This window comes from Phyllostomus discolor, chromosome 15 (genome assembly GCF_004126475.2).
Source record: "Phyllostomus discolor isolate MPI-MPIP mPhyDis1 chromosome 15, mPhyDis1.pri.v3, whole genome shotgun sequence".
Lineage (NCBI taxonomy): Eukaryota > Metazoa > Chordata > Mammalia > Chiroptera > Phyllostomidae > Phyllostomus > Phyllostomus discolor.
The window spans coordinates 22,142,116-22,214,204 of record NC_040917.2 but is presented as its reverse complement, the minus strand read 5'-3'; positions in this window follow the sequence as shown (position 1 = coordinate 22,214,204).

Below are 72,089 nucleotides of genomic sequence, written 5' to 3'. Positions count from 1 at the left end.
CACACACACACACACACACACCACCATTCCTCTAAGTGCTGTTGGTGAAATTGAAGAAAAAGAAGTCTTGGTCTTCTTAAAGCGTCATGCGAGTGGGGTGGGATGAACAGAAAGTGGACACGGGGATATTAGTATCGGTCTTACAAGGGAAGAGTAAAGCCTGCTAGGACACGGGGTGACCGGGGTTCTGTTTTAAGTGTGATGATCCAAAAGGGCCACTTTGGGCGGACCTGGGTGCTATGATTCTGAGTGGAGGCAGACAGAGAAAGTCACATACCATGCGATCTCCCTTATATGCAGAATCTAAAAGCAAAATAAGCGAACAAACACAGCAGGAGTGAACTCACAGATACAGAGAGCAGACTGATGCTTGCCAGGTGGGCAGGGGCTGGGGGACAAGGGTGAAGCAGCTGAGAGGTGCAAACTGTGGTTACAGAACAGTCACAAACATACCGAGTGCAACACAGGAGATACAGTCAATGATACTGGGATGGCAGCACGGCGCCAGGTGGGACCTGGAGCTATCGGGGGGACACTTTGCAAAGTACACGATAACCTAACCACCGCACTGTATACCTGAAGCTAATGCAGAATAACGCTGTTATTTATTTGTTTCTTCTGTTTACATTTCTAGGCTCCTAGAGTACTCGTCACTCCAAGATGCCCCAGGCTTGCCTTACATGTTTCCCGCTCCGGTCCTTGCATCTGCTGCTTCTCCAAGGTACCCTGGTTTGTTTTCTTACAATATGCTTTAAAAGTGGTTACAACACCTATGCTTGCTGTTAGACTGCTGTTTCTTCCAGGCTCTGAAGTGACAGGCAGGGACATACATGAGTGTGAATGAACCCGTGTCTGCCCACATATCTGTACATGTTTCACATGCAGCCATCGATGTCTGCATCGAGCTAAAAACAGGTTCACACTGACCCTCCAACGCTGGCACACCACCCTCTGATTGTTCTAGCCTAACTGCCTCACATGGCGGTAACTTTCCGCCCCAAAGTGAGAAGCGTGGCTCCCAGCCGTAAATACAAGTGCGTATATATGTCACGATAATCTCTCCTTTTTTACATCTCCTGTTTCTCAGAACGACCAGGTCATTGCTTCGTCCTGTGGTGGTTCAGCTTAGATGCAAACTTGTTGGGGGGGTCTTGCCCCCCAGGACTGAGCAGCTCATTCTTCTCAGGGTTTTCTCAAGTTATCTAAAATCCCTCGCCATTGTTCTAGCACTAATGATACTATGTCACAACATCTTTGGTGTTGTGATTTCCGTCCACCGGACTACCTGTTCCTGAGGGACAGGGCCTTTTCGGTATCCGTCATCCCCTTCTCACGTCCTGGCCTGCGCGAGCTCAGGTGAAATGTGTTGGTCGTGTGGCTGATTGGAGAAGGGATGGAAACAGAACAGAATGCGTTCTGTTTTTTCCCGTGGGGCTTTTTCTTACAGAGGAGAATTCTTACGTGTACAACTTTAACATTCATGTTCCTGGCTAAAGAATCACGTGAGATCACAAAAACCCAAGTTTCCATTCAGGGGAATTATTGCCTGTCTTTAGAGAATCTGTACATTCTCTGTTTATGTATCAGATAAGCATGGAGAGAACCTGATAAGGAGTGCGGTTATAAATGCGAAAGTGTTCTTCCATTCGGAGAATTTATCTATTGGAAAACAGATCAAATTGTTTTTTCCCTGAATGCCAGCCTGTTGCTTGTTTTCATTAGGCGCATGGTCGTATGTTGTTCCATTGTTTCCTGTTAAAACATCCTGATTGCAATCGCACCGGTGCTTTTGGGGGTAAAAGCTTAGGGACAAAGTTGTTTGTGTGTGTTTGGACTACAGAGGCAGCCGCAGGATGAGGGTCAAGTTCAGGACTGTCTCACGCCTAGTCTGCATCTTGCTGGAAAGGAGAGTTTGGAAGGACATCTCTTCGTATCTCTCCTGTCCCATAAAGCATTGGCAGCCTTGAATACCTCTCCGGAGACTGGGAGGCCTCCCCCTGCAAGGGGGTGTGCTGGCGGGTAGCTCACTGCCTGTGTTGGAACAAAAAGATGCTGTAACGGGAGACAAGAGTGGGAGGACCCCTTCAGGCACTAGCAGGTATTTGTTACAAATGCCCAAGTCAGAGGTGCCCGAGGATTGAATGAGGTGACTTATGAAGGACCCAGCACGCTGCCTAAAATCTGGTGGTTGCTCATCTTACTCATTACTTAACAACTATGTATTCAATGAGCATAATCACACAAAGTGACTTAAAGTTGGGTTGGGTGTGTCAAAGATGCACACACTGTTTGGTCATTTTTTTTCACTCAAAGATCCCTTGAATCAGAATACCCTACAGTGTACTTGCACGGATTTCATACAACCCCTGGGGACCCAGCGATCTGCATATGGAGAAACTCCCTGAGTCCTTCTTGTGAACTTGAAAGGAACAATATTGAAGCTTTAGCTTTTAGTTTCACTTTGCCTATTCTGAGAGGAAACTATATTCACGGCTTACTGTGGAACGAACATTCAACTAATGACTAATATGTATCGGCTGCTCCTGTGCGCTAGACATGCTTCTAATTTCTTCCACATTTTTGCTCATTTAATCCTTGTGATTGCATTTAGCGCCACCATTACATTATGTTAAACTTTATATTGATTTTCCAATATAATGCATGGAGTTTAGATTCATTTCTTGTCGTGGAGGCACGAGAACCTGATTGAGTCTCATTCGTCCCTCACGCATATGACGGCTGTGATCAAACGGAGCAGTCACGCCTGTGAGAAGACTGTTTCTGGAAGACTTGACCTGGTGGGCTGGACCAGGGGAAGCAGACGGTCCTCCCCCGGGGGGTAGGCAGCACCCCGTCCGGAGAACAGAAGGGCGGAGGGGCACTCTTCTGCCCTCACACTGGGACTTGCACCACCCCCGGCCCTGGTTCTCAGGCTGCGGGGCTTCCATGAAGTGTAGCAGCACTTCCTAGAACGTGGGGGTCCCATGTACTCTCTCTCCTGGTGCATCACTTACGTGGCGTTAGCCCTCAAAGCCGAAATGGCTTATTTTGATAGGCAGTTGGAGTACTATGACACAAAATGTGAAGATGAGCAAATATCAGTACTTGATTTGATTTGTCTTTCTACCTTGGGTTAGAACTGAACCCATCTTTAAAAATCACAAGTGTTCTTAAAATTGTTTATAACTCTCCTGGCAACATTTAAAATCCACTACGTAACTGCATTCTATCTGAGTGTAATTGACACTCATACCTTTGGCTTACCTTCACCAGAAACTAAGTAGCTGTTCTATTTGTGTCGTGCTTTAGTAACCAGCCGTTAGATACAAAGGAATTCTTTCTTTTAGGAGGGAAGTTTGTCCAGAGTGCATCTTTCAAGAGTTTTCTTCCAGTTTTGTGTAAAAGAATTTCAATTGTAATAGCTTTGTGGATAACTAATATATATCCATGACCATTCTCTGACAGTCCAGTTAAATAATGTAGTATTATAAAAGGTGGAATAATTGGAATGTTTCCTAACCCTCCCTGAGTGATAATATATTTATACATGCTGTACTGCTTTTTAAACATAAATAAGCAGAACGTGTTCAACATTTATTGGGAGGGGCTACTTCTCATGTATATCTTTACTTAAATTAAGGTCTAAGCAAATGCTGAGGGAACATGGATTAGTTCATTCCCGATATGTGAAAATTATATATATCTATGAAAATATCGATCTTGAGGAAATATATGTTCAGATAGATAACCTTACTGAGTACCTACACGTGCATATCTGTTTTCCAGAAAGAGGGGGGACCCACCCTGCAGGAGAAACTAGAGGGGGGACCTACAGAAGATGTAAAACACTGACTAGTTCTGATAGCGGTGGAGGCTCGTCTTGTTTTTTCCTGCCAAAGCTACTTGACTTCCTAGTTGTTCTCCATAACTTGTTGGGTTGCTCTCTTTTTGGTTGGCTCCTCCAGGGAAAGAGTATTTCCATCCTAATTACACTGTACACGATTTGGTTTTAATGGTTTCGGTGTTTGGGAGATATGTATTTAAAAGGTTTTACTGTCAACGATTATTAGGGGGGAAATGTGCCTTGTTATCATTGCTAGCCACATAACTACCAGCCAGCTGAGTGGGTGTATTTTACTTAAAATTATTTGGTGATTCTTGGAGTTTGTGTTTCTTTCCTTTCATGCCTGCAGTAGAAGTTTTGAATTACCTGCTAGCTGAAAAATAAGGCACTAGCGTGTCTTATACTGGCAGCTGTGATTATATCTCTGCACTATTTTTTCTCCTGGAAGGCAATTTTTTCCTCATATGTTACAGTGTATGTTTCATTATTCTCCTTTTTTTAAGGGAGGAAAGCATTTCTTTCTCTTATCACATCCATACAAACGATCGCATTATCAATGCGGAATGGCAGAGGAGAGATTTAATTTCCTGATCCTCACCCGGCTGAGAAACAAAGGGCATTCATTCATTGACTTCCTGTGTTTGAGGAACTTTGAAATGTGAATTTACCATTACATTTTGGACTGACATGACACTTTTTTTTGAGGTATTGTTTCCTCAATATTTTGTGAACACCATATTCCCAGCCTCCCACACACGCAGTGGTTCTCTGCCTGTGCTGCATTTGTAGGTAAAGCATCCCACACAAATGGTGGTGACCTCAGCTCACCCGGGTGGAATTTTTGGAGGAGTTTAAGCCAATGAACGAACAGAGGCAGAGAGAAGTTTCCCACCATCATGTAACTAGGGAAAGAAGGAAGGGCTACAATGGTTAATAAATTTGTCCAAGGCCAGCAAACAAATCAAGACTAAGACTCGAACCTATTAAGATGCCTTCACAGAAATGAACGTGAAGCCGCAATTTGCATTCACACCTAAACAAGGAAGAAGTGTGATATCAGGACATAAACTGAGCAATTCTGAATTATTCCCCGTTGACTTGTAAGCTGTCATTTAATGTGATAAGTAAGCATTACTTATGGGGAGGGAAGGTTTTCCCAAAATATTAAAATTGCTGCACTAATAAGTATAAAATGCAACCATGGGATTCAGAACACCGCTGCTGGTAAATTTTCATCCGTAATTAAACATCATGCCTATTTCTGGGAATAGGAACACTATAATGAGAATGTTGACAAGGTGAATGGTATGCAGGGTAATGAGCAATATGCAAATTTAACTTTGAGTTGAGAAAGGCTGTATTCTTAAGTTTATGTGTTAGTTCCTCAGATGAAGGAGGAAATAAACTTATATTGTCTACAGCATAGAGTTGAGACTAAGGGTAGAAATTGTAAGAAGATAAATACTAATCTTTAGAAAATTGCTAAGCCATGTACTAAAAACTATGACAAGCTGTAGAAGACTAATATTATTAGAGGAGAGATCAGATCAAGTGTGTGTGTGGGGAAAACTGCATGCTGATGGATTTGGACAGACAATATTGAGTGAGAACAGTGATTGAGGAGTGAAGTGATGTCTGATCAATCATACAGAAGTTCCAGATGCGAATCATCAAAAATACATGTGAACAAACATATTTCAAGAAATATTTCATGGCTGAGCGCCACAGTGCACTTGGATAGAGCTTCACGTCTTTCCTGATTAGTAGTTTGCACCAATGTCGCGTCATGGTCATCAGGGCCTGGCGTCTAACACAGAAGGGACATGTCAGAGGCACACACTCTGACGTGACAGCCACTCTGCTATGGTGGCAGCAGCGAGTGAAAAGGCAAAACAATCAAATAGGTAAGCTTGTCTGCCATGTAAGGAGAGGGTGGACGGGAGACGGGGGCTGGGGTTCTGTGGACCAGCAAGCATGAGTGTTCACGCCCCCCTAGGGTGTGCATCTCTTTGACTGTACGTGACTGTTCTGTTTAGGCATAGGGATTTCTCAGGTGTTATACACCCTAACGGTGGGGCACAACATCTGGGGTTGGGTTTACAGACACAAGGCATGTTAATTTGCAGTGGTAATCCCCCTAAGCATTTAAGGGGGACCGAGATAGTCAGTTCTGTGCTATGAGATACTCTTTAAGTAATGATTGGTAAGTCACAAGCCAGGCGGGAGAAGGAATGTGCTTATGTCTTTTGAAACCTCTGTTTGAGCTGTGAAGCATCAGGTGTTGCTTTTTGTGAATCAGCTTAGGTACCTGGATAGTAGATCCATGTAATTGGAAGGCAAGCACCTTACTTTCTGGCTCTTCCAAATCCTCGGTCCTACCTTCCTAACATAATATTGTGATCTGTGTGTCTTCATCACGATTTTAATTTGGAACCTGCATTTGTTAACGTAAACTTAACTATTTGAAAAGGGTGTATTTCCCAATATTTTCTAAATATTTCACATTTTAAAATAAAGCTGTAATGATCTGCTTTCCAATGGATCAATAGAACATGCATACCATTCACTTTGGCACCTATAATTGTCAATTAAAAACAACAGTGTTTTATATATTATTAGAAAACTTGAAAATTTTTTCTTTAACTTATATTCCTATGTCTTTCCCAGACCCTAGTATTTTATCCTCATGTAATATATTTGCATTCTTGAAAATGTATAATACAGATTGTCCTATTATGGTTCTTAGAACAACCCCAACATATACCTACATTTATTATTTTTAAAGTTTTTCTTTGGGCCCTAAATGAGATTTTTTCCCTAGATTGAGACCTCATTACAGGTTTTTGTAGTACACAAATGACCAACTCAATTTACTGGAGATTTATTTCTTAATAACATGGATGAAGCTTATATTTCCAATTACTTCATAAATTCATAGATGAATATTACATCTGAAGAGAGTTTTCAGCATTTATTCCTCTTTTATATTGAAAAATCTTTTTCATATAAACAAGGAGGTTGGAATGGAATAAGTCTTTTTCTAGCAATGCCACTCGGTATTTCGATTTGTCTCATTATATGTCAAAATCACATGTTATGTAATTTCATGTTTTATAATTAAATGCAGTTATCCATCTGCTGTCAACTTACGCAATTCCTTTTAACTTTTTGGAGAACGGTGAGCTGGAAACCACCTGCTTACAAAGCCATCAAATGATTTAGTTAAGCCTGTAATACCTGCACTCACCTGGTTTAACCTAAAATTAAACGAAGTTAGAACAAAATCTCACCACGGAATCAGAAATAGTGCTGCCACCCACCCCCATTTCTGTGTGAAAAAAGGTGTGTACCTAGGCCTAGTGCTGTTTTCTAGATCCTTCTAAAGGCATAACTCGGACTCCTAGCTTCCTCCTAGGATGTTGAGAGCTGGAGGGAGCGTGGCTTCCACCCTTCTAAAAACAGGCGACCTGCCCAGTCGCAGCTTTTCTCGGCCCGTCAGTTTACGGTTACTTTTACTTTACACTCAGGGCTGAGTCCTTACGCACTGACGGTTTCCCAGGGAGACGGGATGCAAGCCGGGGGGGGGGGGGGGTTCCGCTGTCACAGAGTCGATCAAAAAGACTTCCTAAGGTTGTTGATTGATTGCTCAAGACCAACTGTGAGCGAGTGTGAGAGCACTGACCCTGGCATTCAGGCACAAGGGGAGGCCAAGGCCACATGTAGGGACCTGAAGGGGTCCTGAGGGGAAAGACCAGCCAGGGGCACGATGTCCTGAGCAAGTGTCCTCGTGGTACAGGGCCCTGCCCAGAGCTGTCCTGTCTCCCCTCGCCTCCCTGAAACAGCAGCCTGGAGGCACCCAGTGAATGGCAGCGACACCTGTGGCCTCGGGGCGGGCGCGGGTGAAGAGACGCTGCACTGGGGGCGGGCCGGAGGCCCAGAGAGCGCCTGCCTTCCACCGCAGGAGGGGGCCCAGACGCCCTCCTCCAACCACGGGAGCAGGCAGGACCACTTCACGGAGTCCTCGTTGGCCATGTGGCCAGGGGCCAGGAGTCTGACTGGGCGGGTCAATGCGAGCGGCGGAGGACACTGCAGTCTCCGTCCCCCACCTTGAACCAGAGACTGGCCGGTGTCATTTCCCTCCGCTGCCCGGCCCGCTCCCCTGGCAGCGTGAACTTGGACTCCTCTAGCATTACCTCGTTCTCACTCTGCCCAGACTTTGTTCCAGAGGGAAACGCTGCCGTATTCATTTGGTCAGAAAACTATTCTACTTTTTGTCCAGAAGGGAGACACTATTCCTCTCTTTCCAGACCCTTCGCTCCACAGACATCCTTGACACAGGAGTCAGAATGAAAGGTGTGCCTCTCACGCGTGCAGAGACATAAGAAACCAACCCACGGAAGATTATTTCCCAGAGCTCCTTTTTAGGTTATTGGTGCCGATAACATGTCTGCGAGGTTGATCCATGTGGATGAAAGAATCAGTAGTTATTTCCATCGTTGAGTTGTGTTTCATCATGACAGTGTGCCACTGTTTATTTATTCATTCGCCTGCCGATCTTCCTTTTTGTCGCTTTGTTTTTGGATATGATTTTTTAAAAAAAATAGCTATTCTCCAAACAGTCATGTAGGAATCCTTATATGAACATATGTTTTCATTATAGCTCAGTCAGCATGTAAGCATGGAATTGCTAGGTTCTGTGACAAGGGCATGCTTACCGTCATAAGGAACTTCCGCCACGTTTGCAAAGAGGTGCCACCATTCTGATGTGTGCTGTGTGTGAGACTCCAGACCTGCGCTAACTCCCAGTAATGCCAGGGGCTCGAATCCCAGCTATGGCTGTGCCTGGGACTCCTACCCCGCTGTGGTTTCAATGGACAAATCACATGCAGCAATTTTCCGTGTGCTTGTTTGCCATTCACATGTCATCTCTTATGATGTCTTCTGAAATCTCTTGCCTGTTTAATATTGGCAGGTTTGACGATTCCTCTGTAGGAGCTCTTTATACGATTATGGATGCAGTTCATTTGTATGTTGTCAGTCTTTTCTCACAGTCTGTAGTTTGCCTTATTTTTTTCTTGAGAGCTTCTTTTGATTCGTGGTATCAGTGTCGAAGAAACCTAGTTTATCATTATTTTTATTTCATACTTAGTGCCGAGTCCTCTCTACACGTTTTTTCCTTCTCTAAAGGTTTACTTCTAGAAGTTTTTACCTCGAACTTTTACACTTGCCTCTGCAGTGTATTTCAAAGTCATATCATTAGACAGGTGGTCATTGATTTATGATGGTCCACCGCAAAATGGTGTGAGTTATGATTTTCCGACTTTGCAGTGGTGTGAAAGGGCTAGGCATTCAGCGGAAACCATATTTCAGGTTTGGATTTTGATCTTTTCCTGCTGCTGGACAGCGGTGGCAGCCACAGGGCCCCGCCAGCCACCATCAGGAGGGTAAACTGCCAATACCCCACAGCGCACTGTATTGCCAGTGGGTTTTTTGTTTCTGTTTTCTTTTCTGGACAATGTGTTTTGTGTTTTCCCGTCCCATCGTGTCTGCAGCATACTCATGTGTCTCTTGCTCTGGTGGGAAGAGTCGGAAGGCGCTGACTCTTGAGATGAAACCAGGTAGTTGCCCGGCTGCAGGCGAATGCCAGCGCTCTGAGTTTGTCTAAGGCGGCTGAGGCTAAGCTCTGATTTTTGGCTGGTTAGGAGTATTAAATGCATTTTTGACTTGGGATATTTTCAGCTTAGAGTGGGTTTCTAGACGCAACCCCATCAGGAGTTGAGGAGTATCTGTAATGTGAGAATGGGATCAGCATTCTTTCTTTCCATTCAGATGTTTTGTTGTCTTGGAGTCAGTGAGAAGACTATCATTTCCATCTTGAATTACTTTGGTGCATCTTTTCAAAAGCAGTTGACTGTGTAGGCAAAATTTTGGACTCTGTATTCTGTTCTGTTGATAAGTCTAACTTTATGCCCAAGTCATATTATATTACTTACTGTGCTTTTATACAGAGTTATAAAATCAGGTAGCATATATTCTTGAACTTTGTTTTCATTTTTAAATATTTTGTTTTGACTGTGCTGGATCCTTCACATTTCTGTTAAATTGTAGATTTAGTTTCTCAATTTCTGCAAAACAATGCAAAATCACCTACTGGCATTTTTATTAGAATGCTTTTAAATCTATAGATCAGTTTAGGGACAATGGCATCTCAATCTTGATTTTTCCAATTAGTGATAGATCTCTTCTTTGGTGAAGATTTTCCTCACCAGGTTTTGGAGATATTAGAAGACAGGTTTGAAAATACTCACTTTCTTTCTGAGTTGTTTTTAATTTTTCTTTACTTTTTTATTTTGGATGAATATATGTGTGTGTGTGTGTGTGTGTATCATAGCATTTGTCATTTTGACTAAGTGTACCATTCAGTGGCACATGCATTGTTGTGCAACTGTCACCTCCATTGACTTCCAGGACATTTTCATCATCCCCAAGCTGAACCTGGGAACACATCCACCATGACTCTCTGTCCCCACCCCTCCTTAGCGCTGGGAGCACCACTCTGTTCCCATGACCACGTGCCTTCTAGGAGATGCACGCCCCCGGAGTCGCATAGCACTTCAGTGCTGGCCTGTCTGCGTCTAGACCGTTTCACTTAGCGTAAGGCAGTCAGGGCTCACCCACGATGCCGTAGGTGTCAGAGATCCCTTGTATCTGAGGCCGAGTGGTATTCCGTTGCACGTATATATCACCTTTTCTTTATCCCTTCGTCTGTCCATAGGCATTTAGGTTGCTTCCATCCTTTGGCTACAGAGAGTAGTGCTATGAACAATGGTGTAAAACTGCACAATCGAGTCCTTGCTTTCGATCCTTTTACTTCTGCACTGACTAACTCGAAGTGGAGTTGCTGTGTGTGTGATAATCTATTTGCTACTTTGCGGATCTGCCTTCCCGTTTTCCACAGCAGCTGCACCATTTCGCATTCCCACCAACAATGCACCGCAGTTCCAGTTTCTCCGCAGTTTGCCACCACTTTATTTATTTTGATAATGAACTTTCTAATGGGTGTGAAGTGGCATCTCATTGTGGCTTTTACTTGAATATTTCCCTGATTATTGGTGATTCTGTGCATCTTTTATTTGCTTATTGGCCATTTGTGTATTTTCTTTGGAGAGATGTCTGTTCATATTCTTCACTCACTGTTAAATTGGGTTATTTTTCTGCTGTGTTCTTCAGTGGTGTGAATGCTTTTTAAATATATCCTGGATAATAATCTCTTCTCGGATACGTAATTCGTAAATGTTACTTGCCATTCTGTGGATTGCCATTTTACTCTTATATTATGTTTGATGTTTTTAGATTTTTTATTTTAAATGGCAGTTTTAAACTTTTATCTTCGAAATGCCTATCATCACAGTCTTGTGCTCCATGGCCCCCAAACTGTCTCCCCATGAGTGGGAGGACTTGGCCTCTGTCCCTGCCACGGAGGTTCAGAAGTACGACACAGAGTTTAAATTAGGTTGTTTTCATTCCCTCCGTCCTGCTCTACAATATATCTGACTTCAGAGCATCGGTCCAAAATATCGACTTCTATCTGTACATGTTATTCTTAACAGGAACCAAAGGCGAGGGAAGAACCCTGGCCCTCCCATGGGTTAATAGTACCATAATCGGTTAGAGGAAGCTTCACTGCCATTCAGTTTTGTGGATTTTGCATTATTTATTATTAAGTGAATTTATTGGGGGTGATTAGTTAATAAAATCATATAAATTTCATGTGTATAATTCAATAATACATCATCTCTGTATGGTATTGTGTGTTTACCACCCCAAGTAAAGGAGGGGTCCCCTTCTATCACCATTTATATACACCCCTGTTTTTCCCTATTCCCCCTCCCCCCACTCCCCTTCCCTCTGGTAACCAGTATACTCTTGTTTGTGTCTCTGACTTTTTTGTTTGGCTTAACTCCTTCACCTTTTCCATCCAGCCCAATAACCGCCTCCCCTCTGACAGCTGCCAGTCTGTTCTCGGTCTCTGCGGGTCTGTTTCTACTTTGTTAGTTTGTTTCATTCATTAGATTCCACGTATAAGTTGTATCTTTATTTGGAGGAGGCCTGGAAGCAGCAGTGGATGGCCTGGAAGATGATGAACTTCAAGTTGAGAGCCCCTCCCGTGAACAGACTCCTTTGATCGCTCGGAGTCACTGGTAGTTGTAGATTGTGCTGGGAGAGGAAATGAAGACAGATTGCAAGCCAGAAGTCTCTCTGTGTAAGCAGTTCTGCTAAATTGCCTAAAGTAATTTCACAAGAAATGGACCTTGAACTCCAAGCTCCAATAATTATTTATGATCTCTTTTCTTATTCTAAGTAAATATTTACTTCCATACCTAATTTTGCATTTGCAAGTTGGTCATTTTTTTCTTTAAAAAATCTCCTTATCTTTTATACGCTGTAATCTCCTCCAAATCGTGATTTGCCCCTGTGCATTTTAATGCGGGCCGATGCCCAGTTGTGACGCCTGCTGTGATGAGAGACGGGCTTGTCTTCACCGAGTGTGAGGGCAGGAACGTTCAAGCAGGGAGCTGAGACAGGGCGCTTGACATGACGTCTCAGCAGGTGGCGTTCTCCCAGGTTTCCTCCGTGTCGTGTGTATGAAGTTTGAGAACACGAAAGAGAGGTCCTTTCGTACGGCCTTGCTTACTTCCCTTTGCAAAATCTTCAGGTATCTCCTCCATGTGTGCACCCCAGTTGGAGGCGCACCCTCTTGGGTTCAAACAAGGTATTAGTTCACCTTGTTCTCGGCCATTAACAATCCTTTTATTGTGATTATTTAAATGTTTTAATCATTTAATGTACTGTGATACACCTGTGTACAATTCACATGTTGCTTTTCCTTCTGCCATATAGACTCTAATTTGTTTACATCAGTTCTGAATAATTTTCACTAACATTTTGCTCTCCTTTTTTTCTAGCAGATACCATATAGGTATCTGCTAGAAAATCTTTACACCTATTTATCTTTACACCTATTTATCTTTACACCTATTTATCTCTCCTTTTTTCATCAACGGAAGGTACTCAGGAAGATGTAGAGGGCAAAGCACTCAGCACTGAGTGAAAACAGGCAAGGCCGGTTACTCACACGTCTCCGCTACTTAGAACGAGTACATGTCACGTGTGTCGAGTGTCTCTTCCTTCTCTAGACAGTTGTCACTGTTACTTGGGGATGGCCATGTTCACTCACTTGTACACACACTATTGTTCATTTACTGTATGCTGAAAACTCTAAGAAAGGGTCAACACAAGGAAAGAAGCTATCTTTCTTTTCTAATGCTTTTTACTTTTAAAATATTTTTCTCTATGTAGTACATGCATATGCTTTAAAAATACAAATAATGCCTTAATGTGTGTACAGTTGCCTCCCTCACCCCTTTGGGGCCCCGGTTCTTATTCTAAACACACAGTCCCGTTCCACTCTCCCATGTGCATGTGTGTGTGTGTGTGTGTGTGTGTGCAGCTACCTCTCCAGGGCTACACTTGATTTTCTCACCAGTTACTCTGGCTCGACTTAGCTGGCGTCCCGCCCCCGCCCCCACTGCGCACACACTGGTCCTGGCCCCTGTGCTAAGTCCGTGACCACAAGTCTGTGTGCCTCTTGCCTTCCAGCAGCTTTTACAGACACTCGTCCGGAGGTGTCCCCTCCGCCTTCGTCTTGATTCTGTCAGTTTGTGCCTTTTCCCGTAACGTTTACAGCCATTTTATTTTGGTTTCGGTAGAGTATCCAAATAATATTTATGTTTCACGCGTGGTTTTCAATCGGGGGTGAAATAATTACACAGGGCCCCTCAGTTCATTCTGTGGCGTGTGTGCGTAAAAGTGTTAAGTGAGAAGCTGACATTAAATGACATTTGACAAATGCAAGCCTCCTTCTTTCTTGCCTTCCCGGCCTTCCTAGAGATGCGAGCCCTCTATCAGGGACGATGAAGCATCTAGTAACGGGGGACCATGATTCCGTGTGGCTCCCCTTCTGACACGAGCGACTTAATGCGTTACCATCAAGCACACACCATTTTCTCCGGACTTACGTGCTTACAGGAAAACATGCCAGCTGATTGGTGCTTTGTTGGTTTTACATCATCTATTAATAAAGTCCTGGTGTCCGTTCACACAACTGCTTAAAATATAGTATCCCATTTTTGGACTGAAGTCTTACTGTCCTATAAGTTTACTAAGCAAATTGTTTCTGTGCATGACATAAATGCATACCATTTCTGCAGCAGGATAACCCGTCACTGAGAGCCGAACATATTGACATCTGGTATTCTCCAGAAAGCCTCATAAATATGATGGCTCCCAACACACTTGAAAGCTCACAGGGCATTCACAATTCCAAATTCCAGTATCGCACGTTTAATTTATCCTGAATGACAAGGAATGTGTTTTTTTTATAAATGTATGATGCATAAAAAGGGTTAAGATTCCATCCCTAAATTTCCACAGACATGACTTGCTACTCCATGTGTTTCTCCATTTGTTCGCAGAGCAGCCCAATTAAAATTATTCATCGCAGTGTTTCAGAAATAATGGAACCAATGTGACTCATCGAGCAGCAGGCTTTGAAGCATTACTTAAGTCCTGCATGATACTCATCGCTGAAGCTTGGAGCTTGAAATTTGCCTTGTCATCCCGTTAGTGTGAGTGGAATGCAGGGAGGTGGTCATCAACAGTCAGGGATGGCGCGAGGTCACTCGTTTCGAGGGGTCCCTGGCTGAAGCCTTCAAACAGACTTCGTGTTTTCTGGAGCAGCCTGCAGCAGGGAGTCGGAACTCGTTCCCTGCGCATGTCCTCTGCCCGCAGATCCCATACCTTTCCCATCAGCACGTGCGTGTGTTGTGTTTATCTGACTGCTCACTGTCCAGGTGGGGGCCTTTCACTTGTAAATAAAACATCTGGGGCGTGAGGGACTCAACATAAAGTGAATTCGTGATCAAAGAAGTCTTACCTTTTTACTTTGTGCAGGCATGCAGGCGTTTGCAGGGGAAGTCTCAAATCACAAATACCTTTCATTCTGTGTGTGAGCCACACACAGCGTTTTGTGCCATTTAAATCAGGGCCAAGAATGATGCCCAATAACAACAACACACAGACCAAACCAAGAAAAAAACCCAAAACATCATGGGGATACTTCTTGTCGTATTATCTGTTTTAGTGACAATTCCTGCCATCCTCACTGATGGAATGTTTATTGGGTGAATGGATTTCTTTTATTCACCGCTAACTGATTTATCCTTAAGGATGCCATGTATCGATCTATTGTCTGCTCTCCCATAGTCTGAACTCTAAGAGCTGGAAATAGATTGAGTCCATGATACGCCCTGTTAAGACTTTAGGAGACATATTTCTTTAAAAAATCAGAATTAGCAGCACTTCGACATCTCACAAAAGCACCTTGCTAAAAACTAATTTGAAAAAGTGTATGTATAAATATAAAATATATTCAATAGTCCTTAAGATTTTTGATAGCTTATTCACTCACACAATAATATTTTTATACTTTGAAAGTTATTTTTGTCCCCTTTTCTTTAATTTTAACAGCTTTCCTGATATAAACTCTGTAAACTGTAATCTACAGATCATTAAAGGGTACAGCTTTTAAAAAGTTTAGTTTTAAAATACAGTTTACATGCAGTATCATTCTGTGTTAGTCTCAGGTCTGTAGCAAAGTGGTAAGACAGTCACACACTTTATAGAGTGTCGCCCCCCCGCCCTGGTATTTCCAGCGCCCACCTGGCGGCGCCCTCCACAGTTATTACAATGTTATCGACTGTTCCCTGGGCTGTACTTTGCATCCCCACGACTGTTGTGTAACTACGGATCTGTACGTCTCAGTCCCTTCCCCTTTCTCACCCAGTCCCCTCACCCCCTCCTCCTCTGGCTGCCATCAAAGTGTTCTCTGTGTTTATGAGTCTATTTCAAATCTTTGTTCCTTTATTTGGTTCTTCAGATTCCACGTATACGTGAAATCGTATGGTGTCTGTCTTTCTCTGTCTGACTGGCTTCACTCAGCATAATACTCTGCAGGTCCATTCATGCTATGGTTAATGGTAAGGTTTCATTTTTTATGGCCGAGTAATACTCTCTTATATACGTGTACAACTTTTCTACCCACTCACCCATTCACCCATTCACGGGCACTTGGGCCGCTTCCTTATCCCAGCTGTTGTAAATAACACAGGGGTGCAGACTTTCACACCAGTGTTTCTTTGGTTAAATTCCCAACTATGGAATCACTAGGTCATAGGCAGTTCCATTTTTAATTTTTTGAGGACCCTTTGTACTCTTTCCCATGGTGGCTGCACCAACCTACATTCAAAGGGTGCATCTTGATAAGCTTATATTCACGCACACACACACTCTGAAAGTATCAGTACAAAGAGGATAGTATGTTCTTCTCCCCCAAAAGCTTCCTTTTGCCTTTTGGCAGTCCCGACCACCATGCCCCACCAAGAGATCTCGTGATCTCCTTCTCTCATTAGAGATGAGCCTGGATTTTCTCCAATTATATAGAAATGGAATCGTATAGTATCGCGGTTTTTGTCTGGCTTCTTTCATGCAGCATAATGGATTCGACATTCGTTCATTCATTGTGTGTTTCAGTAGTTCATTCATTCATATTAACTGATCATCTGAACTATTGCTGTTTGCTTCACCTGTTGAAAGTCGATCCTCTTTCAGGCTACTACAGATTAAGCCGTTATGGGTATCAGTTACAATCTCTCACTTGCTCACGTTTATTTCGGATTACACGTGGAATTGGTGACCAGATCATACGGCGTGTGTGTGTTTACACGCGCACGGAGCTGCTGAGCTGAGTTCCACCGGGACTCGGAGGCCCCGGCTCCCCCAGACCCGCGCCCGTGCACACGGCGTCAGACTTCCAGGCTTCCGCTGCTCTCACAGGCGCGTGCTTAGACACCGCCGAGTCCATCTCCTCCTGGTGAGGATGTTTGCGGTTTGTGTATTTATTTAGCGGCGTGTTTGTACAACCGTGTTTGTTGTTTTGTTTTCCGATGCTGAAATTCACGAGTTCTTTCCATGGGCCAGATAAAATGTTTGTCCCATACAGGATTTGTAAATATTTTCACCTTGTCTGTGCTTTGCCTTTTCTTTCTATGAAACAGACTTTGTTTTCTAGGGTAGTTTTAGCTTCATAGCGGAACTGAGCGGAGGGTACAGACACGTGCCATATATCCCTTGCCTTGACATACGCCTACCTTATCATCAACGTTCCCCAGCACGGTGGCACCCAGGCGGCAAGGATGGACCTCGCTGGTGCATCGGGATTACCCAGCGTCTGCGGTGCACATTAGGGTTCACTCTTGGTGTGGCATGTCCGCTGTATTCACTCTCGGCGCGTACCAATGTAGAATGACATGCACTCGTCATCACAGTATCCTACTGAGTCGTGTCACCACCCTAGTGACCCTCTGTGCTCTACCTGTGCTTCCCTCTTGCCCGCCCCGACTCTGATCTCTTTACGGTCTCTATATTTTTTGTCCTGGAATAGGTACATGCATGTATATGTGCACACACATGCATATACACACATATACACATATGTGCATACGCACACACATGTGCACATCTATGTACACATACACACGTATATACATAGATACAAATATATACACAAACATATACACGTGTGTGTATGTGGTGTAGTTGAAATCATGTAGCATGCAGCTTTTTCAGATTGGCTTCTTTCACTTAGAAATGTGGACTTAAGTTTCCTCTATATCTTTTCATGGCTTGATAGTTCCTGTCATGTAAATGCTGAACAACATTCCATTGTCTGGCTGTGCCATGTTGGTTTCCTTGTTTGTTCATCTACCGAAGGACATCCTGGCAGTCTCCGAGCTCTGGCACTTATGAGTAGAGCTGCCACAATATCTGTATGCGAGTTTTTGTATGGACATAAGTTTTTAAACTCCTTAGGTGTAAATGTTGAGGAGTGCGATTGCTGGACCCTACGGTAAGAGCAGGTTTCATTTTGTGAGAAGCTGCCACGCCATCTTTCAGAGTGGTGGGTCGTTTTGCATCCCCGCCCGCAAGCAGGGGGAGTTCCCGTTGCTCCACATCCTCGCCAGCATTTGGTGTTGGTTGGGGTTCTGGACTGTGTCCTCTCTCGTAGGAGCAGCGCTGTGGTATCTCAGTGTTGGAATTTGCATTTCCTTGATGATGTTTTATGATGTGGAGCATCTTGGTGAAGAAGAGTCGGTTAAGGTCTTTGGCCCATTATTTAATTGCATTTTCTAAAAAGACGTTTTTATATATTTTGATAATAGCCCTTTATCAGATTTGTCTTTTGCAAGTATATTCTCCCAGTCTGTTCCCTTTGTCGCTGCTACCTTTCCCATAGCAGACTTTTTTATTTTAATGAAGCTAGGCTTATCACTTTGTTTGTTTGTTTCTTTCATGGATCATTTCTTTGGTATTGTGCCTGAAATTACACGATCATCTTGAGTTTCTTTTATGCTATCTTCTAGGAATTTTATTGGTCTGAGTTACACATTTATGTCTGCAACCCATTTTTTGAGTTAATTTTTATGAAAGACGCAAGCTCTGTGTTAGTGTGTCTTTTGTTATCTTGGCAAGGTCTTTCGAAGAGCAAACATTCTTATTTCAATGAATTCAGTCTGTTGATATTTTTTTTTTCTTTCACAGATTGTGCTACTGTTGCGATATACAGGAAATGATTTTGGACGTACAAAATCAAAAATATTTTCTATTATGTTTTATCTTGTAAGTTCTGTAGTTTCGGGTGTTACATTTAGGGCAATAACCGATTTTGAGTGATCTTTTTTAGTCCACGAAGCTACGTATGGATCAAAGTTCTTTTCTTTTTTGCATATGGATCTCCAATCTTTACTATGCGTCGAAGAGACATACATTTTCAGATTTTAACTTTAAAATAAAATGCAACTTTGTATTTGAACGGCAAAGGCAGAGTTTAATTTAGTGATACAAGTTCAGGAAAGGTTTTGCAGAGATGACAGAAAGTAGCCAAAAGAACACACACTGTGCATACTGTCCTAGTGGCTTGCCCTGCCCCCGGAAGGAGGGGTGGAAGGGGGAAGGTTTCGTTACCCGCGTGACGGAGGCGGCTTCCCGCGGAGGGGCGCGCTCGGTCTGCCCTGCGCCATGCGTGGAAATGTGTCAGTGGCATCGAGTGTGAGAGGGTTGGCGTTTCTTGGACTGAGAAAGAAAACCCCTGACACACAGAATTTATGTAACCATTTCTAAAACTGCCAAAAACATTATTTCCCGGGCTACCAAGGAACAACCTCGGCAATGACCTTGAGAGTTTGTAGGGGTCCTGGCATGAGATGAGACGGAAGCCAAGGGGAGTTTGTTAGACATTAGGGAGCTTGGATTTTATTTAATGGCTGCGGGAGGCTCATAAAAATGACAATAAATTACGTCACTTAACAGGTTTTCTCTTTTGGAACAGTAAATATTCTATGTTCTTTTAAATTTTTAAATAATGCAAATTACCTTTAAAGTGCAATCCCTAATGCACACATCAAGAAATAAAACATTCTGTCCTCAAACCATGATCATTGCAGAGCAAACTGGTCCAGTCTGTGTTAATGGAGGTATTGTTCTCAGCAGTAAGAATTATCCTTAACATCCGTCAGCATGCTGAAAGTTGACAATTCTATCAAAATGAACATTATATGAAAATATTTACAACTTATTGTTAGAGATTCAGATGAATGTCGGAAAACTCATCCACTGTTTGACTAGAAGGTTACAGCCACTTTGCTCATTAAAAAATAAAAAGTTTAGTCGGTAGCAGGGACCATTTTGTATGCTATTAAGAAAAGTGATACTTTGACTATGATTCTTCCTCTTTGAAACTGACTCTATTCACTGAACCAAAGCTAACTACCCTAGGTATTAGATACACATTGCAAAATTCATTAATATCGTCATTCATTCGGCTACACCATTCGTTAAGAAAGAGCCATTATTTAATTATGTCTCTGATGATGTAGATATGACAGGACATCGCATCGAGCTGTAACAATTCCTGCTTTACAATCGCCAGGCCTCAGGTGTATTGTGATAATTGCTTCTTAGGAGCCCAGCTTCTACCCTGCAAACACAATGCCATGTTGCTGCTACCTGCCGTGGAAGAGCAAATTACAGGGAAATAGAAACACCTGTGATAGAATAGATTGTGACTCTTTTGCAATTTAGTTTCCTGATAATGTTCAACTTAAAAAAAATCTTTTTCTAATCAATACATCTATAAAAGGTAGATTTTTTAAAAAAGAAGTCTTCTATAGTTCAAATTTTATAAACTGTGTGAGAGTAGAAATCGAACACCCTAAGGCAGACCAAGCTTCATGGCCCGCCTGAGAAACGCACCCACTGGTCGCCATCTCTCTCACCAAGCTTTCTGCATGTAACCTTGACCATGAACCTGAGCTGAGGCCTAAGTCACAGGGGAATTTAAGATATGAAAAGCAGCGATTCAAGGAGAGCTAACGACTAATGGTTCAGTATTTATCAAGAAAGGGAAATTCATCTCACCTCTGTCCCCAAAGACGCCTGAAAAGTCCTGGTCTGCCACGTAAGGAATTGTATCATCTGGCAATTTTGAAAGGTATAAAAGCATGAAGGTGTCTCCTCAATTTTTGTTTTTAAGAATTTTGTAACAAAATCAGAAAATGGTAAAGATGCCCATATGCAAAAGCCCTAAAATTGAACTAAACTTCAATTAAAAACAGTAAATCCTATCCACAGATAATGTAGCTCTTGCTGTAAGAATTGTTACATTTTAGTAGAGTGAGTATTTGCATAAAATTATTAAAAGTAAAATAAAAAGGTATAACTTAAGTATCCAAGATCTTTGCTTCACCATCTAAATAACAAATACAAACAAATTTTCCCACTTAACATGAATGCAGATGTTGAAAGTAAGTGGTAGTATTTTGTGAGAGTACTTGAGTCTTCATATACACTTCTCAATATCAGTTACTTTTGTAATAGTTATAAGAGAAGTAAAATTCTCCCTGGCTGGCGTAGCTCAGTGGATTGAGCATAGGCTGTGAACCAAAGCATCGCAGGTTCAATTCCCAGTCAGGGGACATGCCTGGGTTGCAGGCCACAGCCCCCAGCAACCGCACATTGATGTTTCTCTCTCTCTCTCTTTCTCCCTCCCTTCCCTTTCTAAAAATAAATAAATGAAATTTTAAAAAAGAGAAGTAAAATTCAAAGTAGAAATTGAAGTGTATCAATTATAAAATCCATGAAATCTCAGAAATGGATTAACAGTGTGTCATCATAGTTAACGTGTATAAATATTTTCTAAACTACCCCAGGCCTTTAAGAGTGTGAAATCACACACACTGGAAGAATTACCCAACGTAAACTTAAAAAGGTATTAATTGAGCCACCTAAAGATCATTGTTGTAAAGTAACTATTTAAGTGTCCAAAAAAAGAGGTCTTTTTCCTTCCCCTAAGTCTTGCCCAAATAGTGCGATTACCCTCCCTGGGGTTCTCTGTCTCCAGAGTTGGGGTTCCCATGTCTCCAGCAAATGCTTCGCAGAATCTTCTCTGATGTTTTGTTAACATGAAACAACTTGGAAGAGAGCTACTGCTTGCATAGAAGATGCGTGCTCCAGATCTGGTTCTGTACAATGAGAGAAAGGGAGTTTTAGGATCATTAAGAGAAATACATAGTCAACATGAAATATCTTTCTCCCAATATATACGCTGTTAAGCCTGTACATATTCTTTAACAACTTAACTTAGCAGTTGGAAAGTAAACATATTTTATGTTTGAGAGTAATTTCTTAAATTTTAAATTTAAATTGACATGTGAAATTCATAATAAAAAATAACTGAGCTCAATATTTGTATTTTATCTTTCTTCTTTGAAACTTAATAGTGACTTTTTATTCTCTGCCACATCAATTTAAGTATCCGACATTTTTAATTTATGTGATGCTTTATAGAATTAGAACTTAGTTTTTAACTCATCAAGCTCTTTATATCTTATGGAATTTCAAACTAGTATAGTATTTAAAGTGTTTGCTTTTAATGAGGGAGATTCTGTCAAATTTGTGTTAAATTCTTGTTCTTCTCATGGCCAGATGGAAACTCCAAATGACTCTGAAATAATTTCCATAGTTTTATCCATACATTTATTATCACTTATTTAAAAACTGTCCAGATGTTGTTTCTAGGACTACCCAGTCAGGATATTTTGCTATGTAGCAGCCCAAAGGGTCCTTTGGATATTCTTGACTTTTGGCAGGGTTACTAAAAGTAGTATATGTGGTTATTTTGAGGCAACATGACACAGTTTGTGCAAGCCTCGTGGGAAAACGAGTGAGCTTGTGTTAACGTTTTATCTCCCCATCTTACGTGCTACTGGAACCTCAGATTTTCAACCCCCTAAGGAGCGTCTAATCTCCGTGACGAAGTGGCTCTGTGGAGCAGGAGTGGGACCCATGGAAGAGCCTCAAGAAACATTTCTTTTGACTCAGTGATTAAATTTAAGCACCACTGGAAAATAATCGGAAAAGCTAGAAAACACCAAAGAGTAAATATTCTTCTTTCAGGGCACATATTTAGAATAAATTGTTTCAAACATTTTCATGCACCTTTGAGAAACTGAAAGGCCAGTTTTCCAAATATTTCAAAACCTAACAATGGGATTATTTAAAAATTAAGAACTTACCATTCGAAATAAGGACTTGAAGAGTAAAACTGACTTTACGTTCATTAATTTTCTCCAACAGTTTATTTAACTCCATACCATTTGTTTCTAATGAGCATGCCATGGATCACTTCATACATGAATTCATCATTAGCCTCTGCTAATGATATTTTCATCAAAAGATTAGTTTTTAGAAAATTAAATTATGACTTAATTAGTACACATTAACAGCAACAACAACAAATGTACAGCAGATGTGATTAGATAGTGTTTTCGAGCCATTATTTACGAAGCAATGCTGGTGGTGCTTTATGTCAAGGGGGTCTTCTGTTCCTCGAATATTGTTCCTTACATTTTAAAAATAAATGAGGTGCAACTTAGGGACTAATTTTTCCTCTTAGGAATTTAGAGTGATTACTACGCAGAGAAAGACACTGAAACGGAAGTGGAGGTGTTGGCAGGTTCGTTCCTGGAGAATGTTTGACCTCACGGAACTGCAGGAGGTCCCTGGACCAACAGGTGTGTCCAGAGGGTCCCCCACATCCTAACGTCTATCCTTCACATCAGCGCAGGGCGAATCGGTCCCGGAGTCTGAGCTTTGATTGGTTTGTTTGACCCCAACTGCTGACTTTACTTGGTAATCCTCCAATTTGTAATCAAATTGTCTTTCTTTTTTTTCCCTGAAAGGACATTGGACATAATGTAAGATAATCAACCCTACCGTAATTTCACTGAATAATGAATATTGATAAAGTCACTAGATTCATTTTCCTTCTAAACTGCTTATTTTCTTGCTGTTCGCTTTGGTTTCGCTTGTCTACTGAGACAAGACCATGTTCTTATTTTCTTCTACATTGTCTAGAAAAGTCTGAATACCAAATTTTGACTTAACATCTTTTTTTGGCAACGTTTGCATGAGAAATGATAACAATTAAAAATACTAGGGTTAAAAGTAGCACACTCTTAAAAAATCAAATTTTTAAGTCAAAATCCAAATTGTTAAAATGACTGAACTGCGGCCTTCTGCAGGGAGTATAAAGTTAATAGAATAAAAACATCAGTAAAGAAAAACCATATATATTATAAATGTATGTCATATATGCATTATATAAATGCATATATAAAAATGCATGTTTATACACAGATGCCAGCTTTGTGACTCATTAATGTATTCCAAATGCTATACAAAGAAAGCTTGCTTAATTTTAAGTATAAACAATGAACATGAATTCCTTAATGTAGTCATGCTACCCAAAATACTGTGGTTCACATACAAAGTGATTTCCTAAGCGAAAGTACGGAAGCTACTACACAGTATTTTTTTAAGTGATAGAAGTTTAATGGAGATGAAAGAAATGATAGAAATGGGGGTTTTTCTGGAGAACTCGCAGAGGCAGAGGGTACAGAGCAGCTGGTTGCCACGCTGCGACCCCAGAGCAGGTAGGTGGCTACACAGAGTAAACCCTCGCAAAGCCAGAGAAACAAGGTTATCTTACTTTTTAAAAAAATCCCCTTTATAGACTTTTGCCTGTCCATGCTTCCCCCCCCGCCTCCACTAAGTTAAGGTTTTATACTCTGACTTAATCTATCCTGTTCCCTTCAGCAGTTGCTATTCTTTGCCCAAGTCTACTATTGGTAGTGCCAATTCAAAAATTGTCATCAGGAGATGTCGCACTGACCTTCCAAAAAATAACCCATTTATAGGTAACATCCAGCTGAAAGACGATCCATAAATGCACAGAGCACCGCGCTCACTGTGGAAGTTCACACCAAGTTCACCCATGTTTTGTGTGCCAACTTGACGTGCTTTCCCTCCCTGGAGCCGAGACCCTTCGCTGCGGCTGTGGTTAACTGCTCCGTGAGGCCGTTGTGAGGGGACAGTTCACCACAGGCCTTTCCTTAGGGGCACAGAGGGTGAAAACTTTCTGGCTGAAAATGCCTAAGAGTGCACTCATCCAAAGTAAATGACTCGAGGCGCTCTGTGACCCTCCACGCTGGCTGACAGTCAGCAGTACCGTGGTCTCAACCCCCGATTTACAGAAGACACAGCAGCCTCCGAGGAGTCCCTGCTGGCGTTGACCGCTCAGGCCACACCTGGGTTCACCGTACCGCAGGTAAGACACCGATGACCACAGGTGGTCATAGGACTCAGGTCATTGTTCAGGACTGGGGCAACTTGGGTCACTGGCCCAAGGGTTTTTATCCATTTGGTGAAATTCTTACAAGTCCACTTTGTAAGTCTTGCTCGTTATGCTCTTGTCTGGTGTCCACGATCCAGGGCCATGAAAGCTGCAAACTGGCGTGGTCTCAACAGGTGACCCAGAAACCAGTCAAAGGATAAAGCAGGATAATGTGACGCCGATGCATGCGCAGCACAAACCCAGGTCCCCACGGATGAAAGCTCGTTTTCCTCTGCGAACGAAAAGGAGCCGGGGTCCTGGCCATCAGGACACACTTTGGCGATGTTCCTCCCTTCCAGTGTCGGCTAATGAGTTTGAAAAGGGCCCAGAAACGTTAAAGAGACTCATTGGTCTGTAGCCATAGAAACACACCGTCCCCAGAACGAGACTCAGCCCTGTTCGATCGGTAAGCTCACCTCAGTGAACTCAGTTTTGCAAGCAATTAACGTCAGCCCCACACTGCTGAAAGCCAGCCGGTCACGGACAGACTCACTCCCCAAAACACAACTCCGAGCGACACTTAATCAATGGCAATCTCACCGGAGTAAACACGTGGCTTGCAGATGGTGTCAACCCACTAGCTCTTCTGAGCGCCCACCACCCGCTAAGCCCCACGCTTCCCAAACGCCTTATGGAGGGTGAGCCAGGCTGCTGGTCTCAGAAGGACCGCGCCTGATCGCCAGAGCGCTCCTTACCGACGTCGGGAACGGGTTCATTTGTGGACTGTTTTATTGCAGGGTGTCACTGATGCCTCTGTCATCCTTTGATGGCATTTATTTGGGGATACTTGTGCCAGAATATATTCTTATATGTGGTGAAGGAAATCTTTTCCTAGGTACTGTGTTGTTTATCATTTTTCTTCTTTGACATTGCACACCAGAAAGTCGCTGGTTGCAATTCTAAATGAAAGTTAAATATATGTGTGTGTATATATGTGTATCTATAAGTATATACTCATATATACCTCTGTGTGTGTGTGTATAAATAATTTAAGGAGCATCAACATTTCCATGCAGTTTTTCCCTTCTAGGCAAAAACGTAGCATTTCTGTTTAGTTTCTAGTTGTATATCCTCTAACACAATTTTATATAGGTGTTCTGTTTCTCATTAAGTTGGTATTTTATTATTTTATCTGTTCAGTGGTAATTGGACTCTATACACTTCACGCCTGTACTTTCTCATGTTTGTTTATGCATATTTTGCTAGCAATTATCAATTGTTTTCTCGATTTCATGGAAATACGTCTCAAAAAACAAAACAGAAAGAGCGAGAGAAGGAAGAGTGGGAAGGAGGGAGGGAGAAAACCACAGGGCAGAGTAAAATCACCGATGTGTGTGTGTGCGCGTCTGTTTTCCCTGCCATCCGAACTTTGGGTAAATCAATTACAGGCAGGTTTAAAGCAACTGAAACAGCCAAAAGGGAAGAATCAGGCACAGTGGTGAGTGAAGGGGTCCCCCCCACATCCTGAGTTGAAGGCACAGAGCAGGATCTGCTGGGAAAATGTCGTGTAATGTAGCTTAATTCACTTATCTTTCATGCTATGATCTGTGGTTTTTGCACTGTAGTTAAGAAATCTTTTCTTACGTTAGTTACATAAAGATAGTCTTGTGTTCTATTTTTCAAAGACCGTACTTCTGTTCCATACTTACGTCTCTGGTACCACTATTAACGGATCGTGCAGCCCAGGAAGGAGGGACCCGGTTGCATTATGACCCGACACAGAGAACTCATTTCCCCAATAACTGTTATGGGTTATTATTATTTCCCAGCTGATTAGAAACGCTCCCCCATGATACATCAAAGTACTGCGTATGCGTTTATGGTTGCTCTTGTGGCTTTGGGTTTTTCTATTCCGCATCATAGGATCTTTTTTTTTTCCTATTCCAGCACTAATGTCACACTGTTTTAATAACTTGGGTTTGGCAAGGGATACGGTTTTTGTCCCTTCTCACAGATGTATAGAGTTTCTAGGCTCCAGGGTCCCAGCTGCAGATGAGCTGCACCGCCCAGCCTTGGACAGATTGGGGGTGTTTGCCCTCGGGTCCTGCAACGCCCTGTGGCGTTTTCCAGACCCCAGACTCCAGCCACGTGGGAAATCTCTGCTTTGGCTCTTGGGCTCCGTGTGCCACTGAAGTTGTGTTTCCTGTTGGAGCTGTCTTCCATTTGGACCCACGCTGCCCGTTTTCGTGGCTGGGGTGTCATTCTGCGTGTCTGGAGCACGCCGGAGAGCATTGCCACATTTGCTGCATCATCACACTCAGAGCAAAACCATTGTAAACCTCAATTTCATCCCCGTGTGTATAAACCTGATCCACATGTGATTACTCTTAAAGAATAAATCCAAATGCAATTTAAACATATTTTTTGGTTGATACATAGCTGCAGTACATCTGCAGTAACAAATCAATGTTGCCCTTAATATGCTTTTTCCAAATACGGCTGGGCCCTGCAGATATATTATTATTTATGTTTCACAGCCGCATATTTTTATTAAAAATAGTATTATCCAGCTTAGTCATTCACTCTATTATCCTTCCTTTTTCAATTTCTTCCATCAATATTTATTGAACATGAGGTCTAAATGTGTTTAGATTGTATCAGAATATTACAATTCCCACAAAGAAACAGATTTCCAGCTCCTGAATATAATCATACCCTATAATAAGGACAGTAAACACGTGTTCAAAATTTATTTTAAACACAGTCACATCATGGGGAAAAAAAGCATAGCATCTCACTCGAACTACTTTAAGGGGAATAATATATATTTAGATATATATTCCCAAGTGGGGGACTTTTTAAGCCTTCTTACTTTATAATCACCATTCTCAAAATAATTGGAAAGAGCATTGATGTTTTGTTCAATCTTTTGCCACAGCTTCAAAAAGAAATGTTATTTGCTTAAGGTCGTTATTTTCTCAGAAGGAGCAAAATGGTTTCAATCATTTAAATCCAATTATGTGTATTTTCCATCTAATTCATCCTCCAAATCAAATCAGTAAATTAGAGGTATTATTGTCACCAGATGGAGATCTCTCAGCCAGTGAGGGAAGGCAATTCCAGCACCCGGGGTAAGGAATATCAAGCACCACTTTCAGGTAATGGATCCGGTATTCTTCGGATTCATCTGGCACCGCTTGACCTTGCATTTATGCCCCGGCCACTGAAAATGAAAATCTCATTTCTTCTGGAAAGAGATGAGAATTCAGTGTGTACAAAAATGTTAAAATGGAAGGTCATAAGGAGTGAAAAATACTATTTTTGAGAATTACTATGACATGCATACTAGTTATATTGTTGCTAACTTGTCACTGAAATAATGGAACCCTTTTACTGACAGCTCATTTATATGTATTATTTAAATTTAAAATGGTTCACTAATTAAAATTTAATAGTAGAAATTATTGTCATTATGGCCACAGGAGGTGACATATTGTCCCTGAGAATAACCCATAATGCCATGCTTACTTTTTGGGTAGAGATAGCTTTTATTTGAAGCCACAATGATGCTCTAGCAAATACAATTTGAACACTATTTTAATTTTCACTCATGGAGTAACACACCATTAATCTGAAGGTTCATTATGTAGATGTCTTCAAGAACTAAAAAGCTACCAAGAAAATTGGTGGAAAGCTAGCCTGTGAGTTATCTACGCAGCAGTCAAGAAATGGTTAAAGGAATCTTCTCTCGTTGCTATCACTGGCACTACTAAATGAGAGAGCATTTTTTCATTAGTGGGCAATTTTTATCCCAGGAAGAAATAGTGATGTTTCAGAGTCAAGAAACAGCCACAAAAGGAAGAGATAATATTTCAGGCAATAATCTATCTGAAAGATTTGTATTTTGTGTACTAACCCAATAAAACCTCTCCCGTCCCTGTCTGTAATTCAAGGAGGGTGACAGAGGGTGTAAGTTGTTGACAAAACCTAGGTCACCCGAAGTCCATACGTCACACTGCTGCTGTTGCAGTAAGGGATTATCCCGATTATTCTTTTCATTAAAAGTCACAAATCTCCGACTGCCTGATTATGATCCTCGAGCTCAATGCATCATCTCACACAGCACTGCCCTATTACCCGCACACCACTGTGTGATTCAGCCAGGAGCGCCTTCATTTGGTGGGGGGGCAAAAGGAACCTCTGAAACAGTCCATCATTTTTCCAAGCCACGTGGCTAATAAATGTTACACAAAGACATCACGCCCGGCCTAACTCCAGAGAAAGCAGAATTGCAAGAGCAATTGAAACAGAGCGGCTGAGCTTCTTAGACTTGCCGAGTGTCACCTTGGTGATTTATGCCAGTTATGGGAAGGGAGTTATGAAGGAGGTCTGTGTCAGCCCGATGACAACCCACAGGTGATGCAGGGATGAACAGGGTAACCCGCAGTTCCCTCCACATGCCGAGGCAGCAGAAGAAAAAGAAAAAGTGAGACTCCACCAAACTAAAAAGCTCTTGCACAGGAAATGAAATCATCAGCAACATGAAAGGCGACCTACAGAATGATAATCATATATCTGATACAGGGTTAATAGCCAAAATATAGGAGGCACTCCTATGATTCAACAGCAAAAATAAATCTGATTAAAAAGTGGGCAGATCTGAGTAGACATTTTTCCAAAGAAGATCGATGGTCAAGTGGTGCATGAGAGGTTGTTCAACATCCCTGTTCATCTGGAGATCAAAACTACAGCGAGCCATCGCCTCATACCCATTAGAAGAGCTTCCATCAAAAAGACGAGAGAGAGCGTGGGTGAGGACTCGTGCAGAGGAAGCCCTTGTGCGCCGTGGGTGCCTACACCGACGGGACAGCCAACAGGAAAACAGTGTGGAGGTTCCTCAGAAATTAAAAATAGAATTCGACTTTTATTTTAACAAAGTAAAAAATAGAATTGCCATGTAATCCAGAATTCTACTTCTGGGCACTTGCCCATAGAAAATGAAAACACTAAGTGAAAAAGGCATGTGCACCCCCATGTGCATTGTGGCATTATTTATAAAAGCCAAGCTGTGGAACCAACCGCACTGTCCATCGGCGGATGGCTGGATAAGCAGAATGAGGTGGGTACAGATGTGCTACAACTCAGCCATGAAAAATAACGAATCTTCCCATTTGCAACAACATGGATGGCTGTTGACAGTATTATGCTGAGTCAGAGAGAGACAAATAGACAAACACTATGTGATCTCATTTACATGTGGAATCTGGGGGAAAAAAGCTGCTTGATAGAAAGATAAGGCTGGGGGTCGCCAGAGCTGGAGAGGTTGGGGTGGAGGTGGGGAGAAATGGATAAAGAGGGTCAAATGTTACAAACTTCCAGTTATAAGTCACGGGTTATAATGCATTGCAGGGTGACTGGAGTTGATAACCCTGGACCACGTGTTTAAAAGTTACTAAGACTGTAGATCTTAAAACTCCTCATTACCAGAAAAATTTTTGTAACTACATATGGTGACGGGTGTTAATAGACTTATGGTGAGGATCATTTCACAGTACATACAAATATCAGATTATTATATTGTATACCTGAAAGTAAGCTAGTGTTAGATGCCAAATTATACCTCAATGAAAAAATGTCTATGGATAAAACATATTTAGACATCTGTGAAATAAAATAGCAACAAATAAGGAAGAAACTACCAAGTTATATAAATAACATGGATAAATTAAAAATGCTATGTTGAGCAAAATATTCAAAACATCTTATTAAAAATTGTATGATTCCACATATGTAAATTATAAACCAGGAAGAATAAATTATAAGAAGAGAAGGCCAATTGGTAATTGCCTGGAGGGAGGCATCAGAGTAACTCAATGCAAAGGACCCTCAAGGGCAAACATTTTAGGGTATGGGGTTTTTCATACCTTGATTGTGGAGGTGTTTGCAGCTGTTCATGCCTGTGTCACACTCATCGAGCGTTTAGTTTTAGTATCAAAAGATCTGTGGGTTTCTATCAAACAATTTTGAAAGGTCAGAATTGAATCAAGAGGAAACACTGAAGGTGAATGAGCCGCATTGTTCGTAATGGAACCTGGAGCAGAGAACCAGCTGAGCCTACAGTATCTGACTTTTGACCTACAAGTCTGTGAGAAAATAAACAGGTGCAGTTTAAGCTGTTAACTTGGTGATAATTTCTTAATGACACAATACAAGACAAATACAGCCGGATACTAAGCTTTCCATTTCTGAAACAGCTTTCTGATTCCAGTCTATTCTCTTACCCAGCCTCCAGGTCAGTTGTGAAAAGACCGAAACAAAAATTTATACTTCATCAAATGTGTCATAAAACTCTCGGTCACTCCTTCTTTCTCACCTACAACTTTTATCATTGCTCCTTGCTTTCTCTTCTCTTGTTAAATCAATGTTTTCTCTGCCCTAGCAAGCCATTGTGCTCAAACTGACTTTGGTTTTTTTTTTCTCATGTTCTTGCCTCCCTCATCAAACCTCATTCATCTTTCAAGTTATAACTCTTCGAATTGACTTTTACGGAAAGCATTCCCTGGTTTGCCATTTTTGTATCTTCTATTATCTGAAGGGCTATAGCTCTTTTTAGCTATCAAGTACCATTTTTTCAATTGTAACTGCCTTCCACAATTTCAAATTTCTAATACATCTTTTTCTGATTTGCAAAATGAATAGTAAGTACATTGTCATAAATTACCATTGCATCATTTGTAGTGGCCACCATCTGCTGCGTGCATGGAAGATATTCAGTAAATTATTGTTGAGTAATTTATTCACTGAACATTCACTATCATTTCTTCCATTCACAAATTTGGAGAATATGTAAACTGTGGACTACCTAAGTGTATTTAGCTATGTATTTAATTCTAAGTAAATACCAGTATTTATTTGAATTACCATAAACAAATGCAAATTGGAGGCAAATGGCTAAATTTTTAAAATCGGCTGATTTTATGCATTTAATATTCTTGCAAGGTGCAGGTTTTTTTCAGAACTGAACTGCTCTCCTTTTTCACTAATTTATTTAAATCATACATTAAGCTCCAAACATTCTAAGGAAATGCCTGAGTCCAACCTGAAGTGCTGTTAATTATTTGATAGCAGAACTCTTAATAAACTCTGTTCTGACCCAGTGGTCAGGAGTTAATTGGTATTCAAATCTCCCTTACTTGCTCATCTACCAAGAAAAATAATCATCATTTTGCTCCTCCTCTTGAGTAGGGAACATGATGTTTAATGCTTATTCCAATTAATTATTCTCCACATCTTTAGTCTTTGTTCATATCCAGAGAAAATGAAATTGTCCTTTTTCTGCAAATGGAATAGGACTAGAATTTGTCACTATGATTTTATGCCAGTTAATTAAAAGTCTGTTTAATCTTCAACTTTGCCCTTTTTATTTCTCTTCAGGCTTAGTTAATATCCATTATTTTGCTTTGGTAATACAGATACAGCCAGAAGTATCCTAACAGTAGACATAGAATCCATCCATTAAATTGAAAAATGGATGACATGAAGGTAATTTAATAGGGCTCAACCTAATTCTCCGTTCTGTCCCCAGCGTTGATAAACATCCTCAGGGGAAGAACCTTAAAGTCAATTTTCCTTTTCAAGGGCCTTTCTTTGGAGCCTTAGACCTTCTGGTATTTCTTGCTTCACAATCCCTCAACTGCCTGTAAATAACTGCACCATTCACCTGGCATTTGCAGTTGTTTTGGGCAGAAGCGTTGCTTTGCTACCAGCTGGTGCACCCCACTAGAAGCAAAGGTTGACCAGAAGAAGTTTGACACCTTTTCCCACTGGAAAGACCATTGAAGTTCACGAGCAGAGAATACGGTATTGTTTTAACGACTGCCCTTCCTGCTGTGTCGGTCGGTGCTGAGGCATTCCGGGTGGAAAACGCTGGAGATTTGGACAATGTTCTTAAAACAGACTTTTCACCGTCATCGGTAACACTATTTGTGTCACCGAATGATGTTCTTATGGAGTCTGGATATGTTTTATGAATACTGACGGTTCTGGAGTCTTGCTTTCTAAGTGTTTCTCTTCGGATTTTCTTAATTTTAGGTCTATTGCCTGCCAAAGTCAGGAAAGTTCAGTCCAAGAAAATGCATCATGTTTTAATTCCTTCCTGCTTTTGAAGTAGTGAGAATTCTGAAAAAATTAAAGAGACCTTTCACTGCGCATTCTTTACATTATATTCCCCTTCAGGTGTATTTACGCTCATAAAAACACCCATTGTTGTTGTTGAATTCTCAGCATTAGTCACATATTCAGGCAACGTGTCCCTTTGCGTGTGCTCCGAGGTGATCACTTGGGCAATAGGAATGTTGCCTGCTCTTTGTTTTCTTTGAACCTTCGGTCCTGCAGCACGAGAAAATAACCCAGTGACATTAAGTTCTTTGGGAAAGCCTCGGATTTCCATCCATTCTTACTGCTGATTACCGGTTTTATAACTTCACCGGTCCATACCCTCGTAGTTAAGACAGCAGGCCCTGGAGTCAGATTGCTTGTGGACAGGCCCCATTTGGACAGCCCTGGCCTGTGTATGACCTCGAACGAGTAATCACGCTTTTGTGCGCCTCTCGCCCCTTCCGTGTAATGGGAGAAAGAACTGGTAGCCAGCTCAGCCGTAATAGAAATGTCTTTCTTCTAGGAAGACAGAAAACAGATCGTGTGACACATGATGGGCGTGTAGAAAAGTGTTCTTGAGCGGCCAGGGCACCGGCTGCGCTCGTCTCCTCGGTCTGAGTGCCGGCCGGGCGGCGTCCCCCACGCCCAAGTGTCTAGTGTAGATCTCTCCTCTCCGAGCGCCTGTGCATCCTGGGAACCCCTCCTCTGCGTCCTTTCCCCTTGACCTCGGTCGTCATGGTGACTGCTCCTGTGGTTATGCAGAGAAACGTCTTTGTGTGTTTGTTTGTTTCTGTTTCCTTTTTGCCCCTTCAGCTATCCAGGCACTGTGTAAGTCATCATCTGTAGTACAATCATCTCTCTTTCGAATGAACTAGCGTTGTGCTTTCTTTCTTTTGAGTGGCCCTTGCTAAATACACTTGCGGGTCCTTTGTTAAACTTCCCATTGGTTTCAGAGCCTGAGTCATGAAATTATTCCAAGAATACTTTGAAATTGTTCCGAGGTTACGATGCTTTTTAACAGGCTAATCTGCGCGTGAAGCCGAGCCTCACGTGCGTGCGTGTAGCGTCAGAACCGTCTACGAGTCTGGCGGAGGCGTTGGCTGTAGAGGCCTTGCGTCAGCGACTACCGCGGGTCCCAGACTTCAGGCCCCAGTCTCCCCATGATGGACACTATGCTAAAAGGTTCCTCTCACGTCTTTCTTCTCTCTGAATGTAAACAGTTTTATTCTATTTCTGTGTGAGACTTTAAAACCACTTTAAAATGTCACAGCTTTCGTATGTCAACACTTTGATTTATAAGCCTGTAAAATATATATATTTCACGGGAAATTTGCATTGTTACTGCGGAAGATGCTCATTATATTAATACTTCATACCATATGTAGCACCATCAGAAACCACTCTGTATGACATCACTGATTTGAAAACCACATCTGCCGGCTTAAAATGGAATATAATGTAAAATATACGTCTGTCTATGCTGAGGATGGGACCAGAAATTCCTAATTCAGAATCTATACTGAATGCACAAACTCATGCAATAAAGCCATCGAGGCAATAGGAAGTTACTCCAGTCTATAGGAGTGTGCCTGCTTCTATCACAAAGGTCAAGTCCATTAGCTGTGGGCTAGACTACATGGTGCAATACCTGGTAAGCCGCCTCCTATCTGTGGTGCTGGTGTCTTCGTTTGTTTGAAATAATGACGTTCCACGAAGTTTAATGCATGGGAGTTGCACTCTTCCAAGACTTGCAGCCAAAGCTCGTTCACTGACAATTGATGGGTGAAACCCTTTAGAAGGATATTAATTATTAGTGGTAATAGCAGCGATGCTTGCCATTTCAACTCATGTTGGTAAGAAGTGTTAATCAGGAGTGGATGTGGAAATTTATCAGTTGTGTTTTTATTTCATTATTACAACGATCCCATAGTTCTTAGTTATTAATCCATTGTATTATTTTAAGTAATATCACAATGTTGAATTATATTCCTCAGGCAAACCTATTTGCTTATCATTATTGAGATTATTTTAATATAAGTATATTAAATATACTTTATACTTTAATATACTTTATATATACTTTAATATAAGTATATTAAATATACCTGGATCGATTTATTAATATATTAGTTAATAGTCCTTAAATGCATGAGTGAGATTGGATGAGAGGTGCTTTTTGATGCTTTTCATTCTTACGTAAAATTCATCGAGAAGTTACCTCGTTTTCAATGTTATGATTATTAGGTAAAGCTAATATAGAAAAAATTTATTTGCACAAATACCAAAATTCAGTGTAGTATTCTAGTATAGTGATGTATGGATAAAACCTCATTTATTAAAATTTAATAGAACTTGCCACAAGTAACTTCAGATGTTTTAGGCATAATTTATATCTATACACAGTGAAATGTATACTTTTTAAGTGTACAGTTTGTTGATTTTGACAAACTTACCCAATCACCTAGCCGCCAGCCAAATCAATATACAGGATATTTCCATCATCCCGTAAGGCCGCCCTCTTCGCTTTATTGTCAGTTCACTCACCACTTGCCTTAGGCACACATTGATTCCTTTCTCTTCATAAATTATTTCTGCCTCTTCAAGATCTTCATATACATTTTAAAAATACAATGTCTACCCTTTTCTGTGTGCTTTCATTCCTTCAGCGTTGTGCTCTTCAATTTTCCCCCGAGACGTGTCATGTATCAACGGTGCGCTCCCTTTTATCGCCAAGAACTATTACTGCCTTGCATACAGGGACCTCCCTTGGGTTGTCCATCCACCCCCTGATGGCTGTGTCGATGGTTTCCCGTTTCTCCTTCTGTGAAGGAAGTTTCATCGAACCTTTATGCAGAAGTCTCTGTGGATTCATGTTTTCATTTCTTGGGAGTGGAATTGTTGGGTCACATGCTATGTCAATTACCGCCTTTAGACATCTGAAAGTTCAAATCAAATTTTCAAATAAGAGCTAAAATAAAATGGGAGAAAAATATCATGACCTCCAAAATGATTCTCTTTCCCTATCGTAATGAGGGTGAACTTCCAGATAAGTCAGCGGGCATTCCTGCTCTGTACACATCATGCTTTTGGAAAAGTTGACAAAACACATTTTTTAAAAGATTTTATTTATTTATTTTTAGAGAGGGAAGGGAGGGAGAAAGAGAGAGAGAAACATCAATGTGTGGTTGCTGGGGGTCATGGCCTGCAACCCAGGCATGTGCCCTGACTGGGAATTGAACCTGCGATGGTTTGGTTCGCAGCCCGCACTCAATTCACTGAGCTATGCCAGCCAGGGCTACAAAACACATTTTTTAATCCCCTCACCACATGTGCCATCAACTGTAAAACACCTAGAATGTCCATTTTCACAAACAGGAAGCCTAAGAACGAAAATGTGGACAGCGATGTTGGTAAATATTTGGTGCTATTTCCCACAAGTGTTACACTTATGGTCCATGAGACTGAGAGTGTGGCTCAAACAAGACTCCGTCTAGCAAAGGGGCCTGGGGTCAGTAAGAGCACTTGGATACAGTTCTGGGGTGTGTGTGGCAGCTTTTACGACCTTTAGAAATGCCGCCTTCCCTCCCCAATCACATATTTTCTTCTTAGCCCTCCTCCATGGCAATTTCTGCCACAACAGTTCTAGAACTCACTGATTCACCTCTTTCCTCACCCCTTAACCTATTTTTTGCACTTGGTGCTGCTGAATGGTTTAAAATATTAATGTCTTGTTTTACTCTTTATTGTACTACATCTTCTTTGTACTTCTCCTTTCTGATTCCATGAAAGGAAAAATGCTGGAAAAGGGGGATTTTCTAAGTAGACATTATGCCACAAAAATGCAAAGCTCCTGGGCCTTGAAGGAGTGTTGCTTTGCTTTCTTCTTTGTCCTGGATGGTGCCCCCTGGCGCTTTGTGACCTACCTGGCTAGACACCGACACTGGGGCGCACGTCTGAGTGCTCAGCCTCATCCTTACGCCCACCCCCACCCCCAGAGTCAACCCCTGTGCTGGGGATGGATTTGGGGGGTCATGGCCGAGTCCACCGTGAGGTCTCTCTGAGGCCTTCGGAATGACAGATCAGCTCCTGTCTGGGGATTTAATCCCGTCGGAAGCACCCGTTTGAGTGACTGAAACTGTTTCCCCTTCCTCTTTGCCTTAATGCCAATGACCTGCATTACGCTAACATGTACAGTTTTATATTTAAAATACCTTCAACCCCCGACTTAGCTTCCTTGGAGACGGAGGTTTATTTCCACTGAGCTCTGTCACCGGCTCACACATCTTGCTTGGTGCTGGCTACCTGCCTGAGCTCCGGAGAACAGAGCTGCCTCTCGGAGGTGGTTGGGGTGTCTTTTTCTGGCAGGACAGTCCGGCATGACACGCACGGGCCTCTCTTGACGGCGGCTGGGAGTCCAGCGAGGATATTTCCAAGGCCCACTCTTCTGTCTGTCTGTCTGTCTGGTGTGAGTGCTGGATCTGGCTGACCCTCGTCTGCATCTGGAAATATTACCTGTTGTTGCTTCCAGTATTTAAACTAGAGATCAATCGGTGTTGAATGCCTCTGCATCTCAAAGACACTGCTTTAAGTAAAAACAAAAAAATCAATTGGCTTTCCTTTCAGTTCTGAGAAATAATAGCATTTTACTAGCAAACCAAACACCTGTTCACTTTCGAATAGGAATAGCTCTTCAAAATACAGGCAACGAGATGTGAGATTGAGAATATATAATTTTAGGCCTTCAGTCTGAATTCTTTGGAATGCTCTTGAAGGAAATATAAACCAGAGTTGATTATATTCTTCTTCTTTGCCTCTGTTGTGCTGGGGTGACACATTCACCAAATATTTGCTGAAATCAAGTCAAACCTAGCACAGGTGAATGTTTGTAGTTTTTCTTCATCATTAATTGTTAGGGGCTTGACTGAATTAAAAAGAAAAACATTTGCTATATTTATTTGCACGTGAATTTGCATTTATAGCCAAAACCCATGTATTTTTGTGCCTGAGCATTCATGTTACAATACATTTTTTAAAAAATCTCCTGCATCCAAGCTCAGCTGTGGCTCTCGGTTTTGGCTCACACCGACCATCCGCAGAAGCAGCGCCGTGACAACCACGCGTGGCAGGGACACCCTCCGTCCTGCACTGCGGTGGTGTCGTCTCAGTGCCGCATCTCCGTCAGGTCCTGCACTCCTCCTGCTCCTCCTCCTCACTGACGCCGCATGAGGCGGCATTTTGGTGGAATGGAATCCCAGCCACAGACACGGCCCTTGGGGTGACCTTTCCAGTTCTCCTCCGACAGACAAATAGCCCCTTTAGGTGGGGCTCAATCCAGGGGTTCTGGGGGAATTTTAAATTAAGTTTTGGGAAAGATTAATATGCAGGTAAGAGAAAATCAAACACTTATCAATATATATATTTTTATTTTAAGACTTGCATAAAAGGGCTAAATGTGAGACAGCTTTTAGGATCTAGGAGGATTTCCATTTCTACGTGTCTGGGGTTTTATTTTGTAACAGTTCACATCACTATATTGTGCTTATTATATTGTCCTCAAAATAGTTTTAAATGTGTTTTCTTACTAAACAAACATTCATTAAAACATGTGCCAAGATCTCCATCACCCTCCTGAAGCACAGGGCACGAAAAACACCAAAAAATACCACCAAGCTATGTAGAAATAGATAAATATAGATATATGAGTTATTTTGAAAGGCATCCATAAAATGGACAAAAATGATACATTTAGGTAAATAGTTTAAACTGCAAGGGAAATTTAAAAAAAGCAGCTGAGGTAGAGAACTATGGGAGGGAAGGGCGACTTCCCACGCGGTGCTGGAGAGGTCGCTGACTCCGTGTGCCCGCGCTGCTGACGCTGATGGGGAGGAGGCGGTAGCCCGAAGCAGGGAGAGAGAGCGCCGGAGAGTGGGGCTTGCGGTCCGAGTCTGAATGAAGTTGCTCCGGTGAGGGTCGGATACCTCTGTCTGTGGGGACCGCGGAGGGGCGGGGCGTGGGATGCCCTTGAGTGTGCAGGGGTAAGGTCACGTCGGTGCTTGTGGGCCGTGTGAAATGTGTTGGATTGTACTTTTCAGGCCGAACCATGTAACCTTGCCAGCGTGTTACCATTTGCTCACGGAAACTGTAATTTTATGTGGTTGGACTTATCGGAATAAGAAGGCATGGACATTCCTAGGACAATAGAGTTACACATTTTCAGAAGTTGACTGTTGGGGTAAGAAATGATGACAGAGGTCTTTGGGAGGCTGTCACAGTGGTCCTGGTTTGTGACCGGTGGCGCCCTCAGTTACAGGGAGCAGGAGAGACCGCTGGTGAATGTGTACTGAGCGCCTACGGGACATCAGAAAACCGAAGAGGCCAGTTCTTTGTTTCACTCTGTGTGTGTGTGTGTGTGTGTTTCAGATTATCCAGCTCCTTCTGGTGTGACACTCCAGTTAAAAGCCACGGGATATTTAGAAACACACAAATGGATGCTTTCAACACGGGGTGACGAATAGGAAGGCGTAAGAAAGCATCGAAGTAAGGAACCTCGGGGACAAATTAAATGATTGAAGAAATCATCATTCCCTGGCCAGTTTTCCCTCTTCTGTAGCCATCTGCACCTTTCCAAAGGTCCTGAGGACTCAGAAGTCCCCACGGCCGGAGGGGGGCGTGAGACGCTCCACCCCCTGGGGCACAGCTGCTCCGGAGAGGAAAGGGCCTGCGTTCCATAAACTTTTCTATGCCCGACATTTGCGTAGGCAGAGAGATATAGATCAATGTTATTAGAACACTTTTGTGCATGTGGGAAAAATCAGTGAAAGGCCATAAACTCCCGTCTTTGCAAACACTACATAATACCTTTCAGGGGCCGATGGGGCTCAATATAGAAACGGAACATGAAAATGAATAGGTGTGTTCCCGTCTTGACAAAAGAGGCTAATGGAGCCCACCCGGCTCAAACTTCTCACACGGAATTGAAATTGCACCTCTAAATCTCCGAGATAGGGAGAGCCCGGCATACCTCTTCTCCGTGGAGGCACTGCAAAAATATTGGCCGAAGCGAGGATTTATAGGATGCCACGGAACACCTTTACTCTGACAATAAAGAAGACAGCGGGATAGCGAGACGGTGGTTGAGATTCAGAATAAATCACGTGGCGCCACAATAATTCCACAGCACTTAGCGCTCCCTCACCACCCCGCGTCCTGCATCCCAGCAGGCTGTGCTTTAAGGGAATTATCATCCTTCAAAGGGATCATAGTTTAGTGTTTAGAGTTTGAAGTTATGAAGAAATATTAAGAAAAAAAGTTGGCAAGAAAGAAAGAAAAGATTCAGCGAGGTAAATGCACTTTGAAGTTTCAGAGATGAGTGGTATTTGGTGCTCATAGTCTTTAAAAGGAAACCAAAAAGAATAAACAGAGTGTGAGGAAAACGATTTTGTTTTTTGCTAGGTAAAACTAACAATTAGATAAAACGAAAATTCCCAATAGTAAATTGGTAACTGTTAGTGATCAGAGCTTGTTGGCTTTAAATTAGCGTGGTTTTTATTCAGTGATAATTTTGGTTTTTCACCCTTCTGAGAAGGAGACAGAAAACTACTCACGACGATGAAAATTCCTCCCTCCCTCCCTGTTTCCAGTGATCGGTCTCCTCACTCTCGCTGCCCATCTTTACTGCCCGTCTTTACTGCCCATCAATATCAGGCAGTCTGGAGTCTTCGTGGAGAGCGAAGATGGCCTATCTATCGTCTGTCTCTATGCTTTACACTTACCTCTGTCTTATAAATCTATTTCTTTTAACCTTTTAGGAAACTGTAGATTAGCTATTTCACAGTTTAAAAAATGGCTAAGCTTGAAATAGGTTCCGTTACGCGGTGGGAAAGACTTGGACAGGAAAGCTGTTTTAGGAGTGTTTGGGCCACAAAAGGGGTGCCTAGGGTGGGGGCCCAAAATGGGAAAGTGAGATTTCTGTAGCCCAATCTGTGTCCTGCTGCTGCTCAGAAGACAGAGCATATCTGAGGGGTTTCCCAGTAAAAATAAGTCAGCTTCCCAAGAAAAGAAAAGGCTGTCTTGCTCGTTAAGATCTAAGATGTGATTGACAGCATCACCGTGAACTTGTTTTATTCCAGTTAGCTTATTCTTGGTGATCATCAAACTAGGCACGTGTGCACCTGCTGCATGTGGAGACGCTGGAGGTCTTGAGAACTCGCATCCTTAAGTTGTCATGCATGCGGTTTTCCTGAAAACATCTGTTGCAAAGCCAAAGAGCCTGTAAAGAACAATCATGAAGATTCTGCTTCCCTCTCTTCCATTTAGGAGTCAGCCGTTCTCTCATCATTACAGATGTACGCACTCACCGGACCCATGGAGGGACGCACTGCCCCCTCCCTGGCGTCTCCCGGACGGAGAAAAACCTCCCGAGTTCTGAACTGTGAGATAATTTGAAATATCGGTGTCAGCAGGGAAAAGGGAACGACCCCAGTGATAGATAGGGAATCTTCTTACAACTCCGGCACTCTATAATTCTTAGCTTTCGGCAAATTTAAGGATGATCTAAAGACATTTTTAGCTGATAGCTTATTAAAAATTTTTGATGACGGATCACTCGGTGACTTTGGCTTATTAATCAAAAGAAGTTCAAGGAATTGAGTGGCATTATTAAGAGCCTATCATTCTTTATTTATGAACCTGAATACATTTTCTGTAAACCCACATAAAATAGAGAAGTAAAAATAAAATTGCTCCTGCTACTTTAATTAGCCTAATAATCAGTAATTATCATAAACAAATAAATCACTAATAAATATGCCCATTCATTTTATGATTGGTCAAATTGTTAACAATGCTTTTTTTCCCTATGACAAATACTTAACAATCTAAATGTTAATAGATTTATTTTGATTAATTATCCACCACTGATCATTTTAACGGTTGTTTAATCCTAAAGAAAAACATGTTAACACTCAGCACTTTATGGTGCATTCAGTGAGCACTGACTGTTTGCTGGGACTGGTGGTGGTTGTCATGGAAGCAGGCGGAAGGATCGGAGACGGGGCAGCTCTTAGGTGAGATCCCCCAGGCAGCTGCCTTTCGGATACCAGCCTGCGGCTGCAGGGCCACTCTGGGTGCTTCTGTGCTCCTGGTCCTTCCGCTGAGCGTGAAGAACAGGAAGCAGCTTGGTCTCCCGGGGATGGTGCGGTCAAGTTCATCAGCAAAGACGAGCTCCTCCGCGGAAAGACTCCACAGCCTCTTTCAGAGCTGTGGGTGGAGCTGTATTCACGTGGTCTCACTTCTTTGTCAAGTTCTGCTAGCAATGACACCTGTATTTGGACAGGGCGGTCAATGTTTTAGGCTCCATTTCACGTTTTGGGGGGGCAGGGAAAGGGAGCCGCAGAATCCTCCCTGCCCCGTATTCGTTTTAGTTCTTATGGGAGCAGAGTTTCGTGATAGGGTACATGGACGCACCCCAAGGTCAGACCTCGTAAACAACAGCACATGTGTCAATTTACAATAAGGCATACAATTTAAAAAACTTACCAGAATACATTTTAAAGCAGAATTTAAAGTTTTCTGTGCAGTTTTAAGATTGTCTATACAAATCCAGAATTGTTTTGAAGAGTAACACATAAAAATTCTTCCACTTCAAGACTATTTTACACAGGAGGATGAATTTTGTGTGAATAAAAACAGGAACAGGGTCCATGGGTTCATATTGGGGTCCTGAGAACTCAGTCCCTGGTACCCCATCGGGCCCCCAGCTCCGGGTGCATGGGCCCGTCTGTGGTTGATAGCCGGTGGCGCCCTAAGTCTGCACAGGTGGCTAGAGCACTCAGTACTTGTGGAGCACGAACGTGTCGTGACTGTAATCATTCCAAAAATGACTGCATAAGGGTCACACTGGTAACTGTGGTTCAGAGAATTAGCCTCCGGTTGACCTGACAGGTGTAGCCATGTGGAGTCGCTCTTACAGGAAATGCGCGGAAGGAACCCTGAATCACAACACCGAAGGTTCCCTGCCTGGCTGTGGGCACCCAGTGCCCGCAGCCACGCCTGGTGTCCACTCAGAGTGCCCCAGGATAAGAGGTCATGTGCGCTGTAGCTTCTTTGGTGGAACAGGAGAACAGGGTCATTTTGCATTTTAGACATTATGGTTCCTAAAAGAAAGTACAATTGTGGGACCTTTAATGAGGTTTTAAGTGTCAGTAACACTGAAGGTGTTACTGTTATAATAGTTTGGTCTGATTTATAATCAACATGTAAATGAGATAGGACATTCCCAAGGAACATTCAATGACGTTAATTTTTCATAGACTGAGCACAAGTATTTGAGGAGACCGTGTGTAAACCGTTTCATTCACGCCAATCCACCAGCCAGGGGGCATTTTATGGATTATTCTGGAAGAGCTGGGGTTATCTTGGAATTTTGCTTTGGAAGTTAATGTTTTAAAAAAGCAATAGAGAGAAGGTTCTTAGATTACCAAAGGTTATTTTATACATAACACATGCAGCATTTCAAATCGGTGAAAAAGATACAATTGTTTTCCTGAAACTATGTTGGGACAATAGACTAGCATTTGAGAAAATTTATTGATAGTTTAAACGTAAAAGCAAATATTTAATCATAACAATAAATACATGGGTAATATTTTAAAAACTGGTTTATTTAAAGAATTTAAATGATACTAAATGTGGACTCAGTAAAAAAAGCAAATCTTGGGCGTGAGCTAGGGCCCCTGTCTCCCAGTCTCTGTGGGGGGAAGGGACCTAATGTCAGTAAGCATCATTTAGAAAAGACTAAAAAAAATGATCTCACATCTTAAAACATCGCTTAGGAGATATCCATGATATCCATGTTTCAGCCGATGGAATTGTATCCAATTACAGTGTTAGAAGTGCCTTCACACTGACTCGGGTGATAAAGCCCGCAGCGAGGAGGGCAGGAGGATGAGCGACCGAACTGGAGACGATGGTAACGCTGGCGGCACCCGCTGCCGTGCCTGAGGATGACCCGCTGGCAAAGTACCGCCTTCTCATTCTCACACAGTCGTACATTTCTGCAGCTCTGTGAGGTCGCAGATTTGTCGCATCTCTTCGAAAAGTGCATTAGAGAATGGCATGTAGACATATGAACTACTTTGGAGCTTCAATAATTTTCCATGATATCGTGAAATGTACTCATCATGAAAACAACCAAAAAAAAACACTGGTTATGAAAAAGAAATACTTTCGGAAGGAAAATAGAAAGTCAAACATTGCTCCAAAGTGCCTGCAAGAAATGTACTAATACTTTAGTCTTTTAAAAATCTGCGTTGGGAAATATGATATGATGGAAACAACGCAAACCAAACTTTTCATGCCGGGAGTACTCAGCAGAAAGGAATGTAGGCAGAATGCTGAGGATGCGGTATTTCTACCACACATCAGTGAAGAACTACTGTGGAACCAGCCAAGCGCCCTCGATCTGGTTTGAGACAAATGTAGGATTAGTCCAAAGCAGTGTGCTAATGTATTCATTGGGCAACATGCACTTGAAGAAGCGTGGACTTGGGGGATAGTTACTGTAGTTCTCTTTCTAAATAGTTGGAAAAGATATTTCCAAAGAGACTTACTGATGACTGCCTGCAGTGAAAACAGTGACTAGTCGATGTCCTCCTGGCTAATACCATGTCTGGAATATATGTTCTAATACTGAATACTTCCTCGTGTTTAGAATTATTGCATCCTAATTAAATTTTGGTGTACAAACATGAAGTATAAGACAAAGTGGTTCAGGATTATGATCATTACCAGATAATTCCATCTGGAGTTCTTTGTTTATTGAAACTTGCTGGTGCCGGGCACACCGCCGGTGCGCTCACACTGCATTTCAGGCAAACTTCGTGCAAACACTGACACTTCAGGGGTCCAGTGAGTTGCTCCAGGAGTTTGTCTCATGACCTCGTACCCTGCAGAGCAGCTCCGAGGGTTCAGCTTTCTTCTGGGCATTTATTAAGGGAACTGGGGTTTAGCAAGCAAAGTAAACAAAGCTCATCCTGATGCATACGTACACCAGGAGATCCTGAAAAAGAAATCCTGGGAGGCCATTTATTGTTTTGTTCTTTGCTGTTTCTTCGCTCTATTTTCCTCGAAGAATACAAGATAAATTGCCCTTTATTCTGTACATAAGCATATTTTTGTAATATTCGCCAATTACTACATTGGGAATAATTATATAGCAGAGACGACTATCTTCCTAATGAATTAATGCATAAAAGTGCTACAGTGTGCTGGAAAGGCTCTTATTAATCCTTGCAAACATTTACATTTTGCAAACGCTCTTTAAAGGACAAGTTTTTATATCCCACATACTCCTCTAAAATATGTAAATTATTTCACAATAGTTTAATGACATTAAAATGCTAATTAATGATACTTAACAGGAATCGAGGGCTCTCACAGGATGGGCTCCAAGTGGAAGGAAAACAGCTCATTTATTAGAACATGAAATTTTCTCTTAAAGCTATTATGTAATCTATCTGGGTAGAATGTTGCATGATCTCAAGCATCAATAGCTCCTAGAAATTGTTCTGTTTTCCTAGCACCTTCTTACCTACTTTCTCTATGGAAACTTTTTTAAAGCATCATTTTTTTAAAAAAAATGTCTCCATACCTCCCTTTATATTTTGCTCGTTAATGATCTTCCCTCCTATTTCACCCAGAAATTAGACGCCTTGGGAACCTGTAACTTAGCTTGCTCTAACCTACTTTCGGAGACATCTTTCTCAGTTGAAAAGATCATCATGTACTGACCTTGAAAAATACTTTTCAGTGGTGCCTCACTATGGTTATCATTTGTTGCCTGTGCTATAGATGGGATCATGCAAGATGCATTTCAGTTCCTGAACATCTGCATTAGCACAGCTGCATCACGAAACCTCAAGATTCCCAGGCTCCTTTGCAGGTAGAACCCAACGCGACACTTCTGGACCCTGAGCTACAGGAAGATCCCTGGCTGGGTCAGGGGAGATGATGCTTTCTCCCTTCCGAAATAAAGATCCAGATTTTTTTGGTAGGAGAGGGTTATTTTGAGCACAAGTGCCAAATGATACAGTGCTGAACACGTTACTTATAATATTATAAATATTAGACACAAGGTTTTCAAATGCCCCTGGCATTGCACCAATGTATGTATGTGCTATATCACACTATTCATAGAAGGTAGGGTCGTTACCGTTTCAGTTTTACGCACGAGCAAATACTTACTGGAGAAGAAGTTTGGACTTCCCCCAGGTCACAGAGTTAAAAAATAACAGACTTGTACACATTTTCAGAGCACTCCGACCTCAACGCTCATCTGCGTAGCTCTCACTCGGATTGCTGTGGTTGCCCAGTCCTTGCGTGGCTACCCCTTTCCAACCTCCTCAGTAGGCCCCTCCTGACGCGTTCTCCTTTTCCCATTTATCTCAAAAGACTATCGTGTATCTCTGCATCACTTACATACACGCTATGCTGTCTTTTCGTCGCGTTTTTGCAGGTAAGCCTCGCTCGTCCTCACCTGTCCCCTTTCCATCTGGTGACTATGCTACTGTGTCTCAAAGTGCCTCGCCGCTGAGGTTGCTTAGTTGTCTTGGCGTTATACTCTCGAGCGCTCCAGCGCTGCGCTTATTGTTGCGCTTGCTGCTGCAAACCTGTTTGTGTCCGAGCTTCAGAAGGCACCTCCGAATCCAGAGTGTCCGCCCCACATCACCATGGCTGTTTAAACCAAACACGTGGCCCTTGAGAGCGAAGAAAACAGGTTGACTCAGAGGGAAGAAAAGGGCACTCGGGAAATTTGGGATTTCATTTCCCACCCAGAGAGGAACAAGATGATAGTTCGTTTTTCTCACTTATAGACAGATTTGGCCAAAAATTGTCCATAGACTTTAAAATGTGCTGTATTTTTGACACTATTGAACTAAAATCTAATGATAAAGACAATTGAATTTAACACTGTCCCATTATATGAGCTAAAGTATATTTTAACACCCTAATATCCAAAGAAAGTCAGTGGTATGAATCTAGAGACATTATATAAAAAACACTAGATAGATGCATGTGTGTGTATAGCATTATAGGTAACAGTTTCATGCAACTTGAACTACATAAATAGGCAATGTGACTCATTAATATTTATAAATTTAAAGATAAAAGTAAAAGATAAAAAAGTTTTAACTTGAGATAATAATTATATACTTGAAACCTATATAATTGTATTAACCAATGACAGACACTACCATAAATTCAATAAAAATTTAAAGACAATTTTTTTCATGGTATCTCCTAGAACCAAACAAAAGTCTAAATAAAATGATTTTAGCATAGCTTTAAAAAACTGAACTTTTCACAATTAAAAAGTTCAATTTCAGATTTCTTATACTTTTTACTAAAACATTAATTAACATAAATAAAATTTGTTTTATATTCTCTAGGGATTCAAGATTAAATTAGATTTTTACCATCCAAATACTATATTTAATTAAATGAGTAAAAGTAATAAACTATTTTTATGTGCAGAAATTGATCCATATATTAAGCAGATTAAAAATTAAGTGGGTTGTATAAAAATGTTTTCATGCAAAGGATTAGAGTGTTTTAACAGATGTCTAAACTGTATTAATGAAAAATTAGGATTTCCGCTAGCTAAAAATGTTTTGCATTTTTACAAAGTTTAATAATTTTACCGGTATCACATATGTTACTTGAAATACATCACCTATAAAATGTTACCAGTACTAAGAAATTCTACTTTATGAATGAGGAAGTGGTGTGTGAATTATGTTCACCTCATGCTTCATGAAAACAAGTCATGTCTCATAAAGGCAACAGGAAGTTGTCTTAGTGAACTGTTGTGTAATTGTCCCCATGCTTTAGTACAGCCCCTGGGAGGCTGTGCAGGTCATCACTTTATAGCTGTAATATGAGACTGGAAGTTCATTGGCATTTTGACAACTGACTTGTGCCCTTCACCAAGTTTATTTTATGTTTAAAGAAATCACCTCCTTCCTCTTTGGGGTCATTGCTGTTTCGCATTTCTGTTACTGGCAGCCCAAAGGACTGTGTCAGAACTATGGGATTTCTCTAGTGTCTGTGTGTGAAAATATGTTTCTCTGGAACTTTTGACTAAATAAAGTGCACGCGATCTCAAAGGTTAAGTGAGCAATGAAGTGTCTGAATGGGTAGGACACAATCACTTCTCCATTTCTTCTGATCTAGCAGAATCTGTTTAAATACGTACTGAAAAATAAGCCATCTCCTTTCTCAACACACTTATTTCGTGCTTTTCTCAAATGCCTGTGCTGCTTCTAGGTTTATGCCTATGGCAAAAACAAATGGGTGAATTCTAATTTTAAATGTAAGTATTTTATCAATTTCCTCTTCATTGTTATATATATATATATATATATATACATATACACTTCATAGTATGAAATATATATACTATATAGTATAAAATATATATAGTATAAAATATATACTTCATAGTATATACTTCATATATATGAGTATATACACACACACACACACACACACACACACTCATGTATATATTAATACTTCATAGTGGATGACATTAGTTCATCCTCCTCCCAAAGTATCACAGGCTTGATTTTTTTTTCTGTATTGAATAAATAAAAGGTAAGGTATGTAATAAAGACAGAAATATTTACAATCTACCAAGCACTGTGCTAAGTCCCTGACATACACTAACTTCTGTAATTCTAATGATGAACCTTGCAGGTAGGAACTAGTGACACACAGTTCCCACAGTGAGGAAAATAAACTGAGGAGCAGGGATTACACGATACGCCCAAGGTCACATGAATAGTTACTGCAGGACTGGAGTTTGTAACTGAGCGTTGTGGCCTGGAGTCTATACTCTGAACGCCCTCCTTCTCCCCCTCACCCCCCGCCACTGCACTGTCCTTTTCAGTTCGCTCCATGGGGGGTTTCTTCACTGTGTCCCAGAGGTAGCCCCCTCAGCCATGGTTTGTTGCCTAGGTACGATAAACATTGCTGAATAGCTCCAGTAGAGAGGACAGCGTGAATCTGTGACAGTAGGAGGAGCTAGTCTTTAATAACAAGCTAGCGTCAGCCAGTTTCCAAGTTAGCTGAAGTGGACGATAACGTCCCCACAAGTTAAAAGAAAATGCACTGAGACAGTGTGCGGCGATCTCTCCAATCCTGTGGAAAAAAAAGAAACGTTGTCTTTCTCCTTCGGTCCCACCCATTAGCAGTTTGGTTTGTTTTTAATGATCAGATGGTGAGGGAGGGTGGCAGTTAAGAGTGTCAGAGAAGACTTGCAGACCACAGAAATGACTGTGCATTGTCAATTCTAGTTACAGTCCTGTGTCATCACTGTGTGGGTGATTCGCAAAATCCCTTCCTTACTTTTCCCCTTAGAAGAAATGCATGTCATAGATTCTGTCCAAAACTTATTTCTCAAAAATATTTCCAAACTACTTTTTATGTCAAAATGTATACACTTTGGCCACAAATACCACCATTGTGTGTGTGTGTGTGTGTGTGTGTGTGTCACTCCTATGATATGGTTCCTGGCTCACAGCTCTCAAAACTCTTGGAATATCCAAGAGCTAAGAGTGATAAAGGTATTTTTGATTTGTTAACGAGATCACTTCTAGAAAACACCTCAGGGAGGACTGGGGCCAGTTGCCAGTGGAGCCAGCACGTGATTGTACGTGGTTGGAAGTTCCAGTCCCATCCCTGGGAGGGAAGAGGAGGGGAGGGCAGAGGAAGGAGACTGGAACGGGGGATGATTTAATCCATCATGCCTAGGTGATGAAGGCTCCACCCAAACCCAAATGGAAGGGTTCGGAGGGCTCCCAGGGTGGTGACCACTCGGGGACAAGGGGGGTGTGGCACTCTCAGAGGGAGAGAGAGCCCCTTAGCCCTCCGCCCTTTCCCCCTTCCTGGCTCGGTGCACCTCTTCTATCGGGCCGTTCCCGAGTTGCACCCTGTTGTAATAACCAATAATCTAATATGTAAAAGGGCTAAGGGAAGGGACACTCTGCAGTAAAATCACAGCAAATATGGCGACAGAATGTTAAGTACCTACGACTTTTAATAGGTGGCACTTTCCGGAATCATTAGGTAAAACACATTAGTCCCTGAGCTTCGCTCTGTTTGACAAAGGAAGGCCCATTCCTCCTTATTTTTTTTTCACATTTATTTTTAAAGGTATGGTGAGTATTCTGTATCGTTAATGATGAAAACTGTTCAGAAATGGCTTCTATTGAAAATAATGCGTACCAAATATTTGGGAACACATTCTTCTATTATTTCTGTAAGTGCCAATTTAGGCCCAGTTACACGCCACTGGGAACCTTCCTTTCATGAAAGATAAATAAAATGGAAAGTAATGAAGAGCTCTGCTCAAGACATGCCGAGTAGAAGGGTGTCCTTCCCCTGTTTACTTGAACAGCATGCTTTAAATGAAAGGCACTTATTTCTATAATTTCATAAAGTACAAATAAATAGTTATCTTCCAAAATAGCATGCTTCAAATTATGTTCTTCAAATGAAGTTATAATAAGCACACATTCACAGCCACGGAATGCGATCACCTTTACAAAGGACACTATGGGATGTAGAGTTCTTTTGATAATGTAACTCCCTAGTTAATCCCACCAGAAGAATGTTGTTAAGTATGTATTATTTGTTCCTTCGGTTTGGGTACAATGAGGGGAAATACGGGGAAGTATAAATCAGTTTCCTTTCCTACACAGTTCAGCATGCTCTTGAATAGAAAAGATATATATACACACACACACACAAAGACATAGGTAAAATATAAGCAGAATACACACTCCAAATGATGAATTGCAGAACCGTCTGTCTTGTTGACGTGATAATGCAAGGTATTAATTCTGTATCACATAACCTCTAATTTAAAATAATGTCTTTTCTTAACTAAAGGCTTAAGGAGAATTTACCATTTCTATGGAGCCTGGAGTTTCAAGGCAAATTAAATAGATACTATCTGAATAGCAAGTAATTTCTCCTCAGACTGTTATCTCGGGTGTTTCTGGAAATCAGACTTTGTCTTCTCCGGGAGGATGTTGTTTACCTCAGATGCAGGTCCCGGGATAACTTTCCAAATTATCAATTTGCAGAGTCTCAAAATAATATCTCAAAATAGTATCTGTCTCAAAATTATATATATATATATATATATATATATATATATATATATGTTATTAATCTTCTGGAGGAGTACATATATATTCCTCTGCCATATTTTCAGGTTGGTAAACAGTCTCAGACAGTGTGTGCCCTGGGGTGGTTCGAGTAAGGTCGAGAGCAGAGCCATGGGCTGAAGTTTTGAGGAAAGGCTTCCCAAGTACACACACTAGTACGTAGCTGTTTTCCGACACACAGCTTATTTATGCATACGTAGGGTTTTCAAGATGCTTAGGACTGTCTGTAAAGAGGAAATTCTCAAAAATGTGAAAAATAACATCGAGGTTAAGCACTATATTTTACCAAATATTCCAGACTGTCATGACTATAAGCCATCGTGTGTGTGTGTGTGTGTGTGTGTGTGTGTGTGTGTTTGTATAATATATATATATACAGCTTTACCCCAGAGAACTATTAGGGATGCTTTTGATCACCCAATGTCATTACAATTACACATCTTTTCATTATTTCACACGAAAACCAATATTATAACATATGCTTTGAAAAATGTAATGTCCTATACCGGCCTCTCCAGATGAAATTTTTTCACAGATTGATTTTTACAAAATGTACGTGATAACATTGTTCATTTCTCTAACAGTGGAATTTCAATATAAATGATAGCCGTGAAGAATTTTGCCATTTTGAATGTCACTAACAACTCTCTTTTGGATTTCACGAAATATTAAAGGAAAATGAGGTTCTCAGAGGGCCTTAAAACCTCAGCGGAGTCTGAGCAATAAGAAAAAGAAACTCGTGAATTACATGGATTAGCGCGGGGTCAAATAATGGTTGCGGAGGAAGTGGGCGGCCCTCTCCCGCTCCTGGCCAGCCTGTTGCCTAAGAAACAAAGGCTGAATGATTGTACAAATGACCTTCTGCCTGTGGATTTCAATGGATGAAATTATGTTGGACTGCAATCTATGCAGAACAAGGAAGCTAGTTGTTAGGGTGGCTTTATTAGGTAAAATGGAAAAGTTTAAAATACTTGCTGTACTTTCCAAGAGTTTTTTTTTAAATAAATGTTTCTTTTTTTACTATTTTTTTAAAGAGTTTATTTATTTATTTTTAGAGAGGGAAGGGAGGGAGAAAGAGAGAGAGAGAAACATCAATGTGCGGTTGCTGGGGGCTGTGGCCTGCAACCCAGGCATGTGCCCTGACTGGAAATCGAACCTGCGATACTTTGGTTCACAGCCTGCACTCAATCTACTGAGCTATGCCAGCCAGGCCAAGAGGTTTTTTTTAAAATAAATTTTTGCCACAAGCTTAGCCTATGTTATTAAAGTCCCTATCCCATCAAGTCGCAAGATTGTAATAGCACCAGTCAGCCAGCATGCTGATTAAACACCTGTATTTCCATGTATCTGTACGGGAAGCTGTTCTCCCAATCAACTCTGGCTCCTACCAGTAGAGCTGAATTTGATTCCAGCAGACACCCAGATAGTATCAGCAGGGTGTCGCTTTGACGAGCAGGGAAGAGTTTATTAACCGGTCTCTTGTCTGCTGGACTTCCAGCAAAAAGGAATCCTGCACAAGCAACCGCAGAACGCCTTCACGGAGTTGGCCAAACACATCTCATAAATTTTACAGCACGGAGGAGCCTGGTGGTGCATTACCTGTGACCATTATAATAGCCCTCTGTGAAAATACCAAGTGTTCACTAAAAGTATAAAAGCATCGCCTCTCCCTGAGAAAATGACCTTGGGCTCCCTATACGGCCCTATAGGAATTCTTGGCACATTTTAAAGAGCACACCTTTTCACACAGATGAACTCGTTGACAAGTTTGTTGCTGCAAGAGTAGTTTGTAGTTCCAGTGTATCGTTTCTTCTTTGAGTTCTGTGTGTTTTATTATACTTGAATAAAGCATTGTGAGTTCATTATAATGATGAAGAAAATAAATTAGAAAGTGATTAAAAACCATATATCTATAACCAAGTCTTTAGAAATGGGTATATATATATCTCCTAAAATATGAGAGTCATACAATTATGGATAATATCTAATAACAACTATTATGGAATACAAGAGGCATTTATTCATTTACAAATAGTTCTGTGGAAGATCCTATTCTACTTCTGGGAAGGAAGGATATATATTTTTTATACTTATATCTGTATCCTTGTATCTACCTCTATCTGATTATTATCCATAACACACTTAAAAATGAATATTAAACAAACAAAAATAATTAATTGTAGCTACTATACTATAATAATTAAATACTTGATAGAATTCTTAGATGAATATATTTTATCTGTCTTTATCCAATTTTAGTATTAAGATAATTCATTCATGTCATAGAATGAATTAGTAAGTTTTCCCTCTGCTTTTTATCCTGGAAAAGATTGTAGGAAACTGAAAGGTTATCTTTTTTCAATTTTTTTTATCCTCACCTAAGGACATGCTTAAAACCCAAAATCTAGGCATGTGCCCTAACTGGGACTGGAACCTGTGACCTTTCTGTTTATGGGATGACACTCTAACCAACTGAGCCACAGCAATCAGGGCTAGAAAGGTGATTTTTTGTTGTTGTTGTTGATTCAATTTGATACCTAGATACAGTAATAATTTGGTATCTGTTTCTCTTTGTGTTAGTTTTGTAAGATTTTTAAATTTCACATAATTGATTCATTTTATGCTTCCATTGTTCGTACTATTCTGTTATTATTCTTGCAATGCCCAGGAGCTCAGTAGTGATGACCCCTTTTTAAACTACGATATTGGTGATGTGCGTCCCTCTTTTTTCTCGTGGTTCGTTTGGCTGGACCTTTATCAATTTTTATCGATCTCTCAGTTTCATGGATTTTCTCTATTTTCTCCTGTTTTCATTTCCATTGATTTCTGCCGCAACTTTGATTTTCCTTTTAGGCTGGTTGCTTTAAGCTAAATATGTATTTTTTCTCTAGTTTTTCTAAAGTGAAGCGTGGGTTATTGATTTAAGATTTTTTCCTCTTTTGTGTTATACATATTTAATGCCATAGACTCTCCCCTAAGCACTGTCTGCTCTGCACCCCACAAGTTCTGGTGAGTTGTAGTTTCAGTTTTGCGTATTTCAAAATATGCTTTTTAAATGTCACTTAAGACTTTTTTTTGCTGGCACATGTATTCTTTAGAATTGTCATGTTTAATATCCAGCCATCTTTTTGTCACTGATTTGCCATTTAATTTCATCATGGGTTGACAGCACACTTGATATGATTTGTCAGTAAGAAACAAGTTTGGACGTAAGTGAGGAGACACTGTACTTGGAAGAATCCCTGTAAGAGAGAGGAGCTGGCGTGACACCAGGGGGATTACAGGGGGTTACTGCGCTGCGGGGAGAACTGGCGGAGTTTCACAGGTTCAGCCAAAAGGCCTCTCGTGCGCGGAGGCTGGACACAAGGCTGGAAAGACCTGGTGTGGGCCGAGGTAGGAGCTAAGGGTGGGGAGAGCAGACGGGTACGAGGTGTTGTGTCTTGAGGTCAGCCTGTACTTGGTTGGCAGGCATTCAGGATTTGTGTGCTGGCTCAGGCTGAGGGTGGGTCAAAGTTCTGGAATCTGGTGGGTGGACAAATACTTAACCAAATTTGGTAAACACCCATGTTGTTCCGTTTGAACCAGTGGGGACAAAGGGTCCAGCTAATTAGTGTGAGGCAAAGATGGGGACTTGGGGGGTCTTTTCCTGGTGGTGCCGTAGGGGAACAAGCAGGCATCCGTGCGGTTGACCTGGGCCGTGTAGGGAAAGGTGTGCCTGTGCAGGAAGCCCTTCTCTGTGGCAGAAAGGAGGGGGATGCGTGGGGGACACACGGACCCTCCTGTGTTCTGGTCGCCCGAGGCTGGGGGAAGAGTCAGCATTGTTGACTTCTGCTCTTGTGAGTTGTTCAGATGTGGTCTGTCTTGGAGAACATTCCTGTAAATTCTAGAAGAACAAGCTCTCGGTGGTTGTTGTATGGAGTATCCTGTGAATTGCTCTCACATGGACTTCACGGGGGGCGCCACCCAGGTCAACTGGCGTCTCCCTGATTCACCCCCAGTTACCCGCCAGTCCCAGAAAGAGGCGTCTCTAACTACGATAACAGATTTGTCTATTTCTCTTCTTAGTCTTACCCATTTTGCCTCACATATTTGACACATTAACATACATAAAACTCAAACATGGCTGTCTTGGAGAATTGACCTTTCTGTCATTATATAATGTCCTCTTTATCCTTGGTAATTTTTCTTGTTCTGAAGTTGGTTTAGTGTGGGTTTCTCAAAGCTGTTCCAGATACCATGCTGCAGCTCATCTTTTCTGATTGGTGTTAGCTTGGTATGTTGTCCTCTATCTCCACTTACAATGTGTCTCCGTCTTTATATTTAAATGGAGTTGATTATAGATAGTGTATAGTTGCATTTTGGGTTGTCCTTTATTACAACTGCTGCCTTTAATTAATTTATGTAAAGCATTAGCATTTGAAGAGATTATGAATCTATTTGGATCACATGTATCATGTTTGTAACTGTTTTCTACTCATCGGACTTGTTCTTTATTTTCTCTTTCTTTTTTGGATGTAAACAGGCACTTTATTTCATTCAATTTTATCTCTCTTTGGATACCAGTTGTATATCTTTTTTTAAAAAAATTGAGTGCTTACCTTTGAACTTGAAATCTACCTTTATAACCAAGTCCCCCACCCAGCAACATTGCAGCCCTGAGTGTGTGGTGTGGGTTCTTGCTGGCGGGACATTTCCAGGGCCTTCCCCAGTCCTGGTGACATCGATGTCGCTCACTGCACTCGTCCAGACACTGCAGTCACCCAACAGGTTGCTGCTATCACGGCTTTAAACAGCTCTAATTTATACCAGTTATGAATAAGGGAAATAAAAGATTCTATTTTACTTTCTCCCCCCCCCCCCCATTTTCAGTTCTGTTTCTTTCTTTAGGTGGATCCACACTTTTTACATTTATTATTTTTCTGTTCCTGAGCTTTTAAAAAACATTTCTTGCAGGGCCGGTCTGCTGGTGACTTCTCTCAGGGTATTTATTTATTTATTTATTTTTTGTCTTAGAGATTCTGTATTTTTCCTTCACTTTGGAGAGATAATTTCTCCTCATCTAGAATATAAGATTTGCAAATTGGTGATATTAGGCTTCTGCATTATTCTGACTCATTACCTGGCATTAGCTGAACTGCTAAGTCTGTTCAGAACTTTTCAAACCAGAAGTAAAAATAAGGCTTTCTCAGAACCACACTCGGATTTGATAATTTGCTATAAACATATACAGGACTCACTGAAACCTATTATTCCCGTGGATATATGCATTACAGAGGAAAAAATACAAATTAACCAGCCAGAGCAAGGGATACTTAGGAAAAAATCTAGGAGTTGACCAAACACGGAGCTTCTGGTCAACCTCTGCCTAGGGGTCCTGGGCAGCATCACCCACCGCACACACACTGCGTGGTGACGTGTGGAGGGCATCGCTGACCAGGGAAACTCACCCCAGCTTTGGGCCCCAGGCTTCTCACTGCATTTTCACTACACAGTCACACTGGATGGGTGCACTGGCCATGTGGCTGTACTCAAACCTCAGACTCCCCCGTGCCTAAATGCATGGTTGGGGGAACCATCATTAGTCACCTCCTTAGCATAAAACGTCATGTGATCCTAGAGGTCACCATAAATACCGAAAACACTCTGGTCAGTGTGGAGATTCGAGAGGTTTAGAGGTTACCTGCCCAGAGGTCACGTGGGCCCAGGGCTGGACCTTCCTGTGGTTGGGGCCACATGTCTTACTACACAGTAGAGGTGGTAACCTTTTAAGTTTGATTATTAACAAATGTGCATGTTATAAAAATGGTTTACACATCCGCTTAGTCCTCTAGCTAACTAGTAATCAATTTCAACGTGGAAGCCCCATGTTCTCAGGCGAATTTCCAAGCAGTGGATCGGGGACATGGTGGGAAAGCAGAGGGTGGTGGGCAGTGCACTCGTGGTTGAATTGTGTAGATGACTCCACCTGGGGGCATGGTTCTAGAGAGGATGTCGCAGCAGAAAGAAACCCCCCAAATCGTGTAAGTGTTTCTATTAGTTGCTTTGTCAGCGAGCAAGCCACCCATGTGCAGTGCTCCGGGAGACTTGTTTCGGTCCACCTCCTAGTGGAGCCAGGCGCCGATAGAGCTCTCAAAGCCCTGATGATGGTGGAGAGGCAACTCAGCCACCGAGCTGTGCCGATGTGTGCAAGGACTATCAAGTGTCTTAAGATTCTATACCAAAATAGCCATACCTGGCATCTAAGTACTCTTTTAGTTTGGTGTCTCCAAACAAAGAGAACCAATAGGATATATGATCACTCTAAAGAGATTTTCTGTAAGGAGCTGGCTCATGTGACTATTGCAGTTCCAGCCTGAATCCAGAGGCCTGAGAAGCAGAGAGCCGATGGTGTGAGTTTCGGTCTGGGTCCAAAGGGGAGCACACAGACATCCCGGCTGGAAGATCCCCCGGCAGACAGAGTGCGCGCTTGCTCAGTCCTTCCTTCCATCCAGGCTCTCGGCGGACGGCACGAGACTTACTCATCAATGGGCGGGGCACTCAGATTACTCGGTTTATTGAGCAGATGTTTATCTCACCCAGAAACACCCTCAAACATCCCCGGATATAATGTTTACCCAAGTACCTTCTGCCATTGGCCCCATCAGGTTGATGTGTGTTAACCATCGCGAGAACCACATCTTAGAAACAAGACTTATGTCCCCTGAGTAAGAGCAAAAGGAAAGCAGACCTTGACTAACAAAAATGAATGCCACCAAACCTTGACAGTGTCCAGGAGATCGGCCAGAAATGGAACTACTTGATAAAAAAAATAAAATTTTGGAACAGTGTCACAAAATTTTTAAAAATTCTACAATGATCATCTATAGGAGCCAATAGACAATAAAAATATGATGTAAAAAATAGGTGAATGCGGACTTAGAGGGAAAGTGATGATAACAGTACACCCGGATATCATCCAGGTATATCATCCAGGTATTGAATTAGTAAACGACACAAAGTAATTAAAATTAATGTATTAAAATTGAGAAAAATGGTATAAGATGGGGGTAAAAATATAAAGTTTGACCATGAAATTGCATTAGTAAAGGGTGAAATAAGCACTCTATATACCTGAAGGACCGTATTAGCAGTTCACTGGACCGGCATTCTCACCTGCAGCACACGACAGATTTCGGATGGGGGACAATGAAGACACAGGACCGGCTGTGAGAGAACATGAAGAGGGGGAGTGACACGCTCTCGTCAGGACCAGTGCGGGAAGTGGCGGTGACCCAGTGTTTCCGAATTGCAGAGACTCCAGCGGTGGGGTGGGGTGGGGTGCGGGAGGGAGAGAATGCCCGTGGGGCACAAGGAAAAGGCGCCCTGGAGGGACTCATGAGCTAACCCCAAAGTGCAAGAAACAAGAAAGGCTGCTGTGCTTCATCCTCGGGCATGGTGTCCTGCAGCGGTCTGCTGTGACAAAGCCCAAAACACGCTGAAAATGTCATCTGGCTTTTTCATTCACCGGAGTATGGTAAATTATGGAAAGAGATATGTGAACAAAAGCAGAATCTGTTTAGCTAACAAGCAGAATTTAGAGACTATTTTGACAGACGGGTGCATGAGCTATTAAAAAATACAACTGTCCTATACCCAGGCTAGCAGAAGATTCAAGTATAAAGTGACCTTAAGGTGAAGATCAAATCAAGGGTGTGATGGAAAGACGTTTGTTAACATCTCAGGAAGATTTAAGACGGAGCCTGGTACCCACTCAGCTGGAGGCAAGGAAGCCCAAGACCCCTGAGGGCATGTGCCCACAGCGATCTGACAAGCCGCCCAAGGAAGCCAGAGGTCCCTGTGGACAAGAATTGTGGATATGGCTGTAGGGGCCCCGCACCAGACCACAGTCCCATGTCTAAGAAGGACACAAACTTCTTAGAGAGTTGAATCAGATTTAACTAGTAGGGCCCCTGTTTTCTCCAGACAGGAAACAGTCTTAGTGAGATTTCCATATGTAAACTTGAGGCTTTTTTTATTGTACAAGAAAGACATTTGCCAAGGTAGAATGAACAGCCAGAGAAAAATAAATTACTGTGAAACCGTACTCCGAGAGCAGATCAGACCTAATGGAGGGATGGTCATTACACCCAGAACTCGGGAACTGGCGGCCTGTGATGGACTGGCTTTCAGAATATTTATCACTCACTGGGGCTGCTAAGCTCCCTATTCTTCCCGTAATGGAAACGACTATGGTGAAATCATATATATATATATATATATATATATATATATATATATATATAATTTCCCAGGACTGGGGGTCAAGATGAGCCACGAGAAGGGCCTTACCAGTGTTCGGGCTGAATGCACATCACACGGGATCCCAGGCTGGAGCCAGACATCTACCATACTTAGTTGAGTCTTTTGGGGTCTTGGTAGAATTTGAATTTATTTTACACAAAAATCGGAAAGTGTGATCAGAGAGCAGGCAGTGGTGAAAATAAATCCAGCCACATCCTTTGCAGAGCCACCACCACGGCCTGGAGTCTGTTTCCCTCTCCTTACATGTGATGGGGGCTGTTGACATGCTTTTTCTTACTTGGCTGCATACATATGAGTCGGTTTAACTTTTGATGCTAAACATCAAAAAACTTGAAAGCTTGTGCTTTTCTCCTGTTGAAACCCTGCATTACCATGCTGTGAGGAAACCTGGGACAACACATCACAGGACAAGAAAGCCCTGCCATTGCTGATGGCCCAGCTGTGGCCGCAAATGCATGTGTGAGATCATCATCCCCAGCCACGCCGCCACGTGCATACAGTCGTTAGGAAGTTCGAACCATCCCGTAGATACTAAAGAGGGAGAATATTCAATCCAGTAATATTCCCAGAAGAAAACTATAGGTGCAGATAACTTCAGCATTGAGTCCTGTCAATATATACAAAGAAGATGTATTTGCTGTGTTGCATAAACTCTCTTAGATACAGAAGAGAAAGGGGGACTTTCATATCCATCTTATGAGGATAGCATCCCCTAGATTCCAAAACTGAACCAAGATACTACAATAAAAGTCAAATATTTACCATGTGCCTCATTATCAGAGACACAAAAATCACTTATAAAATGTTGTCATATTGATATCAGCAATAGGTAAACCAGATAGTACCTGTGACTAGGTGAGTTTTCGAATGCAGGCTAGTTTGAGGCATTTTAAAGTCAATTGAAAATAATTTGACATATAGCAGATTAAAGTAACCATATGGACCTATTAAAATAGATGTACAAAAGCACTTTAAAATTCAGCAAGTTCTCATGATAAAATCTGTTGGCAAGAAAGGAATGGGATGCAAATTTAACCTGAGAAAAGTTTATCTGTGCAAGTTCTAAACAAAACTTCTTAATTATGAAAACGTGATATCCTCCTTGGTACAGGAACAAGGCAGCGCTGTCTGCTCTCCTCATTTCTGTGTAACATTTTTTCAAGAGAAGCCAAGCAGTAAGATAAGACAATAGAAAGAAATAAAAAACACATGGTGAAAAGGAAAGAGTAAAACTCTATTCACAGATACATTTGTACAAAGACATTTGTAGAAATCTCAAGTCTACAAAATATTTATTGAAATGAACAGTTTTAGCAAGACTATATAACTCATAGTCAATTGTGAGAAAGTAATTGTATTTCTCTATACTGGCATCACTACCTTTTAAAAAATGGAATTAAATAAGCCTGCAAAAATTTTTTAAATAATGATTTAAAATAGGTTTAAAAATAGGCTTCATCCAACATGGCAAAATTAGCTGTAACCTTTTTAGATTCTAACTATGAAAGCTATATGTTTTACTCTAAAAAGGAAGAATATTCACTTAATTATCAACGATTTGATGAAATCACTATTATTGGTAAATTCTCACATTAGTCCTCAAGGGGCATAAAAATTACTTGCACGGAATCCTGTGCCTTAGGGAACTCGGCATGAGAGAGGCAAGCCAAGCTGTCCGTAATGGCCTGAGCTATTTAGGAAACCCCATTACTGTGCCATGACTTACTCTGAGCGGCCAGAGCTGCAGGCGCTGTGTGGGGTTGCTGGTGGCCATTGCTGGTGACACTGAATGTAGGGGTCATGGCTGGGAGGACAGGGAGGACAGAGGAGGCGGCTGGGTGGGGAAGGAGGGCGTGAAGTGGGCCATCATGGACGTGCACAGTGTTAACCAGGGATCTCTGGTGTCCCACTGCACCGGAGAAAGATGGCTTTGTGAACACGTATCCCAAGTTACAAACTGTTTTCTTTATTATTGGGGTTGATGCGGGCATGGCTGCTGAAAATACAAATATTTCTTCTATGCAGCTTATTGGGGGGTTTGTTTACAGGTGCTGGCAAAGAATGTTTACCTATTGTTGACCCAAGAACAGCTCTTCTTTATATGAAGTCTGGCCTTTCTGACAGACAGAACCGGGAGAGGTGGTGATGGGGCAGAGAGGGGCATGTCCTAGCCAGCGCCATCGCCTCAGCCAACCCGGTCATCAACTGGGTGACAGAACCTCTGTTTCCATACATTCTACACGACATGCTCTAAGTTTGGTATCTTCCATCTCAACAAAGCTATCGCTATGGGTATATGTATCCATACTTTACAGCTAAAAAAGCAAGACTGAGAGTTGATTTGACTAAGCCAAGTTCACGTGTTTGCAGGTAGTGGAGGTGATACAAATACCCAGATGGGATGAACGGAGGTCTGAGGCCGTGTGGATTCACCCTGCAAGCCACAAAACCGTGTTTGCTCGCTTTGATTTAAATCCTAGAAAGCAGTGACCATTGTAGTCGGGAAGGGAAAAGCTCTTAAGACAATAAACCTTTTTGAAAGGCATGCAGTACAGGGTGCTTACGTTTATTACTTCGAAGAAGATATGATTATGTCAGGCAGGTCTAAGGAAAACAGCAAAGCAAAGCAAACGGTCACCTCCTAATAGTTGCAATCTATGTACATTGATATGATTCCAGATTTTCTACTGTCCTGTGGAGTTACTTACAAAAGCCTCACAATGTCCTACGTATTACTTTTCAATTTCTGTTTTTGACACCTGTGGTCACATTGTACTTCACATCTCTCCTGCTACTCTGAAAACTCACTTTTTCTGACATAGTTAGTAGATCATCCAGTACATAGAAATTATGTTCTTAGGGCCCGCAGACAGAGTGGCGCCTTCCTAATCTACTGTCTGCTGCCCGAACCCCATCATCCCCTTCAAAATGCACTTGGTGTGGAGTCAGCTCTGGCCATCCCTTCTCGGCATGGCCACTGAGCAAGCCCAGGGGTGGCAGCGGGGCCCTGACCTGGGCTCCGGCTGCTCCCCGTCCGGTAATGCAGGAGGGGGACAGAAAGAGTTGAAGAGTTGGACGTCTTGTCTCTGTCGACAAGCTTTTCAGCGCGATGCCTCAGATGCGCAGAATCTCCCAGCTTACCCCTCCGGAGACGATGGCCTCGAAGGAGCGAAAGTAATGATTTGGCTCCTCAGATGAAAGTCTGAAGCCCTCTCCAAATAAAATAAATTATGCATCTCTTGATGTGACGAGTCGTCCACAGTGAGCCGAGAAAATATGCTCAATCACAAGCAGCTATTTCCCTTCATAATAGGATGCTTATAAAAACTCGTTGAGCTTGAAGCAAGAAGCAATAAAGACTGTGTTACTTAAAAAAAAAATTGAAGGTGTTATGTAAGGCCTTAGGAGAGCATTCATCAAGCTCGTTTCAAATTCAGAGACTTACACTTATTTTTTTTGTTTTTGTTCCTTGATAATCGCCACACAATTTAGAACTTGATGGAAATCTTAATTGGTGTTATTGCTGCAGTTTTTATTTCTTCCTTCAACAGGTAAAACAACCCCTGAGCAAGGGGGCTTTCTGCTGCCCCTTTGATCCCTACACATGAAAAAAGCGTATCTTTATTCTCTTACTGATTGAATTACTTTTCAATTCAATGTGTTATTGCATTTGAAAAAGGGAAGAAGTTTTTTGAATTACAGGAAAGGAAGGCTGTGTTTTGGTGAATAGGCAATGATATTTACAGAAGCTGTGGTGGAAACCGATCTATTGTGTTGTTTCACTCGACATGCCAATTAGAAGTAATTGCAGAGAGAAAAACACAACTTTCACCTGGGTTTCTCTCTAAACTAGCATAAGGACATTTATTTTAGATCTCAGCACTGTGAGAGGACTTGGGTTAAAACAGTCCTATACTCTTCATTCTACAAAAGAGGAAATTAAGAACTAGAATAATTAAACCGTTGGCTCCAATTTACAGCTTATGAGCAGAAAACAAAGTAAAACTAAATATTGACTCCCTTTGTATGCATTTTTAATTTATTCCAAACTGTTCCATTTAGGGAAATCTATGCAAATTAGGTGGCAATTTTGTTGGGAATTTTGTGGAGATCAGGTTGGGAGTTTCTCACCTGAGTCTCTACATCTTCTGTGTAGCCGTTTAATTCATTGCACGCATGTTTGATGAGGGCGAGTGAGGATGGACTTTGACCGGAGCATAAATTTAACTGAGGAAGGAAATACAGTTGGCGGTAGGGGCCATATGCATGTATTCCTAAAACCTATTGATAAAGCCGATATCGAATCTAAAACATAAAGCCCAGAGGTTTACTCTGGCATTTCTTTCTGAAGCGGCACTTCAGCTGGCGTTGCCGTACCTACTAAATGTTACCACTACACAACGCGAAAGGTGTTGGGACTGGGTTTCTCCGTGCCACCTTGTGTTCTGTGCTCTTCCTCTCGGCCCACACTGCGGTGAACGCCTCTTCCTTATCGCGTTCAGCCGTGTCCTGCAAAATGCAGGTTCCATCGAACACCAAACAAAAAATCTAAAAGAAAGACCTTTTTAGAACTCTCTCCTTTTAGAAACGGTTGCTCTCTACTTGTCTTTGTTGTAAGGAAATACTGAAATCTGCCTCTCAGCGTTGCCGTGAGAATCGAATGGCTTATAGGAGCCACTCCGCATATTCTCTCTCGTCTGTGTGTCTGTCTTCTGTTTCTTTCTCTCTCTCTCTCCCCCCACCTCTCCTCTCCCTCCACCTCTCCTCTCCCTCTCCTCTCCCTCTCTCTCTCTCTCTCTCTCTCTCTCTCTCCCTCCACCTCTCCTTTCCCTCTCCTCTCCCTCTCTCTCTCTCTCTGTCTCCCCCCACCTCTCCTCCCCTTCTCCCTCCCTCTCTCTCTCCACCTCTGCCTTCAAGGAAGATACACACGCACACACGGACTTCTGTAACTATTTCACCTGGAACGAGGTATTTTTATTCACTCCCATTATACACACAGAACTGTGAAGTTAGTTACATTCTATTTCTTGGTTCTAGACTCTATGCAGCATAAAACCACATCGCTGTGTGTCCTCCACAGCATTCCCCTGTCTGTGCTACTTTGTCCTTCCCAAACCAATCTGGTCACTTAACACTCTATTTTCAAGCAATCCCTTTATGCCCTAGGCAATATCGTTTACTTTATTCTAAAAGTTTTAGTAAATGTCAATCGCCCCAGATTTTTAAACAATCTGAGTTATAACTTGTCATTAACTTGTAAGAACATCTTATTCTCTCACAGCTCCTCAAATCCCTGGCATGTTGAAGGCCTTACTACTCTTCCTCCTTGTACAGAAGAGGTGTTGACCACCTACGCCACACAAACCGATTATACATTGTCCTTGACACTCCCGTGGGTCGACCTCTTTGACGTCTCCACTGCTTCTCATTAGTTTTGAACGCCGCTGACATGGGGCCTCTCCCCCTCATTTCTAAAGGATTCTGACTCACGACTCATGTTTACTCTCTTAAACTTTTGTAAGTACGATGCACATTTAGAAGATCCTCTCGCTGACCTTTCTAATGCTCCTCCTCACCTTTGTCTTCCCACGAGTATGGCACGCTCAGCCTTCCCGACGCTCAGCACAGGGGTGCTGTCCATGCCGCGAGTTACAACCTTCTGCCCACTGCGCTCTGGCCCTTACCCCCTGTGGCCCGTGCAAAGGCAAGGCTTCTAGAACTTCCTTTCACTCTCATCACTTTACTCACTTGGGCACATCACTTCTGTCAGTACAATTACATGCTGGCATTTCTCCTGCCTTCAGCCAACAAGCTAACAGTCCCAGCCCTCCTGTCCTAGTCTCATCATTGTTCTCCATTCTTCCTCATCTCAGACATGCTTGCATTACCTGGGATGTGACAAGTTCTTCCTTGTGACCAGAAGGCTCTCCTCGACTTTGTCCCCTGACTAACTGCAGTCCATCAGTTGGGTCACGGCTTTAACACTGGTCTTTCGGAAGAGCCTTCTGTGGCTCCCTGGGAAATACAAACCCTGCTTGTGCTCTCATGGTGTAATGCATTTTCCCTTGAAAGACATTATTTCTATTAGAATTCAGTGTGTCCAGTGATGATTTGATTTAAGTCTGTCTTTCATTCTCCCTTCTATGTTTCCAAAGGCACAAGAGAAGTGGCATCATATCGAGCTCAACACACAACCCTTTGTAGTACACACTAGTCACTCCAAAAAGGGTTGAGTCAAAAAGAAACCAAATCATCAACACTTGCGGTCTGCCATCCCACAAACCTTTCGTATATTTCAGCTTAAATATTAATTCAGTGGATACTTTAATGGCCTTCAGAATAAACAAAATGGTCAACAAATAATTACATGTAAGGTAGGTAGGTACCCACACGCATAAATACATGTACAGTTTCTAGTATCCTGTTGAGTGGTAGAAAATGGCAGGGAAACTTCCAAAAGTGGGAAACTGATTATACTTAATGGCATCTGGTATTCACTTTGCTAAAGAGAAAATACCTCAAGGACAATGGGAGAAGTAAAACAACCAGGGACCCTGTCAGGTTCCTGGATATTAAGCATTGGTGGAGTTGAAGAAATTCGCTGTTTCATCGTGCTAGAACGCAGACAGACCTAAGTAGTAAATCATTCTGTTGATAGGAAAAGCATTAAAAGAACTGTCGTGATTTTCACATTAGTTATACTATTACAGCTTACCAATGGATCATAAAACATCAGAGAATGAGAAAATGAGGTATCAAAGATGTCATAAAACCAACTCGAGTTAATTAATTATGTCTTTACTGTTCATGGAGAATACTTCTAGAAAGGTGGAAATATGAAGGTGAGCTCACTTGCAAATGTGTTCTTGCTTGGCATAATAATAGCCCTCTCCCAAAATATATGTATACAAAGTCGCACATACTGTAGACACAGAATCATCTTCTTACCACAGGCCTGAGGTTCGCACTCATATCGCCAGGGTTAAACCTCTATTTTCATCACCTAATAACGGTGACCTTGGTTAAATTAATGCAGCCTCTCCTCTCCCAGATTGCTTATATATAAAATGGAGATAATAAAAGAAACTACTTGATATGGTTCATTAGCTCACTTAATGAGCCAACCAATGAAAAGAACTTGACACAACCCCTAACACACAATAAGTACCCAAATGTTAGCCATTATTATTATCACAGCCTATTCAGTAGTGTATACAGTACAATAACTATGATCTTCAATTAGTTAGATTTCATGTAATACAATTGCTTTGCTATTTCCCCCAATTGTTATAAACAGGCAATAAAAGAAAACCACATGGATATTTTAGGAATAGGCCCAGGCCAAGTTTGAATCATCGAATGAAACTAACAGATATTAGAAGATAACAGGAAAGAAAACCTAGATGACCTTGGGTATTGTGAGGACGTTTTAGATAAAACCAAGTCATGATCCATGAAAGAAAGAAAGAATTGATAAGCCGCAGACTGGAAGAAATATTTGCAAAAGGCACATCTATCTGATAAAGGATTGTTTTCCAAAATACACAAAGAACTCCTAAAACTCAACAGCAAGAATTCAAACAACCTGATTTAAAAATGGGCCAAAAATATTAACAGACATCTCACAGAAGAACATGGGCCAATGACAATTAAACCCGTGAAATGGCGCCTCACATCATGTCATTAGGAAAATGCAAAACAAAGCTGGATATCACCACATGTGGCAGAATGAACAAGATCAGGAGCTCTGGCAACACCCAATCGGCAAGGATGCGGAGCAGCGGGAGTTCTTCCTCAATGCTGGTAGGAAGGCCGACGACCCAGCCGTGTGGGAAGGGAGTTTGGCCATTTGTTAGAAAACCAAACACAACCCTACCTTACAATTGAGCTTGAAAACTCAGGTTCACGCAAATACCCTAGCCCAGGCGTCCATAGCAACTTTACTCGTAATTTCCAGAAACTGAAAGCAATCAAGGTATCCTTCAGGAGGTGAATAGATAAATAAACGTGGTCCATCCAGACCTCGGAGTGTTATTTAGCGTTAAAGAGAAATGATCTGTCAAGCATGAAAACACACAGGACAACCCTAAGTGCAGATTTCGAAGCCAATCTGAAAGGCTACACTTACTGCGCGCCTAACTCTGTGACATTATGGAAAACGCAAAATGTGGAGACGGTGAAAAGATCATTGGCTGTGGGAAGAAGAGGGGGTTGGGGTGAATGGATGGGACACAGGGTATTGTTAGGTGAAAATACTCTGCACGACACCACAGTGACAGACAGACATTTATCGTTATGCCTTGGTCGAAACCCACACCAAGAGTGAACCGTAATGTAAACTGTGGACGTTGGGTGATCACAACGTGTCAACGTAGGTTCATCCATTGTGGCAGTTGTACCGCTCTTGGCGGGGGGTGTGGATGATGGAGAAACTACCCCAGTGTGGGGGCAGGAGGTATACGAGAAATCTCTGTACTTCCACCTCCGTTATGCTGAGAACCTAAAACTGTTCTAAACTTATACAATTTTAACTTTAAAAAAATCTTACAGATCTTAGTTTCCTAATGTTTGGTGAGCCAATGAAATTGTATACTTGACATCTTTGCTCTAAAAAAAAAGATGCCAACGATGGAGTCACAGCCACTCAAATCAGGAAGCAGGGCGCAGGATGTTTAGGACGGGGGACAGAAGCAGAGGGCTCCCTCTGGCCAGAGCTTTACGAGTGTGGACGGCATTCCCTTGTGCCAGAGGGCCGGGTTGTTCTAAAGATGAGAAATTATGATCCTCGGCATCGTTTCACCAAGGCCCTTATGAAAGGAACGATTGGAAAAGCAACAGTGACAACAACCCAACCCATAAAGACAACAAAAAATAAAAATAAAAGCAACTTTAGAATGAAAGAGAAACCAAAAAACGGCGTGTAAGAAGGCTGCGTTGGGTGTCTACTAACATAGAGAACCGAAGGATGATTTTTTACTGATTGAGTCACCGGTTCCTGTCTCTTCGGTAAAGAATCAGGTACTCGGTTTTGTTGATCAGCCTGGAATCGGTCAAGTTTGCAGTGAGTGACTGACCTGTTAGTGACCAAATTCTCCACACGGCGATGCAGCACGGAAACTCAATTTACTCTTTTGTCGGGGTCACTTGTGTGGGGGAGGAGCGGGCATAGCACAGCAAAATGGTAAGAGGCGTGGAGTTAAAGCGAGAGTGTGTAAGTGAAAGGAATGAACGGCGTCGGACCCAAGGGACATGCTGAGCATCCACACTGCAGTATTGTAGAAATTTGTACCCGCAGTGTGATCTTTCTGAAAATAAATCATTAAATTTGCCTTGTAATTTTTTTTTCTCTGTTAGAAACCACGTGAAAATAACCACTTGCCTTTGGAATAGTTGGTGAAACTGTAACTGACTTAGTTTACACTTTATTAAACAAAATGTCTACTATGCTGACTGGAGTAGGCCCAATAATGCCAGCCCCCCACCCTGCCAAAAAAAAGGTGTTTTTATACACTGATTTGTAAAACCTAGGCGTATGTTGTTTTACACATCAACAGGAATTAAGTCCCCTAAACATCTGACCTCAAGATGATTCAGGATCATGCAGGTGGACGTGATGCAATTATAAGGGTCCTTAAAGTATTAAGTGGTACAAAGGTCCAAGGTCAGAAAGCAATGGGAATATTCAACATTGCAATTAAGAAGAAGATTCCAACCCATATGCTTATTGTTGGAGTTACATGTCCAGACTTTAATTTCACTTCATGCAGCAAACAATAGGTTTCCTAAAATTACAAACCGTTAATGTTGAAGAAGCGAATCTTTGTCATAATATAGATAGCAATAGAAAATGAAGCAAGACATGACAATAGCTCTCTTACAATTCCCTAGAAATAACATGGTCATTTTATTAAATGGTAGCTACCAAAAGCAAGCAGAGATAAAATGTCGAGAGACCACAAATGCCTAAATCCCATCCACAGGAGAGGGTGCCGGGAAGTCTGTGCTAAAAGGTGCAGTGCCGGTGACTGGCACCTTCAAAGGAAACGAACTCCCCCGGAGAGCCTAAAGGGACCTTTATTTATAATATTTCCTATCCAAATCACCTTTGAGAGGGGGAAACTATGTTATCCTGGCATCAACCAAAAGACTTGAAAGACCTCCAAGTGTTCCTGGATCTCACGTCTGTCCTATGACCAAACATTCCAACAATGATAGGAAGTCACTGTTCTCTAATGCCTGTCACTGGCCACAGATGTCATAGGAAGAGAATTATGGGGCTCAGTTCAAGGTTTCCAACAACCACCCTGGAACAAATAAGCAAGTGCTGCTGGGGGTGTTTTTCAAGACCCCAAGATCTGCACGTGCAGTCACACAGTGGAGCCGGAAGCCTGCTCCCTGTCCCACCCATGCCTTTCAATAAACCCGAGATATGCACGTAACAATGCAAACCTGTGGTGCGGTGACAGGTAGGGTCAAAGGGGCAGCTTGCTGTCATTCTAGGAGTAATGCCGTTGATTGTCCAGAGTTTTTATCTAGAACATCTCAACAAATACAAAATTGAAGAAAATGGAAACGGAAAAACAAGAGCCTTTATTTAAAAACATGAAAGAGAAAAACACGGCTTGGTGTTGTGATACCCCACTAAACATATTTATATTGTCCGCAAGGGACTGGTGTTCTCAAAAGCCCTGTTATGTGCAAAATATCAAGTTATTTTAGGGACCTTTAGCAAATGAGCTTTCAAAATAATAAATAATGCATACCTGTATTTAATGAAAAGATCACTTATTCCCTTAAGAAAGCAGATGACCCTTAGTTCCATTACTTCCCCCGTCTGGTAGCCTGACTGGGGCCTAGTCTGCGATCATTAGGGAGCAGTTTTAAACATGTGCGCACTACATTTTATGATAGCTGGTTAATCAAATATTTATGTCGAGTGTTCTTAAACATCATGCAATGTTCTGTAAAAGTGCTAGGAAGAAGTTAAAATGAGTAGTACAGAGTCCACGTGAACTCATTCTCACTGAAGTGTACGGTCACAGAAGAGGTCGCACAGAGGATCGAGATGTGGAAGGAAAATCTGAGTATCAGCGTGTGTGTCCTGAGATGCTCCTGTGTGTGTCCTGAGATGCTCCTGTGTGTGTCCCTGGCAAACAAGCGGCCGGACACAAAGCACACCCGTGGTCTTGGCAAATGTCACTGATGTAGGTAATTCGGTTAGTGTTATTGTGATGTTCCTTGTGATTTCTTATATGAGAGACACGCTCTTTAATGGATTGACATTCTCCGCAGAAAGGCCAGACGAGAGGACAATATTCCAGAATCTTTCTGAATCCGTTTTTTATGTTTGTCATGCTTATCTTTGTATGACCAAGTATAGGTTCCTTTTCAATTTTTTTCAGAGATTCCTGGGTCTTAGGGTTACTATATTTTTTAATTTATCAAACTTTATGAAGGTTTCTCTTTTTTTTAAATGAGGAGACATTGTCAAACCCAGAGTCTGCAGAAAATGCTGACAACACTGTTACATGACACAAGTTTGCATGAGCATCAGGTTTTGTCACTTGAGGTTCACCTGTGTTTCCTCAGTGACTCTTAGTTGGGAAATCATAAAGCTTTCCCTTGCATTTTTCCTTGTCATGTCTCAACACCGGACACATGAAGCTGTCCCAAGTCGTTCTCACCCCGCGCGTGGTCTCAGCTTGGGACCCGGAGAAGTGCCAAGTCAGTGGAATGTATGCTCTGTGAGTCTTAAAAAGAGGGCTGACCTTAAATGAATGGATGCTTACACAGTTGGAAGATATAGTAGATCTTGGAATTCTTTTTTTTTTATTTAAAATACTGTTTCATTTTTTTTCTAAATTGAATTAATGAGCTAACTTATTTCCCATCACCGGTCACCACCCCCCGCCAGACGCTCTGCCACCTCCCTGACGTCATCGTGTGCCCTGAGTCCCTGGACTGCTCTGCGCCCCCGCGCTGCCCCGCCCACACCCCCTCGGATGCTGAGTGTCTGCTGGGCATGGTGTGCTCAGCTCATGGCGGTCATCAGGGGACTCCTGCTCTTCTCCCAGACGCGTGACCCCGAGTTCTGTTGGTCCCCGTATTCTCTCTTAGTACTGCCTACTTTTATAGCACCTAGGACAACATGGCATCCTGTCCCTCTGTGTCTTTTGTGGTTTCACACCCACCAGTGCTTCGTGACAGTGACTCGCGTCTGCTGTGCTCACTCACTCTTGTTCCACACCAACACTATGTGGTGGACACGCTCGTCCCTCTTCCTGAGGGACTCAGTCATCTCTCTCTCTCTCTCTCTGTCTCACTCTTTTGTGGTTCAGTACCTCCCTAGGTTAATTCACTTTTTAGCCTTTTGTCTAGTTTTTAATCAATTACCAAAACAATAAAAACACATCTTTTCACTAAATCATGAACAAATGTTATATCATTTGTTATATCTAAACTTATGGTAACTTCAAGCTCTACCAAAGCCTTTATTGAGTTCCACTCCCCAAAAGAAGCTTCTAGGCTTAATACATTTTCTGTGAGTGTTTTCTGTGTTGTAGGTGGTTTCTTCCTTCTCCATCTGCATGACTCCAGTGTTCTCGGATGCCAATCCCAAGTGTAACGTGCTTATAAAATCACCTCTCATTGTTACAGATAAAAACTATCGTTAATGATTAATCTTTCTTTAATGTGTTTAACTATG